The following is a 72,089-nucleotide window of genomic DNA, read 5'->3' as shown; positions in this document are numbered from 1 at the left end:
AGGCCCACAATGCGCTGGTTCTCCCCAGGCATGCCTAGCTTTTGCTCTGGGGCTGAGGTGGCTCTCAGGAGGCGCCGCTGCCTATCAACATGGACCGCGTTTCATGCCGACGGGCCTTGCTGAGGCTCGATTTCCCTCCCGATCGCTGGGGTGCCACATGCACAGCGATCGATCCCTGTCGATACGCATCCATACCTCTCGATCTCGAGAAGCCTCGAGGCCTGTGGATTTCCCTAGCTCCTTACAGGGATGCACAGCACTAGGTGCTGATAGTTCTGGCAAAGTGTGGAGATGGATGCCTGCTGGTAGCCATCGATACCGCTGGCTGTCGACAGGCATCTGTGGCTTTTGCTCTGGGGCCGATTGTGCTCGTGGTAGCCATGGAAGGGGATCGACATCGAGCGCTCTCAATATTGAGCGGCATGGATGCCTGTCCGATTCCAGACCTAGCGACAGCCTTCCATATCGAGATCGAACCCTGTTGAGAGGCCCACAATGCGCTGGTTCTCCCCAGGCATGCCTAGCTTTTTCTCTGGGGCCGAGGTGGCTCTCAGGAGGCGCCGCTGCCTGTCAACATGGACCGCGTTTCATGCCCACGGGCCTTACGGAGCGTTAATCTCCCTACCGATCACTGGGGCGCCACATGCACAGCGATCCATCCCTCTCGGTACCATCGATACCTCTCGATCCCAGGAGGCCCCGAGGCCTGTGGATTTCCGTAGCTCCTTACAAGGATGCACAGCACTAGGTGCTGATAGTTCTGGCAAAGTGTGGAGATGGATGCCTGCCAACAGGCATCGATACCGCGAGCTGTCGACAGGCGTCTGTGGCTTTTGCTCTGGGGCCGATTGTGCTCGTGGTAGCCATGGAAGGGGATCAAGATCAAGCGCTCTCAATATTGAGCGGCATTGATATCTGTACGATTCCAGACCTAGCGACAGGGTTCCATATCAAGATCGAACCCTGTTGAGAGGCCCACAATGCGCTGGTTCTCCCCAGGCATGCCTAGCTTTTGCTCTGGGGCTGAGGTGGCTCTCAGGAGGCGCCGCTGCCTATCAACATGGACCGCGTTTCATGCCGACGGGCCTTGCTGAGGCTCGATTTCCCTCCCGATCGCTGGGGTGCCACATGCACAGCGATCGATCCCTGTCGATACGCATCCATACCTCTCGATCTCGAGAAGCCTCGAGGCCTGTGGATTTCCCTAGCTCCTTACAGGGATGCACAGCACTAGGTGCTGATAGTTCTGGCAAAGTGTGGAGATGGATGCCTGCTGGTAGCCATCGATACCGCTGGCTGTCGACAGGCATCTGTGGCTTTTGCTCTGGGGCCGATTGTGCTCGTGGTAGCCATGGAAGGGGATCGACATCGAGCGCTCTCAATATTGAGCGGCATGGATGCCAGTCCGATTCCAGACCTAGCGACAGGGTTCCATATCGAGATCGAACCCTGTTGAGAGGCCCACAATGTGCTGGTTCTCCCCAGGCATGCCTAGCTTTTTCTCTGGGGCCGAGGTGTCTCTCAGGAGGCGCCGCTGCCTATCGACATGGACCGCATTTCATGCCGACGGGCCTTACGGAGCGTTAATCTCCCTACCGATCACTGCGGCGCCACATGCACAGCGATCCATCCCTCTCGGTACGCATCGATACCTCTCGATCTCGAGAGGCCCTGATAGTTCTGGCAAAGTGTGGAGATGGATGCCTGCCGGCAGCCATCGATACCGCTGGCTGTTGACAGGCATCTGTGGCTTTTGCTCTGGGGCCGATTGTGCTCGTGGTAGCCATGGAAGGGGATCAACATCGAGCGCTCTCAATATTGAGCGGCATGGATGCCTGTCCGATTCCAGACCTAGCGACAGGGTTCCATATTGAGATCGAACCTTGTCGAGAGGCCCACAATGCCCTCTTTCTCCCCAGGCATGCCTAGCTTTTGCTCTGGGGCCGAGGTGGCTCTCAGAAGGCGCCGCTGCCTATCGACATGGACCGCGTTTCATGCCGACGGGCCTTGCTGCGGCTCGATTTCCCTCCCGATCGCTGGGGCGCCACATGCACAGCGATCAATCCCTCTCGGTACGCATCGATACCTCTCGATCTCGAGAAGCCTAGTGGCCTCTGGATATCCATAGCTCCTTACAGGGATGCACAGCACTAGGTGCCGATAGTTATGGCAAACTGTGCAGATGGATGCCTGCCAACAGCCATCGATACCGCTGGCTGTCGACAGGCATCTGTGGCTTTTGCTCTGGGGCCGATTGTGCTCGTGGTAGCCATGGAAGGGGATCGACATCGAGCGCTCTCAATATTGAGCGGCATGGATGCCAGTCCGATTCCAGGCCTAGCGACAGGGTTCCATATCGAGATCGAACCCTGTTGAGAGGCCCACAATGTGCTGGTTCTCCCCAGGCATGCCTAGCTTTTGCTCTGGGGCCGAGGTGGCTCTCAGGAGACGCCGCTGCCTATCGACATGGACCGCATTTCATGCCGACGGGCCTTACGGAGCGTTAATCTCCCTACCGATCACTGCGGCGCCACATGCACAGCGATCCATCCCTCTCGGTACGCATCGATACCTCTCGATCTCGAGAGGCCCTCATAGTTCTGGCAAAGTGTGGAGATGGATGCCTGCCGGCAGCCATCGATACCGCTGGCTGTTGACAGGCATCTGTGGCTTTTGCTCTGGGGCCGATTGTGCTCGTGGTAGCCATGGAAGGGGATCAACATCGAGCGCTCTCAATATTGAGCGGCATGGATGCCTGTCCGATTCCAGACCTAGCGACAGGGTTACATATTGAGATCGAACCTTGTCGAGAGGCCCACAATGCCCTCTTTCTCCCCAGGCATGCCTAGCTTTTTCTCTGGGGCCGAGGTGGCTCTCAGAAGGCGCCGCTGCCTATCGACATGGACCGCGTTTCATGCCGACGGGGCTTGCTGAGGCACAATTTCCCTCCCGATCGCTGGGGCGCCACATGCACAGCGATCAATCCCTCTCGGTACGCATCGATACCTCTCAATCTCGAGAAGCCTAGTGGCCTCTGGATATCCATAGCTCCTTACAGGGATGCACAGCACTAGGTGCCGATAGTTATGGCAAACTGTGCAGATGGATGCCTGCCGGTAGCCATCGATACCGCTGGCTGTCGACAGGCATCTGTGGCTTTTGCTCTGGGGCCGATTGTGCTCGTGGTAGCTGTGGAAGGGGATCAAGATCAAGCGCTCTCAATATTGAGCGGCATTGATATCTGTACGATTCCAGACCTAGCGACAGGGTTCCATATCGAGATCGAACCCTGTTGAGAGGCCCACAATGCGCTGGTTCTCCCCAGGCATGCCTAGCTTTTTCTCTGGGGCCGAGGTGTCTCTCAGGAGGCGCCGCTGCCTATCGACATGGACCGCGTTTCATGCCGACGGGCCTTACGGAGCGTTAATCTCCCTACCGATCGCTGGGGCGCCACATGCACAGCGATCAATCCCTCTCAGTACGCATCGATACCTCTCGATCCCAAGAGGCCCCGAGGCCTCTGGATTTCCGTAGCTCCTTACAGGGATGCACAGCACTAGGTGCTGATAGTTCTGGCAAAGTGTGGAGATGGATGCCTGCCAACAGCCATTGATACCGCGAGCTGTCGACAGGCGTCTGTGGCTTTTGCTCTGGGGCCGATTGTGCTCGTGGTAGCCATGGAAGGGGATCAAGATCAAGCGCTCTCAATATTGAGCGGCATTGATATCTGTACGATTCCAGACCTAGCGACAGGGTTCCATATCGAGATCGAACCCTGTCGAGAGGCCCACAATGCGCTGGTTCTCCCCAGGCATGCCTAGCTTTTTCTCTGGGGCCGAGGTGGCTCTCAGGAGGCGCCGCTGCCTATCGACATGGACCGCATTTCATGCCGACGGGCCTTACGGAGCGTTAATCTCCCTACCGATCACTGGGGCGCCACATGCACAGCGATCCATCCCTCTCGGTACCATCGATACCTCTCGATCCCAAGAGGCCCCGAGGCCTGTGGATTTCCGTAGCTCCTTACAGGGATGCACAGCACTAGGTGCTGATAGTTCTGGCAAAGTGTGGAGATGGATGCCTGCCAACAGGCATCGATACCGCGAGCTGTCGACAGGCGTCTGTGGCTTTTGCTCTGGGGCCGATTGTGCTCGTGGTAGCCATGGAAGGGGATCAAGATCAAGCGCTCTCAATATTGAGCGGCATTGATATCTGTACGATTCCAGACCTAGCGACAGGGTTCCATATCAAGATCGAACCCTGTTGAGAGGCCCACAACGCGCTGGTTCTCCCCAGGCATGCCTAGCTTTTGCTCTGGGGCTGAGGTGGCTCTCAGGAGGCGCCGCTGCCTATCAACATGGACCGCGTTTCATGCCGACGGGCCTTGCTGCGGCTCGATTTCCCTCCCGATCGCTGGGGTGCCACATGCACAGCGATCGATCCCTGTCGATACGCATCCATACCTCTCGATCTCGAGAAGCCTCGAGGCCTGTGGATTTCCCTAGCTCCTTACAGGGATGCACAGCACTAGGTGCTGATAGTTCTGGCAAAGTGTGGAGATGGATGCCTGCTGGTAGCCATCGATACCGCTGGCTGTCGACAGGCATCTGTGGCTTTTGCTCTGGGGCCGATTGTGCTCGGGGTAGCCATGGAAGGGGATCAAGATCAAGCGCTCTCAATATTGAGCGGCATGGATGCCAGTCCGATTCCAGACCTAGCGACAGCCTTCCATATCGAGATGAAACCCCGTCGAGAGGCCCACAATGCGCTGGTTCTCCCCAGGCATGCCTAGCTTTTTCTCTGGGGCCGAGGTGGCTCTCAGGAGGCGCCGCTGCCTATCGACATGGACCGCGTTTCATGCCGACGGGCCTTGCTGAGGCTCGATTTCCCTCCCGATCGCTGGGGTGCCACATGCACAGCGATCGATCCCTGTCGATACGCATCCATACCTCTCGATCTCGAGAAGCCTAGAGGCCTGTGGATTTCCCTAGCTCCTTACAGGGATGCAGAGCACTAGGTGCTGATAGTTCTGGCAAAGTGTGGAGATGGATGCCTGCCAACAGCCATCGATACCGCGAGCTGTCGACAGGCGTCTGTGGCTTTTGCTCTGGGGCCGATTGTGCTCGTGGTAGCCATGGAAGGGGATCAAGATCAAGCGCTCTCAATATTGAGCGGCATTGATATCTGTACGATTCCAGACCTAGCGACAGGGTTCCATATCGAGATCGAACCCTGTTGAGAGGCCCACAATGCGCTGGTTCTCCCCAGGCATGCCTAGCTTTTTCTCTGGGGCCGAGGTGTCTCTCAGGAGGCGCCGCTGCCTATCGACATGGACCGCGTTTCATGCCGACGGGCCTTGCTGAGGCTCGATTTCCCTCCCGATCGCTGGGGTGCCACATGCACAGCGATCGATCCCTGTCGATACGCATCGATACCTCTCGATCTCGAGAAGCCTCGAGGCCTGTGGATTTCCCTAGCTCCTTACAGGGATGCACAGCACTAAGTGCTGATAGTTCTGGCAAAGTGTGGAGATGGATGCCTGCCGGTAGCCATCGATACCGCTGGCTGTCGAGAGGCGTCTGTGGCTTTTGCTCTGGGGCCGATTGTGCTCGTGGTAGCCATGGAAGGGGATCGACATCGAGCGCTCTCAATATTGAGCGGCATGGATGCCTGTCCGATTCCAGACCTAGTGACAGGGTTCCATATCAAGATCGAACCTTGTCGAGAGGCCCACAATGCGCTGGTTCTCCCCACGCATGCCTGGCTTTTGCTCTGGGGCCGAGGTGGCTCTCGGGAGGCGCCGCTGCCTATCGACATGGACCACGTTTCATGCCAACAGGCCTTACGGAGCGTTAATCTCCCTACCGATCACTGGGGCGCCACATGCACAGCGATCAATCCCTCTCGGTACGCATCGATACCTCTCGATCTCGAGAGGCCCCGAGTCCTGTGGATTTCCATAGCTCCTTACAGGGATGCACAGCACTAGGTGCTGATAGTTATGGCAAAGTGTGGAGATGGATGCCTGCCGGCAGCCATCGATACCGCTGGCTGTCGACAGGCATCTGTGGCTTTTGCTCTGGGGCCGATTGTGCTCGGGGTAGCCATGGAAGGGGATCGACCTCAAGCGCTCTCAATATTGAGCGGCATGGATGCCTGTCCGATTCCAGACCTAGCGACAGCCTTCCATATCGAGATCGAACCCTGTCGAGAGGCCCACAATGCGCTGGTTCTCCCCAGGCATGCCTAGCTTTTTCTCTGGGGCCGAGGTGGCTCTCAGGAGGCGCCGCTGCCTATCGACATGGACCGCATTTCATGCCGACGGGCCTTACGGAGCGTTAATCTCCCTACCGATCACTGGGGCGCCACATGCACAGCGATCCATCCCTCTCGGTACCATCGATACCTCTCGATCCCAAGAGGCCCCGAGGCCTGTGGATTTCCGTAGCTCCTTACAGGGATGCACAGCACTAGGTGCTGATAGTTCTGGCAAAGTGTGGAGATGGATGCCTGCCAACAGGCATCGATACCGCGAGCTGTCGACAGGCGTCTGTGGCTTTTGCTCTGGGGCCGATTGTGCTCGTGGTAGCCATGGAAGGGGATCAAGATCAAGCGCTCTCAATATTGAGCGGCATGGATATCTGTACGATTCCAGACCTAGCGACAGGGTTCCATATCAAGATCGAACCCTGTTGAGAGGCCCACAACGCGCTGGTTCTCCCCAGGCATGCCTAGCTTTTGCTCTGGGGCTGAGGTGGCTCTCAGGAGGCGCCGCTGCCTATCAACATGGACCGCGTTTCATGCCGACGGGCCTTGCTGCGGCTCGATTTCCCTCCCGATCGCTGGGGTGCCACATGCACAGCGATCGATCCCTGTCGATACGCATCCATACCTCTCGATCTCAAGAAGCCTCGAGGCCTGTGGATTTCCCTAGCTCCTTACAGGGATGCACAGCACTAGGTGCTGATAGTTCTGGCAAAGTGTGGAGATGGATGCCTGCTGGTAGCCATCGATACCGCTGGCTGTCGACAGGCATCTGTGGCTTTTGCTCTGGGGCCGATTGTGCTCGTGGTAGCCATGGAAGGGGATCAAGATCAAGCGCTCTCAATATTGAGCGGCATGGATGCCAGTCCGATTCCAGGCCTAGCGACAGGGTTCCATATCGAGATCGAACCCTGTTGAGAGGCCCACAATGCGCTGGTTCTCCCCAGGCATGCCTAGCTTTTGCTCTGGGGCTGAGGTGGCTCTCAGGAGGCGCCGCTGCCTATCGACATGGACCGCGTTTCATGCCGACGGGCCTTGCTGCGGCTCGATTTCCCTCCCGATCGCTGGGGCGCCACATGCACAGCGATCCATCCCTCTCGGTACGCATCCATACCTCTCGATCTCGAGAAGCCTAGTGGCCTCTGGATATCCATAGCTCCTTACAGGGATGCACAGCACTAGGTGCCGATAGTTATGGCAAACTGTGCAGATGGATGCCTACCGGCAGCCATCGATACCGCTGGCTGTCGACAGGCATCTGTGGCTTTTGCTCTTGGGCCGATTGTGCTCATGGTAGCTGTGGAAGGGGATGGACATCGAGCGCTCTCAATATTGAGCGGCATGGATGCCTGTCCGATTCCAGACCTAGCGACAGGGTTCCATATCGAGATCGAACCCTGTCGAGAGGCCCACAACGCTCTGGTTCTCCCCAGGCATACCTGGCTTTTGCTCTGGGGCCAAGGTGGCTCTCAGGAGGCGCCGCTGCCTATCGACATGGACCGCGTTTCATGCCGACGGGCCTTACGGAGCGTTAATCTCCCTACCGATCGCTGGGGCGCCACATGCACAGCGATCAATCCCTCTCGGTACGCATCGATACCTCTCGATCCCAAGAGGCCCCGAGGCCTCTGGATTTCCGTAGCTCCTTACAGGGATGCACAGCACTAGGTGCTGATAGTTCTGGCAAAGTGTGGAGATGGATGCCTGCCTACAGCCATTGATACCGCGAGCTGTCGAGAGGCGTCTGTGGCTTTTGCTCTGGGGCCGATTGTGCTCGTGGTAGCCATGGAAGGGGATCAAGATCAAGCGCTCTCAATATTGAGCGGCATTGATATCTGTACGATTCCAGACCTAGCGACAGGGTTCCATATCAAGATCGAACCCTGTTGAGAGGCCCACAATGTGCTGGTTCTCCCCAGGCATGCCTAGCTTTTGCTCTGGGGCTGAGGTGGCTCTCAGGAGGCGCCGCTGCCTATCGACATGGACCGCGTTTCATGCCGACGGGCCTTGCTGAGGCTCAATTTCCCTCCCGATCGCTGGGGTGCCACATGCACAGCGATCGATCCCTGTCGATACGCATCGATACCTCTCGATCTCGAGAAGCCTCGAGGCCTGTGGATTTCCCTAGCTCCTTACAGGGATGCACAGCACTAAGTGCTGATAGTTCTGGCAAAGTGTGGAGATGGATGCCTGCCGGTAGCCATCGATACCGCTGGCTGTCGAGAGGCGTCTGTGGCTTTTGCTCTGGGGCCGATTGTGCTCGTGGTAGCCATGGAAGGGGATCAAGATCAAGCGCTCTCAATATTGAGCGGCATGGATGCCTGTCCGATTCCAGACCTAGCGACAGCCTTCCATATCGAGATGAAACCCTGTTGAGAGGCCCACAATGCGCTGGTTCTCCCCAGGCATGCCTAGCTTTTTCTCTGGGGCCGAGGTGGCTCTCAGGAGGCGCCGCTGCCTATCAACATGGACCGCGTTTCATGCCGACGGGCCTTGCTGCGGCTCGATTTCCCTCCCGATCGCTGGGGTGCCACATGCACAGCGATCGATCCCTGTCGATACGCATCGATACCTCTCGATCTCGAGAAGCCTCGAGGCCTGTGGATTTCCCTAGCTCCTTACAGGGATGCACAGCACTAAGTGCTGATAGTTCTGGCAAAGTGTGGAGATGGATGCCTGCTGGTAGCCATCGATACCGCTGGCTGTCGAGAGGCGTCTGTGGCTTTTGCTCTGGGGCCGATTGTGCTCGTGGTAGCCATGGAAGGGGATCAAGATCAAGCGCTCTCAATATTGAGCGGCATGGATGCCTGTCCGATTCCAGACCTAGCGACAGCCTTCCATATCGAGATGAAACCCTGTTGAGAGGCCCACAATGCGCTGGTTCTCCCCAGGCATGCCTAGCTTTTTCTCTGGGGCCGAGGTGGCTCTCAGGAGGCGCCGCTGCCTATCGACATGGACCGCATTTCATGCCGACGGGCCTTACGGAGCGTTAATCTCCCTACCGATCACTGGGACACCACATGCACAGCGATCGATCCCTCTCGGTAGGCATCGATACCTCTCGATCTCGAGAGGCCTCGAGGCCTGTGGATTTCCCTAGCTCCTTACAGGGATGCACAGCACTAGGTGCTGATAGTTCTGGCAAAGTGTGGAGATGGATGCCTGCTGGTAGCCATCGATACCGCTGGCTGTCGACAGGCATCTGTGGCTTTTGCTCTGGGGCCGATTGTGCTCGTGGTAGCCATGGAAGGGGATCGACCTCGAGCGCTCTCAATATTGAGTGGCATGGATGCCTGTCCGATTCCAGACCTAGCGACAGGGTTCCACATCGAGATGAAACCCTGTCGAGAGGCCCACAATGCGCTGGTTCTCCCCAGGCATGCCTAGCTTTTGCTCAGGGGCTGAGGTGGCTCTCAGGAGGCGCCGCTGCCTATCGACATGGACCACGTTTCATGCCGACAGGCATTGCTGAGGCACGATTTCCCTCCCGATCACTGGGACGCCACATGCACAGCGATCGATCCCTCTCGGTGCACATCCATACCTCTCGATCTCGAGAAGCCTCGAGGCCTGTGGATTTCCCTAGCTCCTTACAGGGATGCACAGCCCTAAGTGCGGATAGTTCTGGCAAAGTGTGGAGATGGATGTCTGCCGGTAGCCATCGATACCGCTGGCTGTCGACAGGCATCTGTGGCTTTTGCTCTGGGGGCCCACAATGCGCTGGTTCTCCCCAGGCATGCCTAGCTTTTGCTCTGGGGCCAAGGTGGCTCTCAGGAGGCGCCGCTGCCTATCAACATGGACCGTGTTTCATGCCCACGGGCCTTACGGAGCGTTAATCTCCCTACCGATCGCTGGGACGCCACATGCACAGCGATCGATCCCTTTCGGTGCACTTCGATACCTCTCGATCTCGAGAAGCCTAGAGGCCTGTGGATTTCCGTAGCTCCTTACAGGGATGCACAGCACTAAGTGCTGATAGTTCTGGCAAAGTGTGGAGATGGATGCCTGCCGGTAGCCATCGATACCGCTGGCTGTCGACAGGCATCTGTGGCTTTTGCTCTTGGGCCGATTGTGCTCGTGGTAGCCATGGAAGGGGATGGACATCGAGCGCTCTCAATATTGAGCGGCATGGATGCCTGTCCGATTCCACTCCTAGCGACAGCCTTCCATATCGAGATCGAACCCTGTTGAGAGGCCCACAATGCGCTGGTTCTCCCCAGGCATGCCTAGCTTTTGCTCTGGGGCTGAGGTGGCTCTCGGGAGGCGCCGCTGCCTATCGACATGGACCGCATTTCATGCCGACTGGCCTTACGGAGCGTTAATCTCCCTACCGATCGCTGGGGCGCCACATGCACAGCGATCAATCCCTCTCGGTACGCATCGATACCTCTCGATCCCAAGAGTCCCCAAGGCCTCTGGATTTCCGTAGCTCCTTACAGGGATGCACAGCACTAGGTGCTGATAGTTCTGGCAAAGTGTGGAGATGGATGCCTGCCAACAGCCATTGATACCGCGAGCTGTTGACAGGCATCTGTGGCTTTTGCTCTGGGGCCGATTGTGCTCGTGGTAGCCATGGAAGGGGATCAAGATCAAGCGCTCTCAATATTGAGCGGCATGGATGCCAGTCCGATTCCAGACCTAGCGACAGGGTTCCATATCGAGATCGAACTCTGTTGAGAGGCCCACAATGTGCTGCTTCTCCCCAGGCATGCCTAGCTTTTTCTCTGGGGCCAAGGTGGCTCTCAGGAGGCGCCGCTGCCTATCAACATGGACCGCGTTTCATGCCGACGGGACTTACGGAGCGTTAATCTCCCTACCGATCGCTGGGACGCCACATGCACAGCGATCGATCCCTCTCGGTGCACATCGATACCTCTCGATCCCAAGAGTCCCCGAGGCCTCTGGATTTCCGTAGCTCCTTACAGGGATGCACAGCACTAGGTGCTGATAGTTCTGGCAAAGTGTGGAGATGGATGCCTGCCAACAGCCATCGATACCGCGAGCTGTCGACAGGCGTCTGTGGCTTTTGCTCTGGGGCCGATTGTGCTCGTGGTAGCCATGGAAGGGGATCAAGATCAAGCGCTCTCAATATTGAGCGGCACTGATATCTGTACTATTCCAGACCTAGCGACAGGGTTCCATATCAAGATCGAACCCTGTTGAGAGGCCCACAATGCGCTGGTTCTCCCCAGGCATGCCTAGCTTTTTCTCTGGGGCCGAGGTGGCTCTCAGGAGGCGCCGCTGCCTATCAACATGGACCGTGTTTCATGCCCACTGGCCTTACGGAGCATTAATCTCCCTACCGATCGCTGGGACGCCACATGCACAGCGATCGATCCCTCTCGGTGCACATCGATACCTCTCAATCTCGAGAAGCCTAGAGGCCTGTCGATTTCCGTAGCTCCTTACAGGGATGCACAGCACTAAGTGCTGATAGTTCTGGCAAAGTGTGGAGATGGATGCCTGCTGGTAGCCATCGATACCGCTGGCTGTCGACAGGCGTCTGTGGCTTTTGCTCTGGGGCCGATTGTGCTCGTGGTAGCCATGGAAGGGGATCGACATCGAGCGCTCTCAATATTGAGCGGCATGGATGCCTGTCCGATTCCAGACCTAGTGACAGGGTTCCATATCAAGATCGAACCCTGTCGAGAGGCCCACAACGCGCTGGTTCTCCCCACGCATGCCTGGCTTTTGCTCTGGGGCCGAGGTGGCTCTCGGGAGGCGCCGCTGCCTATCGACATGGACCACGTTTCATGCCAACAGGCCTTACGGAGCGTTAATCTCCCTACCGATCACTGGGGCGCCACATGCACAGCGATCCATCCCTCTCGGTACGCATCGATACCTCTCGATCTCGAGAGGCCCCGAGTCCTGTGGATTTCCCTAGCTCCTTACAGGGATGCACAGCACTAGGTGCTGATAGTTCTGGCAAAGTGTGGAGATGGATGCCTGCCGGCAGCCATCGATACCGCTGGCTGTCGACAGGCATCTGTGGCTTTTGCTCTGGGGCCGATTGTGCTCGGGGTAGCCATGGAAGGGGATCGACCTCAAGCGCTCTCAATATTGAGCGGCATGGATGCCTGTCCGATTCCAGACCTAGCGACAGGGTTCCATATCGAGATCGAACCCTGTCGAGAGGCCCACAATGCGCTGGTTCTCCCCAGGCATGCCTAGCTTTTTCTCTGGGGCCGAGGTGGCTCTCAGGAGGCGCCGCTGCCTATCGACATGGACCGCATTTCATGCCGACGGGCCTTACGGAGCGTTAATCTCCCTACCGATCACTGGGGCGCCACATGCACAGCGATCCATCCCTCTCGGTACCATCGATACCTCTCGATCCCAAGAGGCCCCGAGGCCTGTGGATTTCCGTAGCTCCTTACAGGGATGCACAGCACTAGGTGCTGATAGTTCTGGCAAAGTGTGGAGATGGATGCCTGCCAACAGGCATCGATACCGCGAGCTGTCGACAGGCGTCTGTGGCTTTTGCTCTGGGGCCGATTGTGCTCGTGGTAGCCATGGAAGGGGATCAAGATCAAGCGCTCTCAATATTGAGCGGCATTGATATCTGTACGATTCCAGACCTAGCGACAGGGTTCCATATCAAGATCGAACCCTGTTGAGAGGCCCACAACGCGCTGGTTCTCCCCAGGCATGCCTAGCTTTTGCTCTGGGGCTGAGGTGGCTCTCAGGAGGCGCCGCTGCCTATCAACATGGACCGCGTTTCATGCCGACGGGCCTTGCTGCGGCTCGATTTCCCTCCCGATCGCTGGGGTGCCACATGCACAGCGATCGATCCCTGTCGATACGCATCCATACCTCTCGATCTCGAGAAGCCTCGAGGCCTGTGGATTTCCCTAGCTCCTTACAGGGATGCACAGCACTAGGTGCTGATAGTTCTGGCAAAGTGTGGAGATGGATGCCTGCTGGTAGCCATCGATACCGCTGGCTGTCGACAGGCATCTGTGGCTTTTGCTCTGGGGCCGATTGTGCTCGGGGTAGCCATGGAAGGGGATCAAGATCAAGCGCTCTCAATATTGAGCGGCATGGATGCCAGTCCGATTCCAGGCCTAGCGACAGGGTTCCATATCGAGATCGAACCCTGTTGAGAGGCCCACAATGTGCTGGTTCTCCCCAGGCATGCCTAGCTTTTTCTCTGGGGCCGAGGTGGCTCTCAGGAGGCGCCGCTGCCTATCGACATGGACCGCATTTCATGCCGACGGGCCTTACGGAGCGTTAATCTCCCTACCGATCACTGGGGCGCCACATGCACAGCGATCCATCCCTCTCGGTACGCATCGATACCTCTCGATCTCGAGAGGCCCCGAGTCCTGTGGATTTCCATAGCTCCTTACAGGGATGCACAGCACTAGGTGCTGATAGTTCTGGCAAAGTGTGGAGATGGATGCCTGCCGGCAGCCATCGATACCGCTGGCTGTTGACAGGCATCTGTGGCTTTTGCTCTGGGGCCGATTGTGCTCGTGGTAGCTGTGGAAGGGGATGGACATCGAGCGCTCTCAATATTGAGCGGCATGGATGCCTGTCCGATTCCAGACCTAGCGACAGCCTTCCATATCGAGATCGAACCCTGTTGAGAGGCCCACAATGCGCTGGTTCTCCCCAGGCATGCCTAGCTTTTGCTCTGGGGCTGAGGTGGCTCTCAGGAGGCGCCGCTGCCTATCGACATGGACCGCGTTTCATGCCGACGGGCCTTGCTGCGGCTCGATTTCCCTCCCGATCGCTGGGGTGCCACATGCACAGCGATCGATCCCTGTCGATACGCATCCATACCTCTCGATCTCGAGAAGCCTCGAGGCCTGTGGATTTCCCTAGCTCCTTACAGGGATGCACAGCACTAAGTGCTGATAGTTCTGGCAAAGTGTGGAGATGGATGCCTGCTGGTAGCCATCGATACCGCTGGCTGTCGAGAGGCGTCTGTGGCTTTTGCTCTGGGGCCGATTGTGCTCGTGGTAGCCATGGAAGGGGATCAAGATCAAGCGCTCTCAATATTGAGCGGCATGGATGCCAGTCCGATTCCAGACCTAGCGACAGCCTTCCATATCGAGATGAAACCCCGTCGAGAGGCCCACAATGCGCTGGTTCTCCCCAGGCATGCCTAGCTTTTTCTCTGGGGCCAAGGTGGCTCTCAGGAGGCGCCGCTGCCTATCGACATGGACCGCATTTCATGCCGACTGGCCTTACGGAGCGTTAATCTCCCTACCGATCGCTGGGGCGCCACATGCACACGATCGATCCCTCTCGGTGCACATCGATACCTCTCGATCTCGAGAGGCCCTGCAGCATGTGGATTTCCGTAGCTCCTTACAGGGATGCACAGCACTAGGTGCTGATAGTTCTGGCAAAGTGTGGAGATGGATGCCTGCCGGCAGCCATCGATACCGCTGGCTGTCGACAGGCATCTGTGGCTTTTGCTCTGGGGCCGATTGTGCTCGTGGTAGCCATGGAAGGGGATCGACCTCAAGCGCTCTCAATATTGAGCGGCATGGATGCCTGTCCGATTCCAGACCTAGCGACAGGGTTCCATATCGAGATCGAACCCTGTCGAGAGGCCCACAATGCGCTGGTTCTCCCCAGGCATGCCTAGCTTTTTCTCTGGGGCCGAGGTGGCTCTCAGGAGGCGCCGCTGCCTATCGACATGGACCGCATTTCATGCCGACGGGCCTTACGGAGCGTTAATCTCCCTACCGATCACTGGGGCGCCACATGCACAGCGATCCATCCCTCTCGGTACCATCGATACCTCTCGATCCCAAGAGGCCCCGAGGCCTGTGGATTTCCGTAGCTCCTTACAGGGATGCACAGCACTAGGTGCTGATAGTTCTGGCAAAGTGTGGAGATGGATGCCTGCCAACAGGCATCGATACCGCGAGCTGTCGACAGGCGTCTGTGGCTTTTGCTCTGGGGCCGATTGTGCTCGTGGTAGCCATGGAAGGGGATCAAGATCAAGCGCTCTCAATATTGAGCGGCATTGATATCTGTACGATTCCAGACCTAGCGACAGGGTTCCATATCAAGATCGAACCCTGTTGAGAGGCCCACAACGCGCTGGTTCTCCCCAGGCATGCCTAGCTTTTGCTCTGGGGCTGAGGTGGCTCTCAGGAGGCGCCGCTGCCTATCAACATGGACCGCGTTTCATGCCGACGGGCCTTGCTGCGGCTCGATTTCCCTCCCGATCGCTGGGGTGCCACATGCACAGCGATCGATCCCTGTCGATACGCATCCATACCTCTCGATCTCGAGAAGCCTCGAGGCCTGTGGATTTCCCTAGCTCCTTACAGGGATGCACAGCACTAGGTGCTGATAGTTCTGGCAAAGTGTGGAGATGGATGCCTGCTGGTAGCCATCGATACCGCTGGCTGTCGACAGGCATCTGTGGCTTTTGCTCTGGGGCCGATTGTGCTCGGGGTAGCCATGGAAGGGGATCAAGATCAAGCGCTCTCAATATTGAGCGGCATGGATGCCAGTCCGATTCCAGGCCTAGCGACAGGGTTCCATATCGAGATCGAACCCTGTTGAGAGGCCCACAATGTGCTGGTTCTCCCCAGGCATGCCTAGCTTTTTCTCTGGGGCCGAGGTGGCTCTCAGGAGGCGCCGCTGCCTATCGACATGGACCGCATTTCATGCCGACGGGCCTTACGGAGCGTTAATCTCCCTACCGATCACTGGGGCGCCACATGCACAGCGATCCATCCCTCTCGGTACGCATCGATACCTCTCGATCTCGAGAGGCCCCGAGTCCTGTGGATTTCCATAGCTCCTTACAGGGATGCACAGCACTAGGTGCTGATAGTTCTGGCAAAGTGTGGAGATGGATGCCTGCCGGCAGCCATCGATACCGCTGGCTGTTGACAGGCATCTGTGGCTTTTGCTCTGGGGCCGATTGTGCTCGTGGTAGCTGTGGAAGGGGATGGACATCGAGCGCTCTCAATATTGAGCGGCATGGATGCCTGTCCGATTCCAGACCTAGCGACAGCCTTCCATATCGAGATCGAACCCTGTTGAGAGGCCCACAATGCGCTGGTTCTCCCCAGGCATGCCTAGCTTTTGCTCTGGGGCTGAGGTGGCTCTCAGGAGGCGCCGCTGCCTATCGACATGGACCGCGTTTCATGCCGACGGGCCTTGCTGCGGCTCGATTTCCCTCCCGATCGCTGGGGTGCCACATGCACAGCGATCGATCCCTGTCGATACGCATCCATACCTCTCGATCTCGAGAAGCCTCGAGGCCTGTGGATTTCCCTAGCTCCTTACAGGGATGCACAGCACTAAGTGCTGATAGTTCTGGCAAAGTGTGGAGATGGATGCCTGCTGGTAGCCATCGATACCGCTGGCTGTCGAGAGGCGTCTGTGGCTTTTGCTCTGGGGCCGATTGTGCTCGTGGTAGCCATGGAAGGGGATCAAGATCAAGCGCTCTCAATATTGAGCGGCATGGATGCCAGTCCGATTCCAGACCTAGCGACAGCCTTCCATATCGAGATGAAACCCCGTCGAGAGGCCCACAATGTGCTGGTTCTCCCCAGGCATGCCTAGCTTTTTCTCTGGGGCCAAGGTGGCTCTCAGGAGGCGCCGCTGCCTATCAACATGGACCGCATTTCATGCCGACTGGCCTTACGGAGCGTTAATCTCCCTACCGATCGCTGGGGCGCCACATGCACACGATCGATCCCTCTCGGTGCACATCGATACCTCTCGATCTCGAGAGGCCCTGCAGCATGTGGATTTCCGTAGCTCCTTACAGGGATGCACAGCACTAGGTGCTGATAGTTCTGGCAAAGTGTGGAGATGGATGCCTGCCGGCAGCCATCGATACCGCTGGCTGTCGACAGGCATCTGTGGCTTTTGCTCTGGGGCCGATTGTGCTCGTGGTAGCCATGGAAGGGGATCGACCTCAAGCGCTCTCAATATTAAGCGGCATGGATGCCTGTCCGATTCCAGACCTAGCGACAGCCTTCCATATCGAGATCGAACCCTGTCGAGAGGCCCACAATGCGCTGGTTCTCCCCAGGCATGCCTAGCTTTTGCTCTGGGGCCGAGGTGGCTCTCGGGAGGCGCCGCTGCCTATCGACATGGACCGCGTTTCATGCCGACGGGCCTTAAGGAGCGTTAATCTCCCTACCGATCACTGGGGCGCCACATGCACAGCGATCCATCCCTCTCGGTACCATCGATACCTCTCGATCCCAAGAGGCCCCGAGGCCTGTGGATTTCCGTAGCTCCTTACAGGGATGCACAGCACTAGGTGCTGATAGTTCTGGCAAAGTGTGGAGATGGATGCCTGCCAACTGCCATCGATACCGCGAGCTGTTGACAGGCATCTGTGGCTTTTGCTCTGGGGCCGATTGTGCTCGTGGTAGCCATGGAAGGGGATCAAGATCAAGCGCTCTCAATATTGAGCGGCATGGATATCTGTACGATTCCAGACCTAGCGACAGGGTTCCATATCAAGATCGAACCCTGTTGAGAGGCCCACAATGCGCTGGTTCTCCCCAGGCATGCCTAGCTTTTGCTCTGGGGCTGAGGTGGCTCTCAGGAGGCGCCGCTGCCTATCAACATGGACCGCGTTTCATGCCGACGGGCCTTGCTGAGGCTCGATTTCCCTCCCGATCGCTGGGGTGGCACATGCACAGCGATCGATCCCTGTCGATACGCATCCATACCTCTCGATCTCGAGAAGCCTCGAGGCCTGTGGATTTCCCTAGCTCCTTACAGGGATGCACAGCACTAGGTGCTGATAGTTCTGGCAAAGTGTGGAGATGGATGCCTGCTGGTAGCCATCGATACCGCTGGCTGTCGACAGGCATCTGTGGCTTTTGCTCTGGGGCCGATTGTGCTCGTGGTAGCCATGGAAGGGGATCAAGATCAAGCGCTCTCAATATTGAGCGGCATGGATGCCAGTCCGATTCCAGGCCTAGCGACAGGGTTCCATATCGAGATCGAACCCTGTTGAGAGGCCCACAATGTGCTGGTTCTCCCCAGGCATGCCTAGCTTTTTCTCTGGGGCTGAGGTGGCTCTCAGGAGGCGCCGCTGCCTATCGACATGGACCGCGTTTCATGCCGGCAGGCCTTGCTGCGGCTCGATTTCCCTCCCGATCGCTGGGGCGCCACATGCACAGCGATCCATCCCTCTCGGTAGGCATCGATACCTCTCGATCTCGAGAAGCCTAGTGGCCTCTGGATATCCATAGCTCCTTACAGGGATGCACAGCACTAGGTGCCGATAGTTATGGCAAACTGTGCAGATGGATGCCTACCGGCAGCCATCGATACCGCTGGCTGTCGACAGGCATCTGTGGCTTTTGCTCTGGGGCCGATTGTGCTCATGGTAGCTGTGGAAGGGGATGGACATCGAGCGCTCTCAATATTGAGCGGCATGGATGCCTGTCCGATTCCAGACCTAGCGACAGCCTTCCATATCGAGATCGAACCCTGTCGAGAGGCCCACAACGCTCTGGTTCTCCCCAGGCATGCCTGGCTTTTGCTCTGGGGCCGAGGTGGCTCTCGGGAGGCGCCGCTGCCTATCGACATGGACCACGTTTCATGCCAACAGGCCTTACGGAGCGTTAATCTCCCTACCGATCACTGGGGCGCCACATGCACAGCGATCCATCCCTCTCGGTACGCATCGATACCTCTCGATCTCGAGAGGCCCCGAGTCCTGTGGATTTCCCTAGCTCCTTACAGGGATGCACAGCACTAGGTGCTGATAGTTCTGGCAAAGTGTGGAGATGGATGCCTGCCGGCAGCCATCGATACCGCTGGCTGTCGACAGGCATCTGTGGCTTTTGCTCTGGGGCCGATTGTGCTCGGGGTAGCCATGGAAGGGGATCGACCTCAAGCGCTCTCAATATTGAGCGGCATGGATGCCTGTCCGATTCCAGTCCTAGCGACAGCCTTCCATATCGAGATCGAACCCTGTCGAGAGGCCCACAATGCGCTGGTTCTCCCCAGGCATGCCTAGCTTTTTCTCTGGGGCCGAGGTGGCTCTCAGGAGGCGCCGCTGCCTATCGACATGGACCGCATTTCATGCCGACGGGCCTTACGGAGCGTTAATCTCCCTACCGATCACTGGGGCGCCACATGCACAGCGATCCATCCCTCTCGGTACCATCGATACCTCTCGATCCCAAGAGGCCCCGAGGCCTGTGGATTTCCGTAGCTCCTTACAGGGATGCACAGCACTAGGTGCTGATAGTTCTGGCAAAGTGTGGAGATGGATGCCTGCCAACAGGCATCGATACCGCGAGCTGTCGACAGGCGTCTGTGGCTTTTGCTCTGGGGCCGATTGTGCTCGTGGTAGCCATGGAAGGGGATCAAGATCAAGCGCTCTCAATATTGAGCGGCATGGATGCCAGTCCGATTCCAGACCTAGCGACAGGGTTCCATATCAAGATCGAACCCTGTTGAGAGGCCCACAATGCGCTGGTTCTCCCCAGGCATGCCTAGCTTTTGCTCTGGGGCTGAGGTGGCTCTCAGGAGGCGCCGCTGCCTATCAACATGGACCGCGTTTCATGCCGACGGGCCTTGCTGCGGCTCGATTTCCCTCCCGATCGCTGGGGTGCCACATGCACAGCGATCGATCCCTGTCGATACGCATCCATACCTCTCGATCTCGAGAAGCCTCGAGGCCTGTGGATTTCCCTAGCTCCTTACAGGGATGCACAGCACTAGGTGCTGATAGTTCTGGCAAAGTGTGGAGATGGATGCCTGCTGGTAGCCATCGATACCGCTGGCTGTCGAGAGGCATCTGTGGCTTTTGCTCTGGGGCCGATTGTGCTCGGGGTAGCCATGGAAGGGGATCAAGATCAAGCGCTCTCAATATTGAGCGGCATGGATGCCAGTCCGATTCCAGGCCTAGCGACAGGGTTCCATATCGAGATCGAACCCTGTTGAGAGGCCCACAATGTGCTGGTTCTCCCCAGGCATGCCTAGCTTTTTCTCTGGGGCCGAGGTGGCTCTCAGGAGGCGCCGCTGCCTATCGACATGGACCGCATTTCATGCCGACGGGCCTTACGGAGCGTTAATCTCCCTACCGATCACTGGGGCGCCACATGCACAGCGATCCATCCCTCTCGGTACGCATCGATACCTCTCGATCTCGAGAGGCCCCGAGTCCTGTGGATTTCCATAGCTCCTTACAGGGATGCACAGCACTAGGTGCTGATAGTTCTGGCAAAGTGTGGAGATGGATGCCTGCCGGCAGCCATCGATACCGCTGGCTGTTGACAGGCATCTGTGGCTTTTGCTCTGGGGCCGATTGTGCTCGTGGTAGCTGTGGAAGGGGATGGACATCGAGCGCTCTCAATATTGAGCGGCATGGATGCCTGTCCGATTCCAGACCTAGCGACAGCCTTCCATATCGAGATCGAACCCTGTTGAGAGGCCCACAATGCGCTGGTTCTCCCCAGGCATGCCTAGCTTTTGCTCTGGGGCTGAGGTGGCTCTCAGGAGGCGCCGCTGCCTATCGACATGGACCGCGTTTCATGCCGACGGGCCTTGCTGCGGCTCGATTTCCCTCCCGATCGCTGGGGTGCCACATGCACAGCGATCGATCCCTGTCGATACGCATCCATACCTCTCGATCTCGAGAAGCCTCGAGGCCTGTGGATTTCCCTAGCTCCTTACAGGGATGCACAGCACTAAGTGCTGATAGTTCTGGCAAAGTGTGGAGATGGATGCCTGCTGGTAGCCATCGATACCGCTGGCTGTCGAGAGGCGTCTGTGGCTTTTGCTCTGGGGCCGATTGTGCTCGTGGTAGCCATGGAAGGGGATCAAGATCAAGCGCTCTCAATATTGAGCGGCATGGATGCCAGTCCGATTCCAGACCTAGCGACAGCCTTCCATATCGAGATGAAACCCCGTCGAGAGGCCCACAATGCGCTGGTTCTCCCCAGGCATGCCTAGCTTTTTCTCTGGGGCCAAGGTGGCTCTCAGGAGGCGCCGCTGCCTATCAACATGGACCGCATTTCATGCCGACTGGCCTTACGGAGCGTTAATCTCCCTACCGATCGCTGGGGCGCCACATGCACACGATCGATCCCTCTCGGTGCACATCGATACCTCTCGATCTCGAGAGGCCCTGCAGCATGTGGATTTCCGTAGCTCCTTACAGGGATGCACAGCACTAGGTGCTGATAGTTCTGGCAAAGTGTGGAGATGGATGCCTGCCGGCAGCCATCGATACCGCTGGCTGTCGACAGGCATCTGTGGCTTTTGCTCTGGGGCCGATTGTGCTCGTGGTAGCTGTGGAAGGGGATCGACCTCAAGCGCTCTCAATATTAAGCGGCATGGATGCCTGTCCGATTCCAGACCTAGCGACAGGGTTCCACATCGAGATGAAACCCTGTCGAGAGGCCCACAATGTGCTGGTTCTCCCCAGGCATGCCTAGCTTTTTCTCTGGGGCCGAGGTGGCTCTCAGGAGGCGCCGCTGCCTATCGACATGGACCGCGTTTCATGCCGACGGGCCTTAAGGAGCGTTAATCTCCCTACCGATCACTGGGGCGCCACATGCACAGCGATCCATCCCTCTCGGTACCATCGATACCTCTCGATCCCAAGAGGCCCCGAGGCCTGTGGATTTCCGTAGCTCCTTACAGGGATGCACAGCACTAGGTGCTGATAGTTCTGGCAAAGTGTGGAGATGGATGCCTGCCAACTGCCATCGATACCGCGAGCTGTTGACAGGCATCTGTGGCTTTTGCTCTGGGGCCGATTGTGCTCGTGGTAGCCATGGAAGGGGATCAAGATCAAGCGCTCTCAATATTGAGCGGCATGGATATCTGTACGATTCCAGACCTAGCGACAGGGTTCCATATCAAGATCGAACCCTGTTGAGAGGCCCACAATGCGCTGGTTCTCCCCAGGCATGCCTAGCTTTTGCTCTGGGGCTGAGGTGGCTCTCAGGAGGCGCCGCTGCCTATCAACATGGACCGCGTTTCATGCCGACGGGCCTTGCTGAGGCTCGATTTCCCTCCCGATCGCTGGGGTGGCACATGCACAGCGATCGATCCCTGTCGATACGCATCCATACCTCTCGATCTCGAGAAGCCTCGAGGCCTGTGGATTTCCCTAGCTCCTTACAGGGATGCACAGCACTAGGTGCTGATAGTTCTGGCAAAGTGTGGAGATGGATGCCTGCTGGTAGCCATCGATACCGCTGGCTGTCGACAGGCATCTGTGGCTTTTGCTCTGGGGCCGATTGTGCTCGTGGTAGCCATGGAAGGGGATCAAGATCAAGCGCTCTCAATATTGAGCGGCATGGATGCCAGTCCGATTCCAGGCCTAGCGACAGGGTTCCATATCGAGATCGAACCCTGTTGAGAGGCCCACAATGTGCTGGTTCTCCCCAGGCATGCCTAGCTTTTTCTCTGGGGCTGAGGTGGCTCTCAGGAGGCGCCGCTGCCTATCGACATGGACCGCGTTTCATGCCGGCAGGCCTTGCTGCGGCTCGATTTCCCTCCCGATCGCTGGGGCGCCACATGCACAGCGATCCATCCCTCTCGGTAGGCATCGATACCTCTCGATCTCGAGAAGCCTAGTGGCCTCTGGATATCCATAGCTCCTTACAGGGATGCACAGCACTAGGTGCCGATAGTTATGGCAAACTGTGCAGATGGATGCCTACCGGCAGCCATCGATACCGCTGGCTGTCGACAGGCATCTGTGGCTTTTGCTCTGGGGCCGATTGTGCTCATGGTAGCTGTGGAAGGGGATGGACATCGAGCGCTCTCAATATTGAGCGGCATGGATGCCTGTCCGATTCCAGACCTAGCGACAGCCTTCCATATCGAGATCGAACCCTGTCGAGAGGCCCACAACGCTCTGGTTCTCCCCAGGCATGCCTGGCTTTTGCTCTGGGGCCAAGGTGGCTCTCAGGAGGCGCCGCTGCCTATCGACATGGACCGCGTTTCATGCCGACGGGCCTTACGGAGCGTTAATCTCCCTACCGATCGCTGGGGCGCCACATGCACAGCGATCAATCCCTCTCGGTACGCATCGATACCTCTCGATCCCAAGAGGCCCCGAGGCCTCTGGATTTCCGTAGCTCCTTACAGGGATGCACAGCACTAGGTGCTGATAGTTCTGGCAAAGTGTGGAGATGGATGCCTGCCAACAGCCATTGATACCGCGAGCTGTCGACAGGCGTCTGTGGCTTTTGCTCTGGGGCCGATTGTGCTCGTGGTAGCCATGGAAGGGGATCAAGATCAAGCGCTCTCAATATTGAGCGGCATTGATATCTGTACGATTCCAGACCTAGCGACAGCCTTCCATATCGAGATGAAACCCTGTTGAGAGGCCCACAATGCGCTGGTTCTCCCCAGGCATGCCTAGCTTTTTCTCTGGGGCCGAGGTGGCTCTCAGGAGGCGCCGCTGCCTATCAACATGGACCGCGTTTCATGCCGACGGGCCTTGCTGAGGCTCGATTTCCCTCCCGATCGCTGGGGTGCCACATGCACAGCGATCGATCCCTGTCGATACGCATCCATACCTCTCGATCTCGAGAAGCCTCGAGGCCTGTGGATTTCCGTAGCTCCTTACAGGCATGCACAGCACTAAGTGCTGATAGTTCTGGCAAAGTGTGAAGATGGATGCCTGCTGGTAGCCATCGATACCGCTGGCTGTCGAGAGGCGTCTGTGGCTTTTGCTCTGGGGCCGATTGTGCTCGTGGTAGCCATGGAAGGGGATCAAGATCAAGCGCTCTCAATATTGAGCGGCATGGATGCCTGTCCGATTCCAGACCTAGCGACAGCCTTCCATATCGAGATGAAACCCTGTTGAGAGGCCCACAATGTGCTGGTTCTCCCCAGGCATGCCTAGCTTTTTCTCTGGGGCCGAGGTGGCTCTCAGGAGGCGCCGCTGCCTATCGACATGGACCGCATTTCATGCCGACGGGCCTTACGGAGCGTTAATCTCCCTACCGATCACTGGGGCACCACATGCACAGCGATCGATCCCTCTCGGTAGGCATCGATACCTCTCGATCTCGAGAGGCCTCGAGGCCTGTGGATTTCCCTAGCTCCTTACAGGGATGCACAGCACTAGGTGCTGATAGTTCTGGCAAAGTGTGGAGATGGATGCCTGCTGGTAGCCATCGATACCGCTGGCTGTTGACAGGCATCTGTGGCTTTTGCTCTGGGGCCGATTGTGCTCGTGGTAGCCATGGAAGGGGATCGACCTCAAGCGCTCTCAATATTGAGCGGCATGGATGCCTGTCCGATTCCAGACCTAGCGACAGGGTTCCACATCGAGATGAAACCCTGTCGAGAGGCCCACAATGCGCTGGTTCTCCCCAGGCATGCCTAGCTTTTGCTCTGGGGCTGAGGTGGCTCTCAGGAGGCGCCGCTGCCTATCGACATGGACCACGTTTCATGCCGACAGGCATTGCTGAGGCACGATTTCCCTCCCGATCGCTGGGACGCCACATGCACAGCGATCGATCCCTCTCGGTGCACATCCATACCTCTCGATCTCGAGAAGCCTCGAGGCCTGTGGATTTCCCTAGCTCCTTACAGGGATGCACAGCCCTAAGTGCGGATAGTTCTGGCAAAGTGTGGAGATGGATGTCTGCCGGTAGCCATCGATACCGCTGGCTGTCGACAGGCGTCTGTGGCTTTTGCTCTGGGGGCCCACAATGCGCTGGTTCTCCCCAGGCATGCCTAGCTTTTGCTCTGGGGCCAAGGTGGCTCTCAGGAGGCGCCGCTGCCTATCGACATGGACCGCGTTTCATGCCCACGGGCCTTACGGAGCGTTAATCTCCCTACCGATCGCTGGGACGCCACATGCACAGCGATCGATCCCTCTCGGTGCACTTCGATACCTCTCGATCTCGAGAAGCCTAGAGGCCTGTGGATTTCCGTAGCTCCTTACAGGGATGCACAGCACTAAGTGCTGATAGTTCTGGCAAAGTGTGGAGATGGATGCCTGCCGGTAGCCATCGATACCGCTGGCTGTCGACAGGCATCTGTGGCTTTTGCTCTTGGGCCGATTGTGCTCATGGTAGCCATGGAAGGGGATGGACATCGAGCGCTCTCAATATTGAGCGGCATGGAGGCCTGTCCGATTCCACTCCTAGCGACAGCCTTCCATATCGAGATCGAACCCTGTTGAGAGGCCCACAATGCGCTGGTTCTCCCCAGGCATGCCTAGCTTTTGCTCTGGGGCTGAGGTGGCTCTCGGGAGGCGCCGCTGCCTATCGACATGGACCGCATTTCATGCCGACTGGCCTTACGGAGCGTTAATCTCCCTCACGATCGCTGGGGCGCCACATGCACACGATCGATCCCTCTCGGTACGCATCCATACCTCTCGATCTCGAGAGGCCCTGCAGCATTTGGATTTCCGTAGCTCCTTACAGGGATGCACAGCACTAGGTGCTGATAGTTCTGGCAAAGTGTGGAGATGGATGCCTGCTGGTAGCCATTGATACCGCTGGCTGTCGACAGGCATCTGTGGCTTTTGCTCTGGGGCCGATTGTGCTCGTGGTAGCCATGGAAGGGGATCGACATCGAGCGCTCTCAATATTGAGCGGCATGGATGCCTGTCCGATTCCAGACCTAGCGACAGGGTTCCATATCGAGATCGAACCCTGTCGAGAGGCCCACAATGCGCTGGTTCTCCCCAGGCATGCCTGGCTTTTGCTCTGGGGCCGAGGTGGCTCTCAGGAGGCGCCGCTGCCTATCGACATGGACCGCGTTTCATGCCGACGGGCCTTGCTGAGGCTCGATTTCCCTCCCGATCGCTGGGGTGCCACATGCACAGCGATCCATCCCTGTCGATACGCATCCATACCTCTCGATCTCGAGAAGCCTCGAGGCCTGTGGATTTCCCTAGCTCCTTACAGGGATGCACAGCACTAGGTGCTGATAGTTCTGGCAAAGTGTGGAGATGGATGCCTGCTGGTAGCCATCGATACCGCTGGCTGTCGACAGGCATCTGTGGCTTTTGCTCTGGGGCCGATTGTGCTCGTGGTAGCCATGGAAGGGGATCGACATCGAGCGCTCTCAATATTGAGCGGCATGGATGCCTGTCCGATTCCAGACCTAGCGACAGCCTTCCATATCGAGATCGAACCCTGTCGAGAGGCCCACAACGCGCTGGTTCTCCCCACGCATGCCTGGCTTTTGCTCTGGGGCCAAGGTGGCTCTCAGGAGGCGCCGCTGCCTATTGACATGGACCGCGTTTCATGCCGACGGGCCTTACGGAGCGTTAATCTCCCTACCGATCGCTGGGACGCCACATGCACAGCGATCGATCCCTCTCGGTACGCATTGATACCTCTCGATCTCGAGACGCCTCTAGGCCTGTGGATTTCCCTAGCTCCTTACAGGGATGCAGAGCACTAGGTGCTGATAGTTCTGGCAAAGTGTGGAGATGGATGCCTGTCGACAGCCATCGATACCGCTGGCTGTCGACAGGCGTCTGTGGCTTTTGCTCTGGGGCCGATTGTGCTCGTGGTAGCCATGGAAGGGGATCGACATCGAGCGCTCTCAATATTGAGCGGCATGGATGCCTGTCCGATTCCAGACCTAGCGACAGGGTTCCATATCGAGATCGAACCCTGTTGAGAGGCCCACAATGCGCTGGTTCTCCCCAGGCATGCCTAGCTTTTTCTCTGGGGCCGAGGTGGCTCTCGGGAGGCGCCGCTGCCTATCGGCATGGACCGCGTTTCATTCCGACGGGCCTTACGGAGCGTTAATCTCCCTCCCGATCGCTGGGGCGCCACATGCACAGCGATCAATCCCTCTCGGTACGCATCGATACCTCTCGATCTCGAGAGGCCCCGAGTCCTGTGGATTTCCATAGCTCCTTCCAGGGATGCACAGCACTAGGTGCTGATAGTTCTGGCAAAGTGTGGAGATGGATGCCTGCTAATAGCCATCGATACCGCTGGCTGTCGACAGGCGTCTGTGGCTTTTGCTCTGGGGCCGATTGTGCTCGTGGTAGCCGTGGAAGGGGATCAAGATCAAGCGCTCTCAATATTGAGCGGCATGGATGCCTGTCCGATTCCAGACCTAGCGACAGGGTTCCATATCGAGATGAAACCCCGTTGAGAGGCCAACAATGCGCTGGTTCTCCCCAGGCATGCCTAGCTTTTGCTCTGGGGCCGAGGTGGCTCTCGGGGGGCGCCGCTGCCTATCAACATGGACCGCGTTTCATGCCGACGGGCCTTACGGAGTGTTAATCTCCCTACCGATCGCTGGGACGCCACATGCACAGCGATCGATCCCTCTCGGTACGCATCGATACCTCTCGATCTCGAGAAGCCTAGAGGCCTCTGGATTTCCATAGCTCCTTACAGGGATGCACAGCACTAGGTGCTGATAGTTCTGGCAAAGTGTGGAGATGGATGCCTGCTGGTAGCCATCGATACCGCTGGCTGTCGACAGGCATCTGTGGCTTTTGCTCTGGGGCCGATTGTGCTCGTGGTAGCCATGGAAGGGGATCAAGATCAAGCGCTCTCAATATTGAGCGGCATGGATGCCTGTCCGATTCCAGACCTAGCGACAGCCTTCCATATCGAGATCGAACCCTGTTGAGAGGCCCACAATGTGCTGGTTCTCCCCAGGCATGCCTAGCTTTTTCTCTGGGGCCGAGGTGGCTCTCGGGAGGCGCCGCTGCCTATCGACATGGACCGTGTTTCATGCCGACAGGCCTTACGAAGCGTTCATCTCCCTACCGATCGCTGGGGCGCCACATGCACAGCGATCGATCCGTCTTGGTACGCATCGATACCTCTCAATCTCGAGAAGCCTAGAGGCCTGTGGATTTCCCTAGCTCCTTACAGAGATGCACAGCACTAGGTGCTGATAGTTCTGGCAAACTGTGGAGATGGATGCCTGCCGGCAGCCATCGATACCGCTGGCTGTCGACAGGCATCTGTGGCTTTTGCTCTGGGGCCGATTGTGCTCGTGGTAGCCATGGAAGGGGATCGACATCGAGCGCTCTGCCTATCTCTGCTGAAAATTAAAATATACGTACAATTTATTCTTTTGAGCTATTAAGATATACCCAGCTAAAATAAGTGTTGATAGTAAAATCATAGATAGAAACAAAGCTGCAGTGAAGTGCCAATATGCGTTCAGTCAGTTCTAGATTCAAGACAGCTCATTTTTCTCGCAGTCTCCTCTCCTGTTTTCTAATGGAGTCATTGCTTTTGGTCATCATTTTCTTTACAGTCATTCGAAGCTAATCTTTTCTCTCACTTAAGATCAGGAAGAAACGTAGGTATTAATTTAATTTTTTACCCAGTCTGCCATAATTTTCAAAATATACCCCTAGGAAACCAGCTGCTGAGATAATGGTGGAGTAACTAGTCAGTTGAGCAGTGAGAGCCTGAAGGAGTCTTGTAGTCAAGAGGACTAGGACTAAAAACCCTATTATCCTTCAAGATGGAACTTGCTATATTTCTGGAGTATTTTCTTTCTATATGCTATAAGGGCTGTGATGGAAGAACACTATCTCAAGTAAGTTATGCAGCTGAGTCACAGAGCAACCAGTCTGATGCCAGAGACTCGTTATGAACCCTACATGGGTTTATGGAGCTTCCCTCCATGGGTTTCTGGAGCTTCCCTCCATACTAGCACTAGTCTGGCCCTATGGAAGTGGATTGATGTTAGGTGTACGTCTCCTAGTTTGGTTTAATCCAAAAGGGATTTGGTCTGCCTGTTTCCAACGGGCTCTGCAATGGGAACATAAACAGTGTGAATGGGGACAACTGAAATATTGGCTTCAAAAGTACCATCTGCATCCAAGCTGAAATGCTAGTAGAGCCACAGACAAAAATTCCCTTCTAACCTTACTCAGGCATTAAAATTGAGGTTTTTCAGTGAAACGGTCACTGAGAATCTGCTGTTCTGACTAATGCTCTCATGATAGCCCTCCCTGAAGTATGCATTCATCAGTGGTGCTTCCACAGCCAGGATCTGTGTAATACAGTACTGCTTAATTCTGTTCCAAAGAATAGCAGCATCTGGGATTTTGTGTAAAATTTAAAAATAATAAAATCTGTGTAGAAATACTCTGATAATGTTACATAACTAAATCATCAATTAGCATAGTTATTTCCTTTTTTTTCTGTTACCATTAAGTTACTAAATAAGCACTTAAAATCTGCTTTATTTCCCCTCATTTTTAGCTTGTGCATTTCTTGCCTTTCCCTTCCTCCCACGGCAGTGCTAGTGGCCACACTGACCTGCTTCACTTCCCAGTTCTGAGGCATGACTGCACCTGAGTCTAACCTTCCTTAGCTAGAGGGGTCAGAGCTCGGCTCCATGTCCCACCCAGCCAGGTGCACTGATTTGGCAAGTGCTGTCTTGAACTACCGCCGCCTTCTCCCCCATGCACGCAACGCACAGTGCAGGGGCTGAACGCCCTGCCTCGTACAAGATCAAAAGCAGCATCTAGCTGCGAGGCAGCAAGAAGCTAATCCACATCTCCTCCACAGAAAAGACCAAAGCGGGGAAAGGAGGCATCCAGGGAGCCAGGCTGGGCTGCCAGCAAACCTGCCAGAGCCCCCACTGTGCATCCAGGGCTTCCTCCACCAGGAATGGCAGTTTAGCTTTCCTGACACTAAAATACATATTTTTAATGAGATTTAACAGCCTTTTTCTGCAATTCTAGACATTCTGCAATTCTTCTGACATTCTAGAATAAGTAGAGCAATAAATCACAGCATAAGGTAGGTTTCATGTTTAGTCTGCTGGGATTTGTGAAACTGTGGCAACATAGTCACTCAGCTAGATTTAACCAAATCACTAGTTCATTCACTTGCTTAATGGAAATCATTTTACATGCAGAGTTATAATTCATTTTACTGTTGAACCATGAGTACTCACAGTTGTATACCACTCCTACAACATACAGACAGCATAGTTCAGTCTTCTAAAATAATGAAGTTACCTGTAGAATAAAGTACTATTACTCAAAATGAATAAGGTCATTAAAACTCATCTTATATATCTGCTGGAGGTAACTACTTTCATTTAATTTTTAAATTTCATGTGCTTAAAGAATAAGGAATGAGAAGGTGTGCATAAGCTTCAGTAAAAAAAAGAATAAACATTTCCACAGCACTCAAGCAAACCTACTTTAAACAGAGGTCAGACAATTACCAATATAAATATCTACTGCAGCATAGTGCCATGCAGAGCTGAAAGATAGCTTTAATGCATGGAATACTCAAGGGAAGTCATGCAGGTCTTGCACCCATGAGAAAAGAGAGTGTGCAAAAATTGGATGTTTTGCCAGCTCAGGGAAGCATTTTGCTTTACAGGTCAGAATTACTCCTTAATAAGTATATGGCAATTATCATGTATACAGAACAAATGTATGCCCAGCAAATTACATTCTAATTGCACTTGAGACAACCATGTAACTTCAAATGTAACTGTCATGTTTTGTGCAATTTTTATATCTATTGATATAGTAACTTAGAAGAAATGCACAACTAAACTATTATAATTCTTAAAGGCAAATTATTTTTGCACAAGTGTACCAGAAGGTAGTTTCTAGGGGACCATTTTCCATATCTGTACGTGACTTTTTGATATACCCATCACACATGTTTCATGGAGAACAGTGCACAAATGCAAACAAGTGCAGGCTGCAGCATACGGAGCACTGGAGCCTGCTGTGCAGATAAGGACCATGCACCCCATGACCCCCACTCTCTATTCATCCTTAATCCAGGAACTTTCCACCTTTTTGTTTGGGGAGAAAAAAACACATTTGCATTTTATACCAAGACACAAATGCAAGCAGGCAAACACGCCACTCTACGTGCAGGATGGACAAACTGCTGCCTGCTAGGACTAGGAGGATGCATGAGTAGAAATACCACTCCAGTGGTATTACCCAGTTTCTCATGCTTTGTTTTTCATAGGCAGCTGCTGTTGGGAAACAGGAAACTGTTCAGTGGACTCTCACCCACTCAGAGCAACTCTAACACAATTAAATTAAGTACATAGCAAGCATACATCAGTTAGCAGATGTACATTTAAATCCACAGCTCTCTCACAAGCCACATTAAAGTGCTTTACAGTCACACATAGCTTATGGCCACTGTTGCTCTCAACTCACAGCATCGTTACGTTTAATGGCTTCCGTAGTTTTATATATCCCTTGCAAATTAATTGTTTCTCTTTCTATCTGTGTAAACTATAGCTAATCCAAACAGAAAAAAAAAAGAAGAAGAAGAAAGGTCAGACCTCTTTTTGAGGGAAATAAAAATATACTATTCTCTTTTGAGACCTGAAGTGAATGATAGTGGTGGTCTTTTTCCTTTGATTTAACAAGGCCAGGATTTTATGTGCAGTATTTCTGCTCCACAGTCTGAGGATGGGAACAGTGTTTCTGTCTACCTTTGACATCATGCAAAATACAGTGTATCTCTGATCTTATGTGAAACTATAAGGTGCTGTTATGCTAAACAACAATATAATGAATGATTTAAAAAATCAGTAAAAGAAGCTCAACCAGTTCTTCTGGTTGAGCTCTTAGATGCAGCTAACATTCATTTTGAATTCATCCCCTTTTTCTTTCTGGAATAGTTTAAGAACTGAATTAAATTGCCTCAAAACTAACAGAAGCCCTAATTAATGAATTTTTTAAAAATCAAGAGAAGTGTGTTCTTCTTTATATTTGTGTTTCATTTTAAACATGTTTAAACACATACTTAAAATGATATGTGTTAAAACATTCTGAACTGAAGTTTTTCTGATTTATGTTACCCATTTTCCAGAAAGCTCATTCCCTTTTCTCCATCGCGTTATTCATAAACCACATGATTTTGTTTCTGGTATCAATGCATTAATTTCATAATGTCTGAAACAGAACAGTTACAGCTGAGGCCCCAACCCTGCATAGGCTAGCACATGTGCATAAATCAAATATCCTCTGAGGTGCAGGGGTTGCTGTGTACAGAATTCTCATAAATGTAAAATTGTGAGCATTTGAAAACTGAGTGGATTTCCGTTTTTGCAGTTTGATCTTCCTAGCACTATGGGCCTCAGCTGCTTGTTCAGTGAGTTTTCTATAGGGTTATTATTTATTTAATAATAAGCCTAAGAAATTGAATGTGTCCTATTTGTAGATTAAAATGCTAGATTTGTAATATAATGTAATATAATATGCATCAGTGGAAGTAGAAACAAAATCATGTATATTTACTGTATTATGAAATGAATCTTAATCTGTATAAAAAACAAGTGATACCAATACTTATAAATGAACAGCTCTTTTCCTACTGTGAGATACTGCTTTGGTTAATTTTAATTTTGCAAAACTTAAAACTGTGTAGGCTGAAATTTTCCATGACACACATCTAGTTAAGGCTTCGAATTTATGGAAAAGTTTTGGCTAACCCTATTTTGATATTGTGACCAAGGAAAATCATGTCTTGTCCACATTAACACCACAACCACATCTTATAGTTCTTCTGGGAAGCTGCTTTGTTGAAGCAGAGGCTGGAAATCTGATAGCCCAAAGAAGTGCTGTTTGGCATCTTTATGAAAATTTGCCATAATGTAATGGAGTTATGAATTTCTGAAATATTCAAGTTCATGTATGCTTGGGGTTTAAGGTCTGTCTGTCGACATTTTGGAAGATTAGGATCTGCCAACCAGCCTTTCTTGTTCCACCTCCAGAGTGACTGATGTTGTTTCATCCCCTTGCAGCTTGCGGTATGTGCCTGTAAAATGCACACGACTTGCCTAGGACACACGCTCCAGCCCAGAGCTACAGCGTTTCCCTGTCCTTGCCCTTTCTGACTGTCAAAGGCTGCTGCAGGGCAAGCATAGAGGCTTACTACCTGACAAAAGAAAAATCTTTTTTTTTTTTCTTATGTAACCAAAATATATATTTTAGGTAAATATGAGCAAAAAGTATTTTTACAGAGTGCCTGGATTAATGTTAAAATATATGAAATGCTTTACTAACATAATCTAAAGACTGCTGGGCAGACATTTTAAATTATATTTTAAATAATCTTGCTTTCTCCACATAATTTCACTGAATACAACTTTGCATTTAATATTGACTTCTGATTTTGCTCACAGTTATTTTTTATCCATTTATTCTCATGATAAACCTGTCCTTTAGCTTAACTATTTTAAAGCTGTTTTCCCTATTTGCTGTTTATTGTAATAGGCAGAAATCAAATACCCTCTCAACCTTTAGTTTGCTGAACTAAAGAAGCCAATGTTTTTTGGCCTCTTTACATTCATTAGCTTTCTCCACTCCCTTTGAGAGTAACTCCTATATTAGTTTGAATTCATCTTTCCCGAAAATGAATGACTAGTATCCTAGGGTCACTAGTATCTTAGCAGGGCCTTGTATAGTGGTATTAGTAGGTTCCACAGCCTTTACTGAAAAAATCTGAATTGATCTTAGAATCATTATGACTTCATAAAATTATGAAATTTATGATGTGCTGTGACTGCATCACCTTGATGAATTATCCTGTGACAGAATTGCATATCCAGACTGTTCAGTCTGCCTTTACCATTTCTAACCAATGAACCCTTATCCCATGGTAAAATGATTACTGTAGCCTGTAAAAGGTTGGACTTGCACTCTGTACTTCCTTATCCCATTTCTCCTGCTCCATTCACAAGGCAATCCAGTTCTTCCTGGGTGTAATCCCAATCCTCTTTGGAATTAGCAGTGCCTCAGCAGCATTGTGTTATCAACAGACTTCCTCAATACTCTTCCAAATCATTAATGAAAGTACTAAATAAAAATATCAAGACCAAACTTGCACAACTTCACTTCTTGCTTCCCTCCAGCCCAAACCTTCCCTTTTCATCACAGCCCATAGCTGATCTCTCTGATCCCGTTCCTCCCTGACCTCATGAGCAAATTCTCATCTTCTCCAGTTTAATTAATAATTTCCCATGCGGCACCATATCAAATACTTAACTGACCTCTCAATACCTCTCTTTTCTAGAGAATCATTTATCTTATCTAATACAGTTGTGGAGTTAGTCAGCCACAACATACCTTTTGTAAACTAAGAGTGCATTTGCCCCATTTACCGTTTATTTTCATCTGTATATCATACTGCCTGAACTGATGAGGCCTGAAGTAATTTCCTTTTAATGTTCTGATCTAGTTTAGTTTGGAAAACTTGTTGTTATTATGAACAGTACCAAAAATACCAGTGATAACAACTGTGCCTTCAGTATATCAAAAGTTTAGCCCTATAAATGACAAAATAGAAGGTCCTTTCCTGGTTTCACTGACTTGTCTTGCCTTCTCCCTGCAGGAGCCTACTTCCAGCAGAGGACTCTTGCTGACAACATGAAGTCCAAAGTGCAGAGCACAAACAGAAGAGTCCATACAATGGGAAACCTGTGACATCTGTTATATTTTGCACAGCGGTAAGAGCCATATTTTATTTTACACGTTACCTCAGGCACCAAATGGTGCAGAGTGTTGGGGGAATGGTCTCTCTCAAACTCTTTTGCCCTGAAGGGAAAGTGAAGTTGCTGCATCCTTCAAACAACAGTGCTCACTTCTCTCCTCAGGCCCACAGGTAATGCTAATGCTTAACTTCATGCTCATTCACCTCGGACTGGCATCTGAGACTTGTAACATTCTTTTTAAGGCTCAAAGTCTAGGTACCTCTTAATAGAGTGAAAAGAAGTGTTCTTACCCCTCCCCATAAACCTGCCCCCAAAACAAGGGAGTAAATAAAAGCCTCTGAAGATTATCTCTCAAATTTAAATGCTGTATTTCAGGAAAATGGCCCTTAATGGAAAATAAAATTCTGTGCAAGTAAAAAAAGTCAGTCATGTTTGCTTGCTACTGAAGTCTGCCAGAACATGCATTTAGTAATCTGTTCTGGGCTGGGTACGTTCACTTGGTAGACTTTCAGGGATAGTTCTTACCAGGAAGTCTGAATGGTCAATATTAAAATATTAAAATAATGGTGCAATTAGTCACTAAAAAACAAAATAAGTCTGATTCCATTTAAAATTTTAAACTGAAGCATTTGCAGAAAGCCTGCAAAGTGACTGGAGAAAATTACTGAATCCAGGTCCCAGAAATCCTGGGCAAGAAATAAGATACTTCTGAACTGATGAACTCCCAGGGCTAAAACACCCCCAGGTTCCTGCAGTAAAGGAGCAAAAGCCAAAACGCGCGTGGCACCAGAACAGCCAGGTGAGCTCAAGGTCATTGCTACCAGTGGAGCATAGTGCCTGTTAGGTGGATTGACCAGATGATACTAGGCGTTGGACCTTGCTCTGTACTACAGAAGGCAAAAGCAAAACAAAACACTCCCTAGAGAATACCTCAGATTCTGTAGTCTTATAAAGTATTGGCTCACATCAGAAAGTGGCCCAAATTCAAGTAGTAAAAGAACATGTAGGCATGAACTGGATGATATCTAATTTAGTACCTAGGGGTTTGTATTGCATGCAGAACCTGTGTGGGTAGGAGGAGAGCAGCACTCCTCTACAAAGCGGCATCCATTTCCAATCTTCCCTTGGCTGTATTTCTAAAAGAGAATTTTATCATTTCTGTTGTTTCTAAGATTAAATCTTTCTTCAGTAGATGTTTTTGTGACTAAATCCTCAGACTCTACAATCAAAAATAAAGATATAATAAGCAGGTGTGTAGGATCCTAATGCCCACAGACCTGTGAGGGCATCTGAATCTCAGCATTCGCCTAGCAAATAACCAAAAGAGTCTCGCTCTCCATGTTCTGGAAGAAAAAGAAAAAAGTGAAATTATGAACCCAGTGTAAAAGATGCTGGGATGCGTGCCTGAGTCAGCAAGCAAATGTCATGAAAATCAGGAAACCGCAAAAATCTCATCCTGACCCCACCAGAGAAGAACTGGATCCCCCGTGGGGAACCGACTGGTCAGGAGTCATAGCTCTCCTTTACTCTTGTGGTTGGTTTTGCTTTGGTTAATGAACCTCTGGTGACCTGCCTTTCTTCCTCGGGCGTACAGCTTCGCAGCGTCACCTGGGCAGGGACCAGCAGTATCTCCTAAACATCCTCCTGACGTGGCCCCAAAATAAGACGCTGCCCGTATGCTTCCTTCTTCTCTGCTTTGATCAGCAGTAAAAGCATTAACAGTATCAACACTGAAATCACATCAACGGACAGCAGAGACAGCACTGGAGATAAAAAGGTGCATTCTAGCCCTCACTGCTGATAAAAGCAGGCTCCATTGAAAAGAAGTTGCAGACTTTTTCACACAGCCTTTTAGAGCTTCGTTTAAAATCCTGAGGACTATAACCTGTTTGGGGGTTGCTGATTTGTTTTCTTTTTTATGGATAAAAATTCAGGGTCTTAAAAACAGGGTGAAAGCTGCAAAAAGCACCCAGTTCAGACCCAGAGCCCAGTACTATCCAGAATGATCAGCTGGGCCTCTGTAGGTTGCTGTGGACACCATACAAATGTGCATAATGAAAAAATGGCCCTGTTAAAAAATTATTATTGGCAGTAACACATTGCAGCTTAAAGTTTATTTTTAATGTTTCTGTTATTCTACAGGTCATCGGGAAAAAAAAGCTTTAAAACTCCACAATCCAAGCGGCCATTTACAAGGAGCAGAGCTACTGGCACCTCTCCAGCCTGTCCGCCCACTGCCCAGCAGAATAGGCAACGCCAGCCGCAGCCCGCCAATGCTTGCATCGCTGCCACTGCCACCCCTGGGGAACTGGAGGCATTGGGCTGGGATGCTGATATGTCTGGATTTAAGGTTAGTTGCCTTGCAAACAGACCATCTGGTTCTGCTGCAATGACCAAACACAGCAGATGCTAGGGAGGTCAATAAGTGTGTGCTGACTGCGTCGTTCTCAGAGCAAAGTAGAGGTATAGGTGAGAGCTTGTTATACTGAAGCCACAAACGTGGTTATCATTTTTGCGGACACAGCCTGTCTATCATCTAGCTAGCACTAGTGTCAGTAACGATACCGGTGTAACAGACTCAGCCTAACCAGGCGAGGGTTTCAGTCTCGCCACTGCAGCTTGCAGTGAACCCTGCACAGACTGCCAGACTGCTTATGAATCAAGACCCGAGCTAGTAACACTAGTTCAAATGCACCACCAGCCCCATATTGCAATGCAGACAAAGACTGAATGCACTCAGTATGAAGTATAAAACATTACAGCAGGTAGGCATGCCTACATGCATTAGTATCTTCTGCATTAAACTGGAATTAGCATGTTTAACCAAACATAAGCAGTGAACTATTCAGATATTCAACCTCTGAAAGTAAAGTTTAAATTTAGCGAGTAAACCAGGTAAAGCAGTAGCTTCACCTACCAAGAACAAAAGCTCCTTCAGCTGGAAGCTTAAAAATGGCTATTATTATCTTATTTACCTAATTAGATGTGCATACATTTTGCAATGTATTAATCAATACAGATAATCCTGTCTCCAGCCTCAGTGACAGAGTAGAGTTACCAGTGTAGAAAAATCCTGTCTGAAAAGATTTTAGCATTATGTCCAGCAATGAGTGTGAGGCCCTGGAGAAAAGTCATCCCATCTACTATGATATGATGAGGAATAAGAGGAAGCATGAGCACCAGAGCCTTCAAAGGCAGGCCAGATCAGAAAGAAGTATTATGTTCTTGTGCAAAATATTGGCATGCCTCCAGTCATTATTTATATTAAAATACAAAATATTTTAAAGCTTTAAGCTTAGATTCTCAGTCTAAGAACAACTACTAATAGGCTTTTCAAACAAAGATCTTATTTGTTAATGTTTTATACAGCAATGCAAACATAGTGTTAGGATTAAGTATCAGAGATCAACAAAAATGCTTTAAAAAGTGAGAATTTAATTTGGAATAAAAAGTCAGAGGGAATTCCAATCTATTTGAAAATAATGTGTGCAGAGAAAGATGCTAATCTCAACAGGCAAATCATTGCCTGCAATATTTGCTCAGCTCCATTAAATTCATACATTTAACAGTTGGGAATTATTGGACATAAATTCTGCTCCATGTCAGTGATAAGACACTGCAGGTCTTGCACTTTCAAGACCATAATCAGCATCAGAGCCTGTGAGATACTTTTCTCTATTTCTCTTTGTCAACTACTTATACAGGCAACTTCATTACTTCTGAGAACTTGTTTATAACTTGCTTATAAACACATTAACATGTAATAATTGCTGCACTCTTTATTATTAAAACTGCTTTGATTAGGAAGAGCGGATTTAGAGATTACGTATAAGCAAAACACGTAAGATGCGTAAGCACATAAGTTATACAGGGATCATAACTGTATTACCCTTTTTCTAACAGTAAAGTGGTGTTATTAAGTGAAAGCAAAGAAATGACACGACTGGGACTATCACTTTATTTCAAAAAAATGAAAAACAGATTTATTTTAAATGGGCTGTTAAATTTTATGCCAGAGGAATACTGGAGACCTTTGGAAGTTACCTTGTTGGTTTGCTGCTGTATATACACCTATACATCCCACTGTCTACAGTGTGAGCCATAAAGCTAAGAACAGAATTCAATCCTTATTTTTTAAGACTACTGTTTAAAGTTCAGTTTATACAGATTGTTCAGTTTGTACAGATTGTGACTGATTATTTGGAAGGATTAATAGAAAATCCACTACATGACTTGATGGATACTAAATAGGCAAAACTGAGCCCTCATCAATAATAGGTCATACTTAAAAAAAGAAAATTACACCTCACAACTAACTCATGTTCTGCTTCAGAATATTAGAAACCCAGAGAGCAAATACACTGTCTTAAAGATCCCAAATCCATAAGGGGAAAAAAATAGATCAAATGAAAACCATTTACAAAAATGGATTTTTAGTCTTCTCATTTTCTTCATCAGTGGCACCAATTAATAACAAAAAGGCCACACACAAAAATTAAATGTAATTTCAACAGCTAGGACAGTTTATAAATCACTTCTGTAGACCCGAAGCAGGATAAAAGGAAATAAATATACTTCATGGTTAGTAACCTATTAACTGACACCAACTGTTGCAGCTGCGAATAAAACAAATGCATGATAAGATTAGATATGTTGATTGCACCTGGCCATCTGTAGATTGCTACTTAACATAAGAATCACATGCTTTATACTAGACACTGTGATAAATGCAGAGTAACTGTTTTTTTTCCTTTAGCAAATAACAGAGGAAATAATAAAGAAAAACTCACATGCAGCTGATTTGTTTTTTCTAGTTTGCACAAAGTTTGCCCTGGTATTTTCCTGCTTTACAAGAGGGAAGGACTAAGCTGAATAAACACGACTATATCTCACCAGTACAGACTGAACAACTCATCTGAATATGTTTGTTTCAGATAAAGAGAGAGACAATAAGCACCTCATAATGAAACTGCCTTCAGGACTGTGAAGCCCTTGCCAGCCTTTCTACAATTTTAAATGAAAATGCAGTAGAAATATAAGTTGACATATCAACAGCTACAGTGGGCACTTTTTTTCCCCCTCAGGTGAATCATTAACAGTTCCAGAGTAACATCCCCCTTTATTTTTAGACTGGAGAAACCACAGAATCAGGCGACTCTTCAAAACCAGAAGCGACATGTAGCCTGCTCCCTGTTCGCACGCTGCCTGGGCTACTTGCGAGCGGGCGCAGGGTTGTCAAAAAACATTGGAGATAGAGGGTCGCCCTGAAGAGCAGCACGGTCCTGCGGCACAGGCCAACACGTGCAAAATTTCCAGCCGCATGCCTCCACAGGGGCTTTCCGCTTACTGGCTTGCAAGGGTTTGTGAGAGGGCAGGGAGCAAATCCCCCCAAAAAGCAGTAGCAGCTACCTCTGCTGAGGTCTCCCTCTTGCAGAGGTGGCATCTTTGTCAAAAGAGCCAGATGAGCCCAGTGAGGGACCCAGCAACAGGTCCGTGGAGGAGGTGACCTCCACCAGAAGGGATGAGCGGGGATGACTGACCACTTTTGCTTGCTCACCACAGCCTAGGTACCCTTGCTGCAGCTGGAAGGAAGGTTTGTTTCCCTTCTTTATTGAGGGAAGTTGTAACTCAGCCCTCCTGCCTGAGTGCCGTATGAGGGATCACCAGAACTAGGCACACCTTCCAAATCTGTAACTTGGCTGCACGATCGCGGCTGGATTTGAACAGTTGAAAAGCAGAATGGTAAATAAGAAACTTTCTGAGTATAGTCATTGGATTTTTTTTTATTTCAACTAAATACTATACAGTACTGTATTAAATAAATTTGGAAAAGTGTTGTACCATCTTGCCGAAAATATAGCTGTGTATTATAATCCATTGTTGTTACAAAATAACAGTAGCATTCAGTTATGCAAGTGTCTCATTTGAGTATTTGCATTTCATATGCAGCCACAGTTTAAATATGTATGCAATGCTACAGTCCTCATTAAATAATGAATTTCACTACTGATGTCAATATATGCTTAATATAGTGCTATTGCCCTATGTTCCAAGACAAGAACAATTACAGGCAAAAAAAAATTGTAAATTTAAACAAATGTCTGAGCTGAACACGCACCATGTCTGGGAGCTAGCTGTATGTCATAAATACTTTCATGGCTATATTTGCTTAGAAATTGGTGAACAATCCAAACAGCAATTAGACATCAGTTCTGCTCCCCTAATTTGCAATAATTTTGGCATTATTTTTTCCGAGAAGCAGCATTAAGACCTTCTCATTCTACCATCCACCTCAGGATATACAGTAGGACACATTTTGAAAAATCAGCTACTGAACATACATATGAAGTGTATAAGTTTACAAAATATATCAGCATATATCTGCATATGAACAGCACAGCTTCTTCCATTTATAGCAGTAAAGATGATATTTTATTTTTGGGATAAGAAAATGGAAAAAAAAACAACAAAAATAGATTACTAGGCAAAGTTTAAACAGTGGATGATTTTTATCTTCATGAGTCAGTGGGCAATATACCCATTCACTTGCTACATGTGATTCTGCAGATGAAATCAATGAACTTCCCATAAGTAAATTTTTGCAAGATTGGACCAAAAGCAAATTATGTGCTGAGTGAATTTTATTTCAATTTCCTTTGTCTGATTAAAAAGAAATTAGTGCAAAAGTTACATTAGAGCAACATGGAGACTGTGAGCAGGCAAGCAGAAAATTCAAGACATGAAAAGTTCTGGGCTGGTGAAGCTATGCAAAGGAGCTGAGCATCCCCTGCTGCCTGCCTTGCTGAGAGCTCCTCCAAAGAGGGGAGCTGTAAGCAGAGGGTCCATAACTGAAAGGTGGGCTGCAAGGTCAGGAATAGGGCAGTACATATCCACACTGCAATTTTGTTCCCAGCTGCTACAGAAATACCTCAGAGAACTGGAACCACCCTGGAGTCAGAGCCAATGAGACAAACAAATCAAGGACTAAAACCATGACACCTGCTATTGCTTCTGGTACCTATGCTAGCTCATCTGCAGCTAGCTCAGGTGTTTCTACATTATGCCACCATCTGCACTGTGGATCTGTGCCATAAAGCAAGTGTCTCCTCTGTCTATTTATATGTGAATTTGACATTTTTTCGTCTTTTAGCTCTATAATCTAAATATTGTTATTTTCCCCAGTGGTCTCACCACTTGTGTTTGCTAATGAAAATCTTTTTTTCCTTATATAAATACATGGAAGGGAATATCATACACAAAATTTTGCCCTACAGTGTTTGTATTACATGCTTGTGCTTGTATTAGTGATATGCTGTAGCACCGCAGAGCTGTTTCCTGACAAAGCCTTACAAACCAAGGATGAGCATGTCTTACACTCCAAGGGTAAGTCAAAAGACGTACAAGATTTAAAAGATACATTTGGTGTTGTATCTCGCTTACTTCCACTTCATGCAAAATGTTTACCCTGGGAACCACACCACTCCCGCAGCAGGCGTGGGCAAGGTGTGAGGAGGTGTTCTGCATCCCTGGCAGATAGCTCACGCTGTACTTCCCCCAACTGTTGGAGCCCACCTGTTGGCATTACTGCCAAAACATGGAGCAGTCACACCCCGTGTCCTGTCCCCTTTCCTCTCTCTTGTCATTCCACATCAGCGTTTGCATAACCATGCAGCAAAGCGAATCAGGAAACAAAAGTTGTTTGCCTGTTTGGTGTCCATTCAGTGATCATTTCCCCAGTGCAGTCTATTACGCAGCTGCACAAATACTGATTTATGCACAGAGGTGAGGGTGGCAGGACAGCAGCAACCAAAGCCGGGCAGGAGAAGTGCAGGTCTCAGCCTCCAGTACGTGTATTCAGCTTTAAGTAAAGAAGCACAGAGAATAAAAGTGTGAGGAAAACCATAAGATCTGCATTTAGAAGACAGCAAGTGCCTCCAAACCCCTACGCCAGGGCACATGTGGGCAGCAGCTGTTTACTGCAGCCCTGAAGTGAAAACAACTGGAGCACGAGTATGTTACAACAACACCCATCCACTGGCACTGCTACCTTCCACCTCTCCTCTTAGCAGTCTTCATAGAGAACAGTTTCCCAGGATGAGCGCGTGAAGAAGTCTCAGTCTCTTGGTGGAAACAGGTGCAACAAAGTCTGAGCAAAGTTGGTCTAAATGCAAACTTTTTGTTTTATCTGGGTGATATTTGGGTTGTAAAGTCATTTCAGAGCATCTTGTTTGGTACCTAATTGCAAACTCCTTCACAGGGCTGGGAAGACTGTCAGCTGAGTGAAGCTGTCCCACAGCCAGGCATTAAAATATTTTTTTTCCCCTTTTGCATGGAAGCAGGATAAGACCAGGCTAACTGAATGTGCATAGTCTTTCCTGAATACAGGAATATTCTCTGATAAAGTAACAAGGTGCGTACTTTAAATTTCAAAGGCAGCCTGGATAAACTAAACTAAACAGTAGTTTAGTAGGTGTAGTAGTTTAAAAGATAATGCAAGTGCTTTGATTATCAGGAGCACAATGCTTTTCACATTTTCCAACTACTATTTTTATAATCCACAATACACTGGCATCCCATTACATAAATCAATAATTTTATAAAGCAGAATCAACTGTTCAGTGTTTTTAATTCATTGCTGATACCTAGTTAAGACACCAGGCTACTTCTATTGGTGAAAGGCCATATACAAATATTGGTGAACTGAAGTTCTAAATTTTGCAGTAATACATGGAAAATGCCTGATATTTGTAATACTAAACAATGTACAGTATTCTAGCTTCCTGATCTTCCATCCAGGTAATTTGTTATTTCCGATAGCAATTAATCAAACTTAAATATAGACTCTATAAAGCAATGCAAATTCAGACATCCTGCCTCACTTAAGCACACCTGCACATTAAGATTAATCATATATACATTTCTTGAATGTGACAGCTAGATCAATATTATACAGAAAGAGTAGGGTAGAACACTACCATTTTTTTCTGATATTCTGTTCAAAAACCCACAATTCTAAGAGAAAAAGCTTTTGCAAATACATTTATTTTTTAAATAAATATTAAAAATATTTAAATAAATATTCATATTTAATATTAAACCAGTCATTCTGCACAAGTAGCAGTGTATTCTGCACAGTAGCATAAGCAAGGTAGATGACAAAAATTATATAATAAATAAACCCTGGCAAGTACAGAATGGTATCATTTAAACAATCCATTCTGAAAAGATACAAAAAAAAATCTACTTACTAATTGTACCGCCACCACCATCATTAAGAGCAATTATATGGAAGGAAACCATGAAGAAAGCCAGACCATTGTATTTGTCCTGAGCACAAAGGGAAAAAATGAAAAGAAAAATGAAAAAGAATACTACTTTTTTCTCTCATTCATTTTAGATTACAATGTATTTTGCCTCTTCCCACCACAACCTGCTGTTGCTCTTTTTAACTGCATCAGAAACACCAAATCTGAATAATTAAGGGAAGAAAAATTTGTTTCACAGAAATTAATCCATTACTTCCGAAGACCATAGGGCTGAATAATGGTGCTTGAATTTCTGATCACGGAAGTAATTTTTTGACAGCAGTTACTGAAAGCTGTATAAAGTAGACATGTCAGAACATGACAGGCTAATCTTAAGACCAATCTTAATGCCATGACATGGCTATTTTTAGTTACAGTTATTTCCACGCTTCAGGAGATACTAAAGTTCAAGATATTTAAAATAATCACAGTTATTAACTATACCATTTTGTTTTGACCAGAAAACAGTGTTTCTTCGGCGACAGAGCACTGGGGGCTCTGGGGAATGCCTCCAGCAAGCTGATGTGGTAACACTGCCTCTGGCTTAGTGGCACTTTTCTTCTTCTGGTGAGTCTAAGGCCAGCTGTATATTCCAAAGCATCTATACCTCTGTCCATCCTGTCTTACAGTACATGGACAACCCAAGCTGTCTGGAGGCTGGTGAAGGAATTTTGTTTGCAAAGGGCTGGATCCGGTGGATCATCATCCATGAATAACCTGAGACATTTACCAGAAAAGAAAATCATCACAACTAAATCTTATGCAATTTTTTTTAATGTAGTTATCTTGAATATACCTTTCAAGAAATGGTCTTGCAAGAAACAGGTTAACAAATACTAAGATGCTTAAATCTTAGAGAAAACTTGTTTTCTATGTGCACAGTGGCTACCGTATGCTTCCTTCCCAGTAATACTAAGTATAGACAATCTTTTGTTTAACGTAAGAAGCAGTTCATGCACTGAATTACATGGCCGCCAACACCCCACTAAATAATCTTAAAAAAAATCAAATTTAATTCAACGGGTAGTGGTTTCGTAGCTCCATCTTATCAATGATGCTTGAGTCTGGGTGACATCATTATATTGTGGAAGTGGGCGGAAATATTACTTCATTCTTGCTACTATGTGGGCTGCTTCTGAACTGTCTTCTTGCAGCTGTTCGCTCGCCTGTTGAGATGACAGGAAAAGATGAGCTGAATGTTAAGAGAATGAGTGTGATGAGCATGTAGGAGAAGACAGGGCAAGGAGAGGGTGCGTAGGGATGAAGAGTGCAAACGCATGGGAGGGAGCAGAAGGGACAGACTAGGGGAGCATGTTCAAAAAGCCCAGCAGCTCAAAGAAGCCCAGCATGTTTTCCCTAATCTCGCTGGAGGGAGAAAGTCACCCTTCTCTCAGCAGGCTGGCAGCAGGCAACGATCAGCTGCTGTTACCCTCTGCTGGCTCTCATCTACCTCTCCATGGCATAGCCTTAATAGCAGCCTCATCTCATGAATATGCAATCTGCTAATATACATGCAGCAGGCCAGTAATTCTTCTTCCACCTTATGGTTATGTTGCTTTTCGCTTTGCAGAAAAAAATCTGCCAAAACAGCTTTAAGAATAAAGTAGAACTTTTCTTCTACAAAGCTATTTTTAAAATATTTGAGACATCTTATATGATTGGAAAGGTGTTGTGATTCTCCCCTCTGTAAATACAATGTCTTCCAAGTTTCTCTCTTTTAACAGAGCTTTTCAAGTCATGTTATTCTTAGAGAACAAGTTTAAACTTAGAAAGTCACCAAAGTGGATAAAGGATAGAAAGTATTACTGTATTTTCTTATTAAAAATCTCTGGAGATGTGTTTCTGCCTTCCCAAACTAAACATTTCTATATAAGTGATTAATATCTGAATTAATATAAATATGTATACATAAATGGCTTCTTAGCTACTTATTGCATTAAATGACCTAGAAACATCTCATCATTCTCATAACGAGCACTGGGTATCTATATGAAAGCTTGTATTTAAGTAAAAAGTAAGTGAATATACATCTTTGAAGCAAACTGTACTGTACCATTTTAGGCCGAAGATTTTCCCTCTTAAGCATAGGTAAATAATGTCTTTTGTAAAATACTTCCCAGTAATAAGAGTTCTTAGGAAAGAAATCAGAGAGAGTCCAAAGTGTTTATGAATCATTTTGAGTAAAGGCACTTCGTGAATTGGAGTGATGCAACTCTGCAGTGGAATTTTCTTCTTGCAGACAGGGTGAGTAAAAAGGGCCCACTTCGATGGCTCAGTGCACATCTCTGATCCTTAAGCACACGCCTCTTTAATCATGAATGTACGCTGTGAGCATGTTATTTTAAAAGGCGAGGGGGGTCACCTCTTAATCATAAGTATCTCACAGACTGTGTTTTCTTTGTATCAAAACAGGCAGGAGCAAGATGGTGGGAAAGGTGTTCTTTAACAAGGTACCTTTGGTCAAAGACTGGTTTCTGTCATTTCTAGCTCATTTACAATTCAAGGAGGCTAAAAACCACAAGGATACATCTATTTAAAATACAGCACAGAATGTTTCAGTTAAATCTATGCTGTGTTGCAGAGGCGAATCGCAGTGGTGGGCGGAAACACACTCAGAAGCAATAAAGGCGTTTTAAGAAAAAAAAAATTTTTCTTCCTAGGCGCCTCACGGCGGGGCTGCAACCTGCCTCCCTCCCTCCGCCCCGCCCCGCGCCGCGCGGGCACCGCCCCCGCTGTGCTGCGCCCGCCCCGTCGGGCCGCGCCGCCGCCGCGCCCTCCGCGGACCGCGGGGCCGCGTCCGCCCCGCTGCGCTGCGCTGCGCTGCATCCAACCCCGCGCCGCGGGCGGTGCGCTGCCGCGGAGCGCCGCCGCCGCGGGAGCAAGCGCCGCGCTACCCACCTGGCGCCTCTGCTGCGGCTCCGCGCCCGCCCAGCGCCGAGCGCGGTTGGGGTTTCTGCGCTGTGCCTCCAAGAGAGGGGGTGCTGGTGCAGCGGCATGGGCGGCGTGGGGGGAGGCTCGGGCTGGCTCGGTCCCGGATCGCTGCTCACAGTCGACAGGGCTGGGGGTGTGGAAGGAGGTCGGCTACAGCCGTTGCGGTTAAATAAGCCTGGCCACTAGTAATCCTCTCCTTAAAAAGGAGGAGAAATCTCCTGCACTGCTAAATCAGAGTGGTCTTAAGACATTTTAACCGATGGAGACTACAGTCTGGTACACACACACACACACAAACACACACACACCCCTTGAATCAATGCCTGTAGTTCTCAGTACTGCAGAAAATGTATCTAGGCTCCTTCTTTCTGAAAATGTCTTGGAAACACTCCTCTTGCTTTATGTGCAAAGCAAACTGTAGATTCCAGTTCTCGGCTATACGTATCATAATTGCATTATTATTAGTGATGGCCTTAATTTCCCATCAGTTTAAGGAGATTCTTGATCAGTTGCCAAGTGCTTAAGCCGCGCACAGGTGAAAGTGCGGGTATTGCCACTCTGAGAGCTCTTTTGTGGAAACCCACTGACTTTCAGTTAGAAACGTACAGCTGGGTGCTGCTGAGCAAAAGCACGGAAAAATAAAATCCCGGGTTTGTCAGCGCCACGTTTTCCCACGTCGAGAAGAAGAGGCTCAGCGCTGCCACCTCGTGTCCCTTTCCTCACCTCCGGACTCAAAAAGCCTGCAGGAAACAGGATGAAGTTTCTATTCTTTTCAGTTGTAAAACGTGGAGAAATCTTGCCAATGCTCTTAAAACTGCTTTACGGATGGAAGCTGAATGCTCACGCTTTACACCTAGGCTTTATATCTGGGGAGCTTTAATGCACTTTCAATCCAGCTTTGGAGGATTAGGGGTGGAAGCAATTAACTTCAGGGAAACAGCCAAGAAATTGTAATAAAATGCTTTTACAGAGTTTCACATCATATTCTTACAATTACTTTATTAAAGTTTTAAGTGGTGCTTTTGTAAATTTTGCAATTTTTCATTTGGGAAATAATATTCCTCTACCCATCCCATGTACACGCTTTTTGAACCAAGATTAAATGACATGACTACTTTCACTAAGTCAAAAATTAGATACATTGAGATAACTTTTATTCATGGTGGTCAAGACCTTGCACACTGTAACACAACTGAATGAAAAATTTTCTCTAAGTGGTGTTTTCTATGTCTCTGTATATTGGTTTATTGGTTTTATTTGTGTATATTGGTTTAGCGTTTATTTGTTCTGCTTTAAGTTGTCTTTAGAAACATGAGAATATTTTACTTGCCTTGCAGTTTAATCAAATTCATATACATACATAAAATATGGTAGCTGGTCATTGACATCCTTTTAGATACCCATGCTAAAAAGCAGAGTGGCACAATTTGTTACTGGCTTCTTTTGGTCACGGCCTTTGAGAATGCTACACATAAATGCCAGTAGCGCAAATAAAACCAGCAGTACTTACAGCTCCAAAACCACACTGATTTCTATAGAAATGGGTGGTATATGAAGTAACAGATTTGACATTGGCATCGGGAGGGGGAAAAGCGTGCTGGAGGATTTAGTAATCACATAGTGTAAAGGGGTGAAATGCCACTCACGACACTGGCCATGCCAGTGAACAGAGAAAGCAGTATTTTATCCAATACTTAGAAAAGCTGAAAGCAGAAACACAGTATACTAATTTTGCAAGCTAAGCAATAGCTTAGGTTGTATCCTTGTAAATGCTCTCAGTAAAGCAGGTTACCTAGTGAGTGAGGTGTTAGGAGTTCAGGGTTTTTCTCAGCACTTCATAACAGTGTAGTAGTTTGAGTCCAGTGCAGGATCTTAATATTCAAAGCCTGTTTTCAAACCAGCTGGAATCCCTGCTAAAGGATCCTGCCATAGATTTTCTTGCAAAAATACATAACTCATTTTTAGGCTGCTCTCAGAGATTTCAGGTGTTCCCAACTGGAACTGGGTTAAAAAGCATTTTTAACTGATGTTTCAACTGGGCCGTGGAAGCAAAATTGTCACAGCTGTTTCACCTAACCATCCTTTTGGTGGTCAGTGACAGAAGCGATATTTATTTGGGGAGCAACACTGCTATATTTTTGACGGCCTTACTACCCCTTTTCACTTGAGTGGTGTTTTTTCTTGTTTTTTGGGGTGGGGTGATGCTGCCTTAAAGAGTGCTTCCCAACCGCTATCACTGCCACGCTGTTTCTTTTTTTTTTTTTTCCCCCACTCAATATTTATCACCGTGGGCGGAAAACGAGGTTAAAAAGCCATCTCCTGCAACTCCCCTCGCGCCGGGTCACCACCAGGGCCGCGGCGGGGGCGGGAGCCGCGGCATCGCGCTGGGCGCTGCCGGCCCGCCCCCCTCCCCGGGGGCGCCGCGGGGCCCCCCCAGCGCGCTCGGCGCAAACTCCGCGGAGCGCCGGTGCAGCTGCGGCGCCGGGCGAGCACGCGTGGAGGAGTGGTTTCCCTCCGGCACTAGTGAGTGCGGGGGAGGGGGAGTGACCTCGGGAATCATTTTCGAGTGATCCGCTGCAATGCAAGTTTTGCAAAATAATGCAAATTTTATATATAAATATAAATATATATATATGTGGCTGCAGTGCAGGCACGGACACACTTTCTTTCCGCGGTGGCAGGTGCCGCCGGTCGCTGCCCCCCATCCCGGTGACCGACTTCCCACCGCCGCCTCGCTTTTTCCGCCGGCCCTTTGGCCGGAACACCCCCCCCCCCCCCGTGCCGGTGCTGACCCCCACGCGGGAGAGCGGAGGGGGGGGGTCCCCTGCCCACCCCCCGGGCGCGCGGAGGCTGCGGCTCCAGCCGGGCGCGCCCCTCCCCCGCGCGCGGGCACCCCCGGGGCAGGGGATTGGGGAGGACTGGGGAGGCCCCGCCCACGAGTGGGCGGGGCTGCCGGGGCGAGGCGGGGCGTGCGGGCGCCCTCCTGGCCCTTTTAAAAAGTTCGCCCCGCCGCTGGGAATGAGGTCAGCGCGGGCGCTTCTCATTGCTTCTTCGCGGCCGCCAATCGGAGGGCGGCGGGCGGCGCTTGGCACGCGGACGCGTTGGATACAGCACCCCATTGGCCGCGGCGCGGGCTGCGAAAGGATAAAGCGGCGCGGGGCGGGCACGGGGTCTGCTCTGAGCTGCAGCCGGAGGAGCCGGGCGCGCGGCGCATCGCCGGGCGTGCGTGCGTGCCTCCGTCCGTCCCTCCGTGCCTCCCTCCCTCCCTCCCTCCGTGCGCGCGTGGGTGCCTGCCGGTGGCGGCGCGGCTCCGCGGGGCGGTGGCGGCTGCGGAAGACGGGGCTCGGCGCCGGGCTTGCCTGGGTGGCCGCTCTTCCAGCCGCGCAGATACACACTTATTAATGCACGAGCGGCTTTTCTTTTGGGGGGGCCTCTTTTTTCTTTTTTTTCTTTTTCTTTTGGGCTTGCTTTTTTCGCTCAGTACCTCGCGACCGCCAAATAATACCTGCACAAACTCCTGGGCGCTGACTCCGCCGCCACCGCGAGTACTGGCGTCAGGGTTTTCGGGACTGCGGGGGGCTCTCCTCCTCCCCCCGCCCCTGCGGCGGCGCACGCTGGCTGTGCCCGGCGCTGAGAGACTTTCCGCGGCGGGCGCGCTGCTTTGCTGAAACGTCGGGGGCGAGCGAAAAGCACTTCTGAACTGGACCGGCTGCTTCGGGGAGGGGGGGAGCCCCGAGGGGGAAGGGAGAGGAGAAAAAAGAAAAGAGCGAGCCGACCCCTCTCCAAAAGAAAGGAAGGAGAGGAGAGAGGGAAAAAAAACAGCTCAAAAGCAAACTCGGACGGGCCGCTCGCGGCGCTGCCTCTGCAGAAACTCCCGCGGAGCGCGGGCGGGCGGCCGCGGCGCCGCCGCCGCGAGGGGGAACGGACCGCGCCGCCGGGGACGAGGCTCCGGTGTGGACGGAGGAGCGGTGCGGGGCGCGGGGGCGCGGCCGCGGGGCGCTGCGCGGCCAGCTGCGCCGCCCCGGTGCCGCGGTGAGAAGTTGCGCGCCCTGCCGCGCGCCGGAGCGGCGCTGAGCCCCGGCGAGCCGCCCGCCGCCGCCGCGATGGTGCAGCAGACCAACACGGCGGAGAACACGGAGGCGCTGCTGGCCGCCGAGACCTCCGACTCCGGGGCCGGCATCGAGCTGGGCATCGCCTCCTCGCCCACGCCGGGCTCTACCGCCTCCACGGGCGGCAAGGCGGACGACCCGAGCTGGTGCAAGACGCCCAGCGGGCACATCAAGCGGCCCATGAACGCCTTCATGGTGTGGTCGCAGATCGAGCGGCGGAAGATCATGGAGCAGTCGCCCGACATGCACAACGCCGAGATCTCCAAGCGCCTGGGCAAGCGCTGGAAGCTGCTCAAGGACAGCGACAAGATCCCCTTCATCCGGGAGGCGGAGCGGCTGCGCCTCAAGCACATGGCGGACTACCCCGACTACAAGTACCGGCCCAGGAAGAAGGTGAAGTCGGGCAACAGCTCCGCCAAGCCCGGCGACAAGGCGGACAAGGCCGGCGGGGGCGGCGCCGGCAGCGGCGGCGCCGGCGGCCCCGCGGCCCCCTCCAAGCCCGCCCCGAAGAAGGGCGGCGGCGGCGCCGGCGGCCCCAAGCCCTCCCCCGCGGGCGCGGGCGGCGGCGGCAAGCCCCACGGCAAGGCGGCGGGCGGCAAGGCCGCCCCCTTCCCCGGCGAGCCGCCGGCCGCCCTGCTGCCCCCCGACCACCACGGGCTCTACAAGCCCCGCGGGGCGGCGGGCGGCGCGACCGCGCCGTCGGGCCCCGGCAAGGCGCTGGCCGAGAAGAAGCTGAAGCGCGTGTACATCTTCGGCAGCGGACAGGCGGCCGCCGCCTCGGCCTCCCCCGGCGGCGCCGTGCCGGGCAGCCCCACGCTGAGCAGCTCGGCGGAGGCCGGCGACCCGCTGAGCCTCTACGAGGAGGGGGCCGGCGCGGGCTGCCGGCCCGACGGGGACTGCAGCGGCGCCGCCTGCCCCTCGCCGCCTGGCTCCGACTCGCCCTCGGACCACCGCAGCTACACCAGCCTGCGGGCCGCCTCGCCGGCCCCCTCGACGGCGCATTCCTCCTCCGCGTCCTCCCACTCCTCCTCCTCCTCCTCCTCCTCCTCCGGCTCCTCTTCGTCGGACGACGAGTTTGAAGACGACCTCTTGGACCTGAACCCCAGCCCCGGCTTTGAAAGCATGTCCCTGGGCAGCTTCAGCTCCTCGGTGCTGGACCGGGACCTGGATTTTAACTTCGAGCCCGGCTCGGGCTCGCACTTTGAGTTCCCGGACTACTGCACGCCGGAGGTAAGTGAGATGATCTCGGGGGACTGGCTGGAGTCCAGCATTTCCAACCTGGTCTTCACCTACTGAGGCCAGCGCCGGGCAGAGCTCGAGGAGGCACAGACGCGTTGCTGGGAGGACTCGCCCACCCCGCCGGGGCTTTTTTGTTCCTCTTTCTGGGAAGGGGCCGCACGGTGAGACTGCTTCCTGCGCTTTGGGAGAGCGGCGGCGGCGAGGGATCGCCCTCTCCGAGCAGGATAAACACGAGTCCCCTTCCTCCGGCTGAAGACAGACCCGCACACACCCCCTTCCGAGAGACGAACCCGATGTGGTTGCTTTTTCAGAGACTGGCGGGAGTGAAACGCTCTCTTTTCTTTCTTTTTTTTTCTTCTTATTTTCTTCTTTTCCTGAAAAGAGAGACAGAGAAGGGGGGGACACACAGGCCTCCGTGTTCTTTGTTATTGCCCACTTAACACGAAAGAGGAGGGGGAGTGATGCGTTGTGCTGAGCGTACTGGATATCTTGAGTGTTTTACCCTTTCCTGGGAAAGAGAGATCAGAACTGCTTTAAAAAGGAGGAAAAAAGAAAAAAAACCACACCACCCAAGCCTTTGCAAGGTTCACGTTTCGGGGGAGAAATCCTGCCGCGGTTTCGCCCTGCAGGGAGAGGAGGCGAAGATAATGGGAGGAGGAGAGGGCGGATGGAGCTAGGAGCTGAACTGAGATCCTAGTTGAGCGGAGAAGAGCCAGACTTAAACCTGAGAGCTGTCTTGGAAATGCGATGGGGGGGAAGATAATAATAAACTGAAATGGATTTGCACGTACAGATGAGGTGGCGGCACCGCTTTTCTCAGTCACCTGATGTTATATGTAGAGAGAAAAATAAAACCGAACTTCAAGAACACTGAAAACTTCTTTTGAAACAGAGACAGAAGCAGAACAGTTTCTGTAGCGATGTGGTACAGGGGGAACGGAGGGCGATGGCTTTTGCAAAAAACGAAAAGACAAAAAAAAGTAGCTTTTTTCTTCTTACTCAGAATCGTGATGGTGTTGGATTATTTCACTGGTGGGGTTTAATATAGCATGTTATCCTGTCTATCTTTTTAAGATTTCTGTAAGACTGTTGAACAGTTTTAAAAAAATAGTGTTAGGATAATATAAAAGCAGATAGATGGCGCTATGTTTGATTCCTACAAAAATTATCACCAGCTTTTTTTCATTCTTAACTCTTTAAAGGATTCAAACGCAACTCAAATCTGTGCTGGACTTTAAAAAAAATTCAGGACCAAATTTTTTCTCAGAGTATGTATGTGTTTGTTCCTTATAGCTGTAAATGAAAAGACTTTTTTCTCACCGATGCTCCATCCTCGTATTGGTTTCTTTTTTCCTTGTAAATGTAATCGGATGCCATTTTATAAGTGGACGTATTTATACTGGCCAAACATTTTTGACTTGTATTTCTTTGTCCTTTTTTGGTAGTTCTCGTCGTTACCCGCACCATTTTTATGTCTCCTTCACTGAAGGGCTAGAGTTTTAACTTTTAATTTTTTATATTTAAATGTAGACTTTTGACACTTTTAAAAACAAAAAGAGAAGAGAGATGAAAACGTTTGATTATTTTCTCAGTGTATTTTTGTAAAAAATATATAAAGGGGGTGTAAATCGGTGTAAATCGCTGTTTGGATTTCCTGATTATAACAACAGGGCCGCTGGTTAGTATCTCACACACGTGTGCGCGCACACGCACTCTCACACACTCACACACAAATCAGCCCCTATTTTGTCCATGTTTACACTCCAATCTGCAGGCATCTTAAAGTGACAGCATCCCTCAGCCGCTGCCAGTGCCCGCTGTGACGCCGCACTCGTTGCTGGGGATGGGGGACGGTCAGGGGAGAGGAGGGGGAAGGGAAAGGCTGAAGCGTATATACACTGTATGCTACCGTTTTGGGGAGGACCGTATCCCGAAATGAAGTAAAGCAACTGGTGCATTTACATAGAAGGGATCCTGTACCGTTAACTTGTAAACCACATCTTTTGCACTTTTTTTATAAGCAAAAACGTGCCGTTTAAACCACTGGATCTATCTAAATGCCGGTTTGAGTTCGCGACACTATGTACTGCGTTTTTCATTCTTGTATTTGACTATTTAATCCTTTCTACTTGTCGCTAAATATAATTGTTTTAGTCTCTTATGGCATGATGATAGCATATGTATTCAGGTTTATAGCTGTTGTGTTTAAGATGAAGAAAGTGAAAACATCTTTGTACATTTAAGTCTGTATTATAATAAGCAAAAAGAAGATTGTGTGTTTATGTATGTTAATATAACATGACAGGCACTAGGACGTCTGCCTAATGAGGTGGTTCCGTTAAGGGTTTAACTTTTTTTTGTTGTTGTTGTTATTTTTTGGTCATCCATCCTGTGCAATATGCTGTGTAGAATTTTTTTTTTTCCTAACGATCACCCCACAACGCAACGTTGGGAAAGAAGAAAAAAAAATCATGCCAGCTAACCATGTTTCAAGTTCACTGCCTGTCAGATTGTTGATATACATTCTGTAAATAACCTCTTTTTTTTTTTTCTTCGGGAAGGAAATAAAATCAGCTGGAACTGAACCCTAAAACTTGACTGCTCTCGCCTTTATTGCCGCCAGGCTCCCTCCGCGCGGGCGCTCCCGCACGGCCGCGCTCCCCCGCGCAGCGCCGCAGCGGGGCCGCGCCACCCCCCCGTCGGGCGGGCGGCTGCGCTCCTCGGCCGCCGTGCTCGGGAAAGTTTCTCCTTCGGAAAAGCCCTTTTTGGGGGAGGGGGGGCGGTGTCTGCGCGCCGCGGGTGCGGAGCGACCCCCGGCTCCTGGGGTTTGGGCTGTAAAGTGCCGGCGGCGCCGGGGAGAGTGCAGGAAGCGGCGATGTTGTGCAAGTCTGCGAGGAGACGGGAGTCGTCCCGGTGCTGCCGGCGCTGCTGCAGCTGGGGGGCAGCGGGCCGGGCCTCTCCGCCCGGCGCAGCTTGCCGTGGGGCGGGCGACTGACGTTATTTTCCCTTTTCCGAGATTTTTTTTTCTTTCTTCCTTTGCGTTTTGCGGAAGAGCCGCCAGAGCAAGGGAGCCGCGGGCGCGGGGGCAGCCGCGGGGCCGCACAGCCCCCACCCTGGCTTTGCCGGGGCACCTTTAATTGCGCTTTTCTCATGCAAAACCTTTGCAAATAGGCGGCGATGGGCGCCGCTAGCGGTGTGAACGGGCAGGGGGCGGCGCGGAGGTCCCTGCCCCGGTCTCATCGCGGGATCCCTCGGCCGAGAGTCTGACCCAGAGTCACGGCTCCGGTTTCAGCCTCTGCTCGTCGGTACCTGCTGGTGTTTACCCTTCCCCTCCTACCCAAGAATATGTATTGTACCTTGAATAATGTTTTGTAAACCTATTAAAAAATCCCACTGACATAATAGTTTCACTTAGCTGCTAATTCAGAGCTGGCTTTGAGCCATAGACTCTTTTTTCCGTGTATAAGGCACAACAAACTGAAAAGAAAAGTTGCATCGGCTGTTTTGCAAAGCTACTGGTATAAGAGGTTAATGTTTGCCCGGCATTATCCTGAAGAATTCCTGTGTTGTATTTGCGGTTCAAAATCTCCCATCTACAGATCTACACAATGCCTTGCATCGGAGGTTTCCTGGTTAGCCTCTTTGCATATAACTCCTTTCATGGCAAGGCCATTTGCAAATCAAATATGTGCCTTCAGCCTCCGAGTGTCTCCAGGATTTGCCACCCCCACGACACCCGGGGGTGAAGCAGAGGGGGCCTCAGCACAGCCCGGGCAGCGCACAGAGAAGGCTGGCAAGTGCATTGCTGGAAGCGTGCGCACAGTTTCCCCATTTTGAGCACATCGTTGTGCTAATCTCTGATAATTATTGATATATTTGCTCTTGGGGCTGAGCATAGATCAAAATCAGAGGAAAAAAGGATGGGGGTGGTGAGGAGATTGCACTGCAGACACTTCCTAGCGTCCTCCTTGGAAAGCAGGCCGGCCGTGAGCCCCTTTCGCCTGTACTGTTCTAGGCCTATTGTATCTTAACGAGATTTACCGTTGACTACAGTTAACTTGAGGGGTTTTATGGTTTCCTGCATACGTTGTTTTTGTTCTCAATTATAATAAAGTCCAGTATTGCCAAGTATATTGTTTCTCTGGGGACTCTTTGGTGACAAAAGTTGGTGCCTCTGCATAGCTAAGAGGATGTCAGGCTAAAATATATATATACACATACCACTACATACATGCATATATATATACACATATATATGTATCTACATACATTTAAAATATGCATATGTTCCTTGCTCTCTGCAATATGGAGCTAGGCAAGTCTCTGACTAGAGAAAGTGTATCAGACTAAGCCACACAAAAGTATATAACCAAATATACTCCTGTTTTTTGTATAGGCCATAGTTTTAATTACAGGGGCATATGACTGATTTTTGGAAGAAAAAGTAGCAGCCAATTAATAAATGTGAAATGTGGTAAATTTATAGCAGGCATTTTTAATGAAAATCTATGTAGAGCACAATTAGGTTTTAGAAATCACTGCTGATGTCAGACTGTAGATTCACCTAACACAGGTTCATGTCTTGGACATGGGCCAGAGTGGCAGGTGCCTATATAAAGGTGCATTTCCACAACATCGTGAACTATCTGAGCTGAGATTGCTATAGATGTGGTTGCCTCACGCTGCCCTGCCACCCGGCTCTGCACAACCCTGGCTGCTGATGCCTCTGCCCCAGCTGGTGCCTGTGGCCCGAGCCATGCTTCTGCAAACTGCAGGGGAACCTCGCTGCAGCGTAAAAAGCAGAATGAAATTGTGCCTAGTGGTGCGCCTTAACCTGGCCTCTGGTAATCAGCATTTCTGAGACTTCTTCAGCCAAGCTGGGATGTTATCACTGTCCAGCTCCACTGATCTACTCTATCCTTCTTGGGCCGCTCTGCTTAGTTGTGGTCTCCACAACATCTTCTGGTAAAGCTGAGTGCATTTATTTGTGTGCTGAGTGAAAAATGGAGTTTCTGTTTTCAATTTCAACCTCTGTAGATCTAACTTCATCTGTTCTTATACCGTGACAACCTTGTCACCTCTTCAACTTTTGCTATACCACCCATTTTTATAGCCCTTTGCCATTTTTCCATCAGCTCTCCTCGTAGTTCATAGTGTTAGGGAAAAGAATTCAACCAGAAGATTTAAATTAAAAATCACCATAATATGCTGTATATGTCTCTGTCTCTAAAATTTGTTTTAACAGACCACGCTTGTTCATAAATCATTAACTCACCTACAAAGTATATGAAGGCTGTTGATCTCAAGAATGTGTATATAATTTTATATAATGAGGACTGCCAGTCCTGCATGTCATTTCATTACCTTCCTTGTAAGCAGCATATGACGTGACTATACGCATAGACCATATTTGCATTTTCTCTCTTTTCCAAACCCAAAGTAAGTAACCCTGGGAGTCCAGTGCTGCTGAACACACTTGCAAGCTTTGTACTTTCGTGTTACACTTGCAGCAGCTATGGCCTCACTGAGCGGAAAGGGAACTGCTGGGACTTCGGTCCTCCCTGCCTCCCCTGTTAGCTGCTGTGATGCATTTCCATGATATATGCCACACGTATACAGTCAAGTGACTGCACAGCCTTCCCATGGCCCTGCTCATTCCCTCTCCCTCACTGGCCGCCTCTGTTTCTGCTTCCACAATATAGTGGGAAAAAAAGCAGGCCAGAGCTTGACTCCCTTCTCAAGTGCCCTTTATTCTGTGTGTTGGACCTTGCTTTTGAGCATGCATATTAGGATTAATTTCTCATGTGGAATAACTCTGAAAAGGTCTCTGAAAAGCTATGCAGACATTAACAAGGTATTACAATGTAATCTCCTGGATCTACACATGTATAGTGATCATTCTGGTATTCCAGAGTTCAGAAATTATTGACACCCCCTCCCTCCATTTCAGCATTTCCTCTCCAGGGTCCTCAAATAATCTCTAAACATTAGTTATGATTTCTGTCACCAACATGAGGAAAATAAATGTGATTATCTTCTTAGAGATGGGCATATTGTGGCACAGAAGGAAAGTAACTTACTCAGGACTCGGTCCTGGACATGAATACCTGGTGGGTGATTGCTTGCCTCAGGTTTTGCACATCTTAAGAAACTTACGAATATAAGGAGTAGCATTTCCTGAAACTATTTAACTACCATGACAATTAAATCATCTGAAATCCAGTGACTCACAGGCATACCTAAGCAACATTTCCTAATACATCTTCCACCAGATTATGCTCTTCTGACTTGTTTCCTATGTCTTTTTTCCTAGCAATACAGTCACTCCTAGTATCCTTTCTTTATCTTTATTAACCCCTCCATCTCTTTCCAAACAAAGCTTAATTCTCCTGTTGTGCGGCAGGACGAGTATCTCCAAACTCCAGTGGCTCCAGTTACATCTTCCCTTTTCAGTGAGCTGATGATGATGCAGATCCAGAGCAGTGATTGATGGAGTGACAGTCACAGTTCTGTGACAGGGGATGTTAGCTTCTGTCACCCAGCCTGATGCCATTTGTCAACAACTAGGAAATACTGACCAGACTATTAATGCACTTCCTTACGTCCCGTCCTTACCACTGGCAGTTGGATGAGGGTCTGACACTCCTGAGCCGTAGAGAGCATCAAGGAAAGGTACCCTGCCAGCAAGAAGAGGGAGAATCACTCACTGAAGAGGTGGGAAAAGAAGATGATACCTGATAATGGGAACGAGTAAAATGGTGAATGAACTCATTAGCTTGGCTTGAGTGGGAGGAGGAAAAGGGCTTGCAAGAAACAGTAGCAAGACTGGCAGGCCTGTCGCGAAGGGTATGGGGTCTTTCAAGGTGATGGAAATTAGATAGAAGTAGCAACTCAGACCAGACATGCACCAGGTGAGCCACGGGCCTTGAAGCCTGACTGACACTGTTATGCCAGCAAAATCCCAGACTAAATGCACATTGTACTGGCAATACTATGCTTTGTTGTATTGGCAGTGTCCATCTCATGTATACATGGAAGAAAAAGGAGAACATTGGACTTTTTATCTTTTCTCTCTAGCTTTCTCAGTGATTCACTAGAATTCTTCCTGGGCTTCTATCTTTTAATCCACAGTTCACATTCCTTCCTCTGACCCTTTTCCTTGCTTCTCCCTGGATTGGTTCCTCTCCTTGAAGAGCAGTTTTCCTTGAAGAGCAGGTTGCTGATGTTATGGTAGAGATGTAAATTGCCACCCATGGGACCCAGAACACAATGTCTTTCGTGCCTTGTAGACCCCCTTTTTTTTCTATCTCTGCATTCAACTCCTTTCCTTGAAAAAGGCACGTTGCCTAATGCACGGTAGTAGAATAAAAAGAAGTCTAATTTAAGATGTGTCCAAGATGTACCCATACTACATTATCATCCTGATCTCAGTCCAAGGCTCTCAGATGAGGGTATCTCTGTACATTGTCTGTCTTAAAAATAGCACCAAGCTGGGTACAAACTGTGACTGCATTTCTGAAAGCTAAATGAAAACAGCTGGTATCTAACTGAATAATTTAAAAGGTTGTTGCTCAGGTCGACTGTTTTGAGCAAGTGGGATTGCTATGAAACCAGACAAGATCTGACTGTATCACAACTCACTGAAACCTATACACCCAGGTTAAAGTCCAACCACTTCTTTAAAATGGACAAATTCTTGATGAAAACATAGTAACATGACTTTCCATTTTAGCAGCCTATCTGAAGTTTCCAGCCGTGTGCAGGTAATGGTCTGTCCATCTCAAGAGAAGGAAACAAACAGCTGCGTCTTTTCAGGACCCCAGAACTGCTTTAGTTATAATTACTGTCTTAGTTGCTGTATTGCTTATGATAGCACACTGAATGAACATAAAGTGACTCATAAGCTGACAAGGCCAGTCAGTGGGTTACAAAGGCCAGTGTGGGCCCCATGTGCATGGCAAACGGAGTGATAATTTAAAGGAGAATCTGGGCACTTCTCCAGACATGAACATCTGAACCAAGATTGCGTCACTTCAATAAAAACAAATTTACATGTCTTTAGAGAAGACAGAAGTTATGTTGGGGAATGGTATGATTCAGAGATGTGGCACGACTCACAACTCCTCACATGAAGTCATCAATTCAGATTTACTCAGGGCATTAAGAAAGGCAAAGCAATTTGAGATTTTATGTGACATAGCCTCTGTTTAGATAGAAGTACTTACGTTCTCTAATTGTAGATAACTTCAGGGCTTAATTTCCATAGAGGGACGTATTTTCTGTAAATATTCAGTTGTTCCAAAAATCAATTTATTTCTATAATAAGAAAGCAACATGATTATGATTATTTTCTAATGAAAGAATATGCATAGTTTATGCATTACTAAATTTTCTAGCTTTAGCTGTAGGGAAATGAGTGGTACAGTGGATAAAACAGGAGATTGAAAACAGGCATCTTCAGATTGATTTCTAGTCTTCCTGCATGTTTTGTCCAAGACTCGACATAATGGGGAAAATCTTCTTATGCTGCTTTCCTTTGGATGGGCTTCTCCTGTTGTGAAATACAAACTATACATAATAGCAGATATATGGAAACATAACTCTTTCACCAGGTGTGAGAGTTTTTTAATTAATATTAATTGATTGCAAAATGCATTGAGATGTCAGGATGAAAGGTGTATTATTGTTTTGCAGAGGATTTTTTTATGTTTCTAGAAAACAGGGTAATGGAACAGAATAAGAATGAACTTACGCATTCTTATTCAAAAAAAGGAGGAATTCTGTGTATTTGAAAGATCTTTAATTGCTTTTGTTCTCTCAGGTCAGTTTTGGGAAAAAAGTGTAAAAATATTATTCAATGTCTCTCCTCGCTTTTAAGAAATCAAACATGAGACTTGTAATGCCTCGTGGAGTCCTTAGCTTCCCTATCCTGAGCTGAAAATGCACACTAACTACTAAGTATGCTTGCTCTGGAGCTGGTTGCAGCTGGAGGGTCATGAATTTTAGCTCAGCTTATCTAAATGGTGTATTTCACATAACTTTAAAATATCATAATGTCACAGTGAAAGATAAATATTATGAGTTAGGTTTTTAACTGACCTACTCAGTGATAAGTATATAAAGGAGGTTCCCTATTTTCATTAAGAAATTGTTCCAGATTTGGAAAGAAAAGAAGACATAGTATCTATTCTCTTGTATTGCGTTGTTACTGTTTTTAAATCATTCTTGGTGCCCTTAATCGTAGCCCAGCATCCCATGTGCCAGGTGCATTACAAATACAGGACAAGACGAGAAGATGCACTTCAGACTGTTTATGACTTAAATGTAGGACAGAAACCCAGCAATGGTTACAAGCAGAAAACAAGGTAATATTGATAGTCAGTATGGCAGCATTCATCTCACTACATCGGCAGCCTGAGCTAGTTGTTCTTTGTTCTTTTTCTGCAGGTATCACAGCAAAGATAAGTTTTAACAAGGAGTTTGAAAGAGAACACACATAAATTTGCACCTGTGAACAGGGACTGCTTCCAAAGTATCTGTCATGATGAGGGAAAATACAAAACCAGAGCAAGCAAATGGTAAGAAGCTGAGATCATGAGGTGATCACAGACAACTCAGTCCTGCTGCACAGGAATGGTCTGATACTTGGTACAGTGCGTGGTGGTGGTGGTGGTAGAAGGTGGGAGAGACTCTGAAGCAAGCTGAAATGAAAAAGGCTATGGGAGAAGAGCACAACTCAAGTTATCATCATCAAACCCATGGACAACGAAAACAGTCACTGGATCAGAAATTTTGGATAGGTGGGGAGAACTGGGAAGAGATTGTTTGCCAAGGCCTAGGAAAAAGCTATTGCAGTAGCTGAGACCCAGTATGTGAACTTCAAGAATGGAAGTTTAGAAGAAATCAGTACAATTAAACTGTAGCGTAGATATTAAAGCAGAATTGATTGTTATTTATTATTGATAATAGTGTTATCTTATGGCAATAATTGAGAAAGAGGTAGGAAGAAGACTGGTAAAAGCATAGTGGAGATGGGAAATTGTATCTCTGTTTTATCCCTGCAAAGCATAAGAGTTGGGTGGCTAGTTATCCACAGGAGACACTAGACATGAAGGCTGAGGTTTTAATTTCTTCAGAGGTAAGGGTGTCAGCAAATCATTGTGTAAGCCAGGGAAGCCTGGTTTCTACAGAGCTGTACCTCGGGAGAGTGCAGTTGAGTGGATTCTCTGATGTCTAATTGGTGGGTTACCTTATGCTGCAGCCTATTTGTCAGGGCCCTGAGTGCTCTAATAGGCCTTAATTCCCCTGACCAGCCCACCACTCCTGGCTCAGGAGCTCCATTTAAGCTCAGGCCAGGACACTCACTCCTGGTTTGAGCTATGTTGTTGTACTGCCTGTGTCCTGACCTGTTTCCTGCTGTTCCTGAGTTGCTAGTTGGCTTTCCTGGCTTGTCCTTAGACCTGACATGTTGCTGTGGCTTGGTCCAACAATTGCTGGACTGCAAGAGGGACCTGCTGCCATGCTGGCCCAGCTGAGGTGGTGTGGGCCCACGGCTGGCAGGTGAGCCCCAGTAGGTCTTCTCCCTGCCATTAGCCCTTTCTGGGAGCATCAAAGGTGCTTCCCTTTTCTCTTGGGCACCTCCCTGCAGCAAAGTAGTATCTCTGAGACCTCAGATCCTCTCCTAAATGTTATGGTTGGGTGGGGAGTGATGGATGGGCATGTGTGTGTGTAACTCATTTCCTTAGGAAGTCGGAGGAGGTATCACAGAGGTATCTAACACTACTCAGGGTGGCCCGAGCACTCAGTGTAGGACATAGCATCAGTGGTGTTACAGGTAGAGGTGCTTCACAGATGTTTCTGTGGTCTGTTCTGAAGGATGCTGGATGTCAAAAGGAAAGCCCCAAGGCTTTTGTAGCTGTATCTGTGGCTGACGAATCTGCTGGTGATGTGAAACTTGGTTAATTCTCAATGGTCCAGCAACAGCCGTGATATTATGAAAGTATGGAAAATCATACCATGTATACAAAAAAATTCCTGTTTAATAATATATGTTCATAAATGGAGTTGTATGATAGCTATGTTATGGTGTGGTTAATGCTCTTATTGTCGTAAATGAATAGCAAACACATAGAGAAAAGTGTATTCAAAAAGAAATATCTGCATGTGCACATCCATAAATCATTTGTTCATCAGGGGTGCACTCAGAACAATAATGACAACAAACAAAATGGTCTGGTTTCACATCAAGGAGATTGATTTAAATCAAAGTCATTTAAATCACCAATTTTAATCATGATTTAAATTGTCAAGTTGGAAACCTTGATTTAAATAATTGATTTTCATCTTGTTTTGCCTTTGTACTTCCTAGATATTTTTCTAAATAGAGGTTGATTCTCATTGGCTGGTGTAGTTCAGCATTTCCTTTTGCTACCCATGAGAGTTATACACATACTATGTCTGTATACATTTAAGTAGTTTAACATATATTTATTCAGATTCTTAATTTATACACTTGTATCATGCTAGAAAATAAGTAATGAGTATTTTCTTATTTTGTAAATGGTGTTTATTTTTTGCTCATGAGTTACTTCAAACTGTGTTTGGATGAGAATTAGATTGCCATTAAAAATGCATAAAATCTAGGTGGGAGGGAGGGTTAATTAAAAATGCTAGGTACCTAAAAACCCAATTTCATTAAAAAGTCTTCCTGTTAAAAATGAAATTCCAGATCTACAATGGATTTTTAAAGCCAAAACAGCAATTGATTATTTAAGCGAAGCGCTAACAGCCTGTACTGCATACCTAGGTAGGGCTACATTGCTAAAACTGTTATTGACCTGTTCAGAGCTGGGGCTGAGGACTGTGTAGTTAAGCTGAGGTCTGCGCAAAATGAAAGCTATCAAAGCCATCGGGGACCGGAGGCTCTGCAGGGTGAGCGGTGGCTTCACAATGTGATTGGGGTAAATGGAGTGCATGGGAAAGAGGAATAGCCACCAGCAATGTTGAGCGCTCCCAGACAGGGACAAGGCGTGTGGGTTCGAGCTTGCTGGAGGCAGCTTTTTTCCAGCTGTTTTGACCAAAGTCGGTGTTTCTGCCCCAGCACCATCTCGGATTTTGGTGCTGAAGTGCTTCTGCAGGGCAAGTCCTAACTGATAAATTGCCTGGGTTAGCTGGAACTAGTGAGCAGAACTGTTTCTGTGCCTTTCGATATTTTTAGAAATAGATTTCAGTGGCTCAATAACACATTTTAGCCTAATTGAACAGGGAAAACAGACTCTTCTACTTTTAACTTCTGTTGTTCTTATCATGTGTTTGGGAAAGACAGTGGTGCACATAGGAAGGAGCGAGGTTCCTGAAAGGCCTAGCAGATGGAGAAAGTTCCTGATTTGATGTACTGAGAAATAGAAATTGTTTGGTTTTTGACATTGAAGAAGGCATTTAAATTTTTAATCAGCTAAAATGCAGCAAAGCATTGTGATACTTTTTTTTTAGACTTAAATACGCCTATAGGGTCTTTAGAGATCTTTCGGATATGGAGTAAAAAGGAAGACTTGGTTCTTCCTTTGCTAACTCGGACATACACAGTGTCTTGAGTGTACTGGTTTAAGCAACTAAGTACACTACCATGTGCTTATTTAGCCTTTTTTTAAAAAATCTTTCATCCTATTGACAAAATATCATTTGTGAGCTTAGGCTGTTTCACCACCAAGTGTTCTTTTAGTTAGTAAAGATACTGCAGCTCTAAGGAATTTTGATAAAATACTTGGAAGGTCGGTGTGACCCTCAGTGTTATACATGTATCTCTACATGTGATAAAATAAATGTCAACAGATTTATGTTCAGCCAGTCAGCTCAGGTGCCCTAAATATATTCTGAAACACATGTAAATCATATGCAAAGTAGATGGCATGATTTATAAAAGGGCACGCTTAAGTATTGGTTGTTTGAAGTTTTCCCTAAAATGATCCTTTTAAAGTTTCTTGGTCATCTTATTCTGGTTGGTCAAGATAGCTTTAAGTATGAAAAAGATAATATATTGCCAGAAAAGTCTTTTTTCTTTTTCTAGTGGTAAAAACTATTAGCTCTACCTCTTGATTTCTGCTTAAGTAAGTCTGATTTCTTTGGTAATAATTTTACTGTAGTAGTCGAACCTCAGAAAAGTGACAAAGTACTAATTAAGTCTTATCTAATCTCAGTCTTATCTGGCCATCCATGCTCATAATTAGTTTCTCAGGTTTAAAGGAACTAATCATTTAACAAAGCCAACTGTGTAAATTGAAATTAAGGAACTATTAATTCAGCCCTTGCAGAACAAGCTACTAATTTCACATACTTGTGTTAGCATTTCTGTCCCTATGGTTCCAAGTGTCTGGCAGTGCCTTATCTCTATAAAGGCAGGGACACTTAAATCCTGATTCTTCAACCTCAAGCATAAAGTAATACGCAAATATAGAAAGAGGCACACAGAAAACAATCAAACAAAACAAAGCAATCAAAATTCCACCTTATTTATATGGTGATGAAAATGACATTAATGAGACTATCTGTTTGTGTCATAGCCATGACTAAGGGTCTCAGATTTGAGGATGGTGATTCTGTAGTTTGAATATTTGGTGATCTTACTGCCAGGTTTAAACTGGTTAATTTTAAAAATATGATTTATTTTTTAATCTGTTGTTTTTCTGATAAAGACATTGCTCTATTGTATTCATGTGCCTTACAAAGCTGGAAAAAAAACCTCCCTTCCTCCAGCAAAGACCATTATTTTTATACTTTATAAAGGAATAAACATAGAGTCCTCTTTACTTCAAAACATCCCTTTCCTCTGCTCCTCAAATAGATACTCTTCCAGAATTTCTAGTCTTTTTTGCTGAAGATCTTGATTTATCTCCAGCCCTGCCTATCATTATGAGCAATACCTCAGAGCTCTCACACTAACTGTTTCTTTTCCTCTCACCCTTTATTTAGTTCAAAGTAGCCCCAAGTATTTTTCCACAGCAAATTAACGTACCCAATGTGTACAAGTCATAAAGATAGGATTTCGTTAGATCTTCTGCACAGATAGAATTTAAATTCATTTAAGATGTAGAGAAATAGAAAATAGGAAATGTTTAAAATTCTGAGAGAGCTCTCCTTGCAGAATGAATTCCGATTAATGGCTGATAAACAGTACTCTAAGGTTTCTTGCCATATGTAATAATAGAGGAGATGAAAGAGGGTATAAGTTGCTTTTGGCCTTGTCTGTTTTACTGAATGTCATGTCAGTGATTAGATTTAATTTGATTTTTTGTGCAAATATTTTTTTAATAAAGTAAATAAAGTCGCAGTTCAGATTAAAGGATAAATTAATGTACTATTTTATAATAATGTGTTAAATGGGAATATTGTGTTCTCTCTGATAGCATCACAGAAATTACTTATGGTGATAAAATGTTGCTTGTCGTAGTTCAATGAAGTATCAGTATGTCCTAGAAACTGCATCCCCAAAATACAGGTTTTTGAGCTATTCAAATTGCTTATCAAGGCAAGTAAACAAAATTGTGCTTCCCTTAATTAAGAAGGAAAGGAGACTACTGTTGGTTCTATCATAGAAATATTATTCAATAAGTGAGACAGAACACAAATTTCTCCAAAAGCACACACGCCTCCTCTTAAAAACAAAATAAAACCTCTTTGATTCAATAGTAAAAGAAGCAGCGGGAGAAAGAAAATGAAGCCTTCCAAGATGGTGAACTTCTGTATCCTAGCCCTGCTGTCTTACGTTGGTTTGAAAACATGTTTTAGTTGACAGTAGTTATCCTAACTGCATAACTTACGAATAATTTTAAAAAAATCATAAGTAGGGCTGCATGTATCCACAGCTAGTAGAAGGTATGCTCACTCAGTCAAAGTGTGTTCAGGGGGCTTGTAGAAAGAGGACTTTCGTACGCAGGTGATTTCTTTTCAGTAGGGCAACAAGAAGCCTTGCCTTATAAATTTAGCTGTCTTATGCCTCCAGGACTGATCATCTGACCTCCCTAAGAAACTAGCAGAAAAACCTGTTTTAACTGAGCAGCCTCTACTTCTGGTGTGGCAGTAGCAGGCAGACACTGGCTTCAGCCCTCTTTGCCTGCCTTGTAGGCAATGGGTGATCCCTGGCTACTGCTGCGCCCAGGCCTTATTGGCTCTGTCTGTTCTATTCTGTGCTTAAGCTGAGGCATCACAAGACCCAGAAATCACTTAAATAGCGACACGAGAGATGGGGAATTGGAGACTGGCTCATGTTAATTAACCAACTTCACCTTATTATCCATAATGCACCCTGAGAATTGCACTGTAAAAATATGTCCTGATATTTCTGGCTGGTTTTTATCTTTCATCGCTTTCTAATGAGAACACCAGAAGTGATATTTTTTGAAGATTTGATGCCAAGTGCACTGAAACCAAATGAAAAGGACACCAGTGATTTAAACTGGCTTTGGAACATGGCCTTAGTGGGAGCCTAAGTTACTTTTTCTACTCAGATACTTCACTTTTGAAATTATTCTCTTCCATTTTTGAATGTGACTACTTCATTCAATAAGCCATGTTTATACATGCACATTCTGATTTTAAAGGTATTTTTTGTCAGTAAAAGCTGAGATAATTCTTCTCACAAAAAAATTTAAAACAGAGGAATAATTTAATATGAAAAGAGCCTCCTGGAAGAGTTGCAGAATGTAGTATAAGACATCTGATGGTTCCAGCTAATGCGGCACGAATCAGTAGGAGAGCGGGTGACTTGCATGCTGAAGCGAGGAAGTGCAGGAATGTTCCAAATGAGATTTTTTTTTTTTTAATAGAGCCTATTGCATCATTTAAGTCTGTACTACTGATTGCTGTCCCTCTGCCCAACAGAAGCAGGGTGCTATCCCATGACTCCAAGAACTGAGGAATCGTAGTCATTCCCTCTTCAAATCAAATACAATAAAGCATTATAGCAAGCTGAAATAATAACCACAGTCTCCAGCTGATGAGATCCATGCACCCCTGCCCAGTACTATCATGAATGGAGACCACCATGAGCAACAGTGGTGTAGGACCAACCATCAGGCTGGGGAAAAATCCTGCAGCATCAGCTGCAGTCCCGGACTGGCCAGCCTGGTTCCCTCTCCAACGCCATCTGCCCTCCCTATGAGCAGCAGGGCTGCGTGGGCTGGGGGAACCTGTGCCTGGCACGAAGGGATGACCGGGTGCTGAGCTGGGAGTGCTGCATCGCCTGGGCTCGGACGTTGTTGCTGAGGAGGTCTGGAGAGATGTCACACCGTGCACCATGGCGGGGAGAGGAGAAAGCAGAATAGAAGTCCTCCCTGATGCAGAAAGGCAGCAAGTGGTCTTGAGCGCCTAAAAGGATGGGCATGGCTGTTTTAAGATGTCCGTCAATAAATCTGTGTTTCCTGATAGTCGTCCTCAGAACACTCCTCTCAGCCAGGGCCCTCCCCTAGGGTAACAGCTTTTCACAGCAGAAAAAATGTAGCTGAGGCAAGTGATGCAAAACATCACTTCAAGCTACTTGTTTGTCCCCCCTTTAATAGTTCTGTTTCTGAATTTGATGATAACGGATAATTTGAGTAGCTTGCGGGGTGTTTGAGTTGCAGTTGATATCTAAAAGCTTGTATGCCTTCTAAGTTCTGGTAACTCTTTATATGAAATTATCTCTGTGTTTTGTTACTATCTGGTGTGTATATAATGTTTTATCTAGGGATATCAGCACGGGCCTGGCTAAGGACCTACTTAGTCCAGAGTTTATTCATTACTTGACATCCAACTGGTGTTTAGTCATATGGGGATCTGGCTAGTGTAAAATATACCCTAAGTCTGTAGTATCTAGAAAGCAATTTTGGCTGTGGTCACTTCAAAGGACATTCTCCTCTTCAGATGTATTTATTACAGCTTAAATCAGGAATATTTTTTCCTTTTGAATATTTGAAAATATTACGACATTAGCACACTTGTATGCTATTTCCTTGATGATAAAGCAAGGAAAGTATCTCTTTTCACACAGTTTTTAACTTTTTGGATTTTTTATTTTTCTTGGAATTCCTTATTAGGATGATTATTTGATTTATACTATAGGATATCTAATAGATGTTGTCTATGCAATTTGTAGAAAGAAACGTAGCAAGCAAACAATAAAACTAGCAAAATATTAATTAAAGTAGGTATAAAGCAAAAATAAATGTCTGGTGAACCTACAATGGCTAGAAGAGTAGCATCAGTAGGTTAATGATTGCTCTGCAGCTTCTGACTTTGGTTTAGCTATTGTCACGATTTCCTGGAATTTCACAGCTATTTGTTCATCATGTATGATTAAATATACTGACCTAAACTTTCCATGTGCTGTGTTCTGTGAGCATTTTTTAAACATTGCCTCCATTTCCCTGCAATTCATATTCTGATTTAGGAGAGTGCTTTGGAGTGGAGCTTTCAATTTCTTTTTCTTTTAATGAAGATAGCAGAAATTGGGTTACATATTGGTCTTTAGGTATCTGTGGCAATGGAAGTGCAAACCTCATGGACTGTACTATTGATGTAACAGTAGATGATTTAAAGTGGTAGAGGACAAAGAATTTCCCGTAAGTCCTGCTAGTGCTTTTAAACTAGTCTTTTTGATGCAGTATGTCTTCCTGAAACAAACTGCCATGAAAGATTTTCTAGGTTTTTTTGATATCTGTATCTAGGCGTTTCTGATATCTGTATCCAAAAATATACAAATCTGCATATTCAGACATCACTAAAGTTCACAAATTGCTGAAATGGCTCTGACATGCATATCACATATAGGTGGATTATTGAATGAATAATGCAAAAATAGAGGCTTCAGGAATATTCACTGAAAGAAGAAAGGAATTGGGCTTCCTATCAATATTTAGAGCCTGACTTTTCATGGACTTGGCTCTTCTGTGATCATTTATATCTGTGCGAAGTAAGCTTAAGAAGAATTAAAAAAAAATGCTCTGTTGGAATTTAGATGGCTCAGGAGGTTTTGTAATAGGATGAGTGTCTTTACTTCAGGTCACTGATTTAAATCCCTGTTAGAAATAGCGAGAAGTCATTACAATCTGATGGTGGTTTGGTGACCTATGAAATGAACTGACGCTGGGGCGGCCGGCCTCGTGGGCTCCCTGGCGAGCCCGGCCGCTTGCCTGAGGTGGCCGGCTCGCTCCGCGGGGACAAGCCTACCAGGGAAACATCCTTGAGCAAGAACCCCTGTGCCTCTCCCTGCTCCTGCCGCGTGCCTGTGAGACAGGCAGAATATAGCCTTTGGGGGGTTTCAGGCTTACGCAACTGATGGCCAAAAGTATGCAGCTCTGCATCACACCCATGTGTAATACTAAAGCAAATGAAGCAAATTGTGTAGTGGCCTCCACTTAGAGAAACTGCAGACTTTGTTTTTCTGAAGAAACACCTTCTCTCTCACTGCCCGGCCTGTGCTGAGCAGTGTACAGTTCAGTTTTATCCATTAATACGAGATTTTCTTCGAATTACACTCTGGGTAGCTGATCCTTTAAATCTGCAGAGACAACCAGCTGCAACCTTTAGGTAGTAATTTTTCCTCTCTCTGGCTGTTATCTAGTAAATATTTACCTCTCTTTATGCATGTGGTGATTTCTCCAGGCTTTTTCTGTCCTCACTGAGGAAGCAGGATATCTTTACACTCTCCCACACTTTATTTCACTTTGTTAAAAAAAAAAATTGCTGTCCTGTGTATGTATTATTGAAGATATTTATGTATGTATAGTTGGAGTCTAATATAAAACAGACACCAACTGATGGACCCCATAAATTACTCAGCATCTGCCAAGGCAGAATCTGGAAACATAGTGTATATATGTATAACAAATACAGAATTTGTAATTCAACCTTACAGGCAGAGGTTACTGACAGATTACAGGCCTCTCTAATCAGATTCCAAACAGTCACATACGATGGATAACATTTTTCTGTCATGACACCTCTGACATTGTCTGGAGCACCAAATATGTAGAAAATAGGTTTATTGAAGTTCTCTTATTTTTAACTCGGCATATTTCCTTAAAAATAGCACCAGACAGAGAAAAGATAAAAAAAAAAGAAAGGGAGGAGAGATAAATTTCAGTGTTTTAAGTTGTTGCCTATGGTCCTAGCCTTTGGAACATATCATTTGAGTGACCAGGGCTCTCAAAACGTTGCTTGTATTCAATGAACATACATATATGCATAAAGTCACTTGCATGGGAGTTTACATGAGTGGGGCTGGAGAAAGCAAACTTTTATTAATATCACAATTACACAGTATGGTTTGTGTTTGCTTGGTGATAAGACATATAAATATTGGTGTCAATGGAAATTTTTCAGTCACTGCAGTGGAAGCTGGATTGAGTCCCTACTACCAATTAATGGGTTTAAGGAAAATCAGCTAACTTCCCATTTTACCACTATAGACTAATGCAGCACCTCAACTTCCCTGAAAGAGCATAAGCAATATCTCATTGAGACTCTATATATCCCGTCTACTAAATCACTAAATAGAGGGATAAAGTCAACTTTTAGCAGACTGACAATGTTGTTATATGTATTTCTGTGGTGCCAAGGAACCTCACTCAGGACTGGTACTCCTCCAGAGGCTGGTTTAGCACAACACTTCTTAAAACAACTGTATGCTTTGAAAAATGTTAGCAGGGTAAATTATCGTGCTGTATAAACATGACAAAAGGAAAACAAATTAGTAAGACTCTGAGCTACACTTTCATTAATATGGATCTATCACTGAGAGCAAGTTTTTTTTACTAGTCAAAGCCACAATTTTCTGAAGAAATAATGAACAGAATATGGTTGCAACTTTCAAAATCGGGTCTCATTTGCCAAA

General features: G+C 48.7%; 1 protein-coding gene and 1 long non-coding RNA gene across 2 annotated transcripts; one reads left to right on the top strand and one right to left on the bottom strand.

Annotated features, from left to right (window-relative positions):
- Nucleotides 1-40,401: 40,401 nt before the first annotated feature.
- On the bottom strand, nt 40,402-47,599 carry LOC112992492 (uncharacterized). The gene is made up of 4 exons (XR_003261541.2): nt 46,842-47,599; nt 44,388-44,660; nt 43,887-43,965; nt 40,402-42,496 (listed from the first exon to the last, which is right to left on the bottom strand). It is a non-coding gene; the product is annotated as an uncharacterized LOC112992492 (long non-coding RNA).
- Nucleotides 47,600-50,024: 2,425 nt separating this feature from the next.
- SOX4 (SRY-box transcription factor 4) lies at nt 50,025-54,815 on the top strand. The gene has a single exon (XM_064506966.1). It carries the CDS (start codon nt 50,978-50,980, stop codon nt 52,277-52,279), a length of 1,302 nt encoding a protein of 433 aa, XP_064363036.1. The 5' UTR covers nt 50,025-50,977; the 3' UTR covers nt 52,280-54,815.
- The last annotated feature ends 17,274 nt before the right edge of the window (nt 54,816-72,089 follow it).

Source organism: Dromaius novaehollandiae, chromosome 2 (assembly GCF_036370855.1).
Source record: "Dromaius novaehollandiae isolate bDroNov1 chromosome 2, bDroNov1.hap1, whole genome shotgun sequence".
Lineage (NCBI taxonomy): Eukaryota > Metazoa > Chordata > Aves > Casuariiformes > Dromaiidae > Dromaius > Dromaius novaehollandiae.
Note: the sequence above shows the minus strand (reverse complement) of the source record. Positions and strands in the feature narration are given on the sequence as shown.

Bases quoted from the DNA above. Each gene is read 5' to 3' on its own strand.
- SOX4 (XM_064506966.1), top strand. From the start codon at position 50,978: ATGGTGCAGCAGACCAACACGGCGGAGAACACGGAGGCGCTGCTGGCC.